The sequence below is a fragment of the Perca fluviatilis genome, chromosome 1 (assembly GCF_010015445.1).
Source record: "Perca fluviatilis chromosome 1, GENO_Pfluv_1.0, whole genome shotgun sequence".
Taxonomy (NCBI): domain Eukaryota; kingdom Metazoa; phylum Chordata; class Actinopteri; order Perciformes; family Percidae; genus Perca; species Perca fluviatilis.
The window spans coordinates 10,891,977-10,964,065 of NC_053112.1; the positions used below are offsets into that span (position 1 = coordinate 10,891,977).

Here is a 72,089-nt window from a genome sequence, read left to right on the forward strand (position 1 = left end):
GCATTCAATTTCTTGTATGAAAGGTGCTCTATGATTACGTTTATTTAAAATAAATGTAATAAAAAGCCTGAAATGCTATATGGAAGTCATGCAGCTGCATGAAAACACTGGCAATCCAAGTATTCACTGATCATTTTGACAAAATGTAGTGTTTTGAAATGTTATTACATTCCTAGTTCCAACCCATGGAATAGTGAGGCTCATTATCATGACATAAATATTGAAAAGAAACGTGTCATTCCAAAATAGACGCCCAGAAAATGTGAAAAGTAACACATCCTTTTCAAGTGTTTGTGTGTGTGTGTGTGTGTGTGTGTGTGTGTGTAAGTGTATTAAGTGTAGTACTGTGCTGCCGGCTACCCAGAGCATGGCTTGTGTTAGGCTGCTCGGAGAGTGTACAGACCGCTGTCTGTGTGGAGTGCAGCTCCTCTCAGGACGGTGAATCCTCCTTGTGTTTGTCTGGGTCTTTGTCCGCCCTGCTGCTTTACGGACTGACATGTGCTTTATCATCAGGGTGATGTGAAGCTTTCCGGTGTTCAGAGTGTGAGCAGTGTCCTGTCCTGGTCAGAAGAGCCTGAGAATGAACCCAGCAAGACAATCAAGACTGGTTACAAAATACATTATGTATTACTGAAGCCAGTTCCTTTATATGCTTTGCTGTACCTCACTGTTTACCTGACATGTTATCTGATGCACAAACATATTAAAGGTCCCATGACATGGTGCCCTTTGAATGCTTTTATATAGACCTTAGTGGTCCCCTAATACTGTATCTGAAGTCTCTTTTATATAGACCTTAGTGGTCCCCTAATACTGTATCTGAAGTCTCTTTTATATAGACCTTAGTGGTCCCCTAATACTGTATCTGCAGTTTCTTTCCCGAAATTCAGCCTTGGTGCAGAAATACAGCGACTAGAGCCAGTCCCACAATGAGCTTTCCTTAGTATGTGCCATTTCTGTGTCTGCTTTGTAGCGGAGGAGAGAGGGGGCAAGGTGGAGGGTGGGGGTGTGGCCTTGACCAACTGCCACTTTGCTCGTTTGAAAGCCATGATGTCTCTCTCTCATGGGTGGGCCAAATTCTCTGGGCGGGCAAAGCAGAGAAAGGGGAGGTAACCTTGCTCCTTATGACATCATAAGGAGAAGATTCCAGATCGGCCCATCTGAGCTTTCATTTTCTCAAAGGCAGAGCAGGATACCCAGGGCTCGGTTTACACCTATCGCCATTTCTAGCCACTGGGGGACCATAGGCAGGCTGGGGGAACGCATATTAATGTTAAAAAAACTCATAAAGTGAAATTTTTATGCCATGGGACCTTTCAAAATTATTCCAGTAAGTTTGCGCATCACATTATTATGTCTTTACACACATAGTAGCCTACTAGACAGTTTCAAACAGATTTATAAATAATCCTAATATACCAGACAGGAAGTTACTGTTACTTTTTTAAAGGCCAACACTTTGACTTTGATTTTACTGATATGATTTGAACATGCACACCCTTGTGTTTTTGCAATACAACAATCAATCCCTTTTTCCTGATTCTCCTGTCGGGTTCTTGCAGAGCATTTTGACCAGACTCGAGGGTTATGGAATGTCAGTTTACCTTATCCACGTGGCTGCCATATTTGATTTATGTCACGCTGTTGTACATGATGTTGGGAAACCTACAGTGCCTTGCGAAAGTATTCGGCCCCCTTGAACTTTTTGACCTTTTGCCACATTTCAGGCCTCAAACATAAAGATATAAAACTGTAATTTTTTGTGAAGAATCAACAACAAGTGGAACACAATCATGAAGTGGAACGAAATTTATTGGACATTTCAAACCTTTTAAACAAATAAAAAACTGAAATATTGGGGGTGCAAAATTATTCAGCCCCCTTAAGTTAATACTTTGTAGCGCCCACCTTTTGCTGCGATTACAGCTGTAAGTGGCTTGGGGTATGTCTCTATCAGTTTTGCACATCGAGACTGACAATTTTGCCCATTCCTCCTTGCAAAACAGCTCGAGCTCAGTGAGGTGTGGATGAAGCGTTTGTGAACAGCAGTTTTCAGTTTCGTTCTTTACAGATTCTCGATTGGATTCAGGTCTGGACTTTGACTTGGCCATTCTAACACCTGGATATGTTTATTTGTGAACCATTCCATTGTAGATTTTGCTTTAGGTTTTGGATCATTGTCTTGTTGGAAGACAATTCTCCGTCCCAGTCTCAGGTCTTTTGTAGACTCCATCAGGTTTTCTTCCAGAATGGTCCTGTATTTGGCTCCATCCATCTTCCCATCAATTTTAACCATCTTCCCTCTCCCTGCTGAAGAAAAGCAGGCCCAAACCATGATGCTGCCACCACCATGTTTGACAGTGGGGATGGTGTGTTCAGGGTGATGAGCTGTGTTGCTTTTCCGCCAAACATAACGTTTTGCATTGTTGCCAAAAGTTCGATTTTGGTTTCATCTGACCACAGCACCTTCTTCCACATGTTTGGTGTGTCTCCCAGGTGGCTTTTGGCAAACTTTAAACACGACACTTTTTATGGATATCTTTAAGAAATGGCTTTCTTCTTGCCACTCTTCCATAAAGGCCAGATTTGTGCAGTATACGACGATTTTTTGTCCTATGGACAGAGTCTCCCACCTCAGCTGTAGATCTCTGCAGTTCATCCAGAGTGATCATGGGCCTCTTGGCTGCATCTCTGATCAGTCTTCTCATTGTATGAGCTGAAAGTTGTAGAGGGACGGCCGGGTCTTCGTAGATTTGTAGTGGTCTGATACTCCTTCCATTTCAATATTATCGCTTGCACAGTGCTCCTTGGGATGTTTAAAGCTTGGGAAATCTTTTTGTATCCAAATCCGGCTTTAAACTTCTCCACAACAGTATCTCGGACCTGCCTGGTGTGTTCCTTGTTCTTCATGATGCTCTCTGTTTTCCGCTTTACATGATACTTCACAGTGAGACATATCACAAGCAGGTGCATTTATACGGAGACTTGATTACACACAGCTGGATTCTATTTATCATCATTAGTCATTTAGGTCAACATTGGATCATTCAGAGATCCTCACTGAACTTCTGGAGAGAGTTTGCTGCACTGAAAGTAAAGGGGCTGAATAATTTTGCACGCCCACTTTTTCAGTTTTTTATTTGTTAAAAAAGTTTGAAATAGCCAATGAATTTCGTTCCACTTCATAATTGGGACCCACTTGTTGTTGATTCTTTACAAAAAATTACAGTTTTATATCTTTATGTTTGAGGCCTGAAATGTGGCAAAAGGTCGAAACGTTCAAGGGGGCCGAATACTTTCGCAAGGCACTGTATATGAGACGTAAATGACCAAGACAAGCAGTCTTTGGACAAAAATATTTTGACCAAATTTTTATAAATTTTCTGATGAGCAGAATAGGAGAGGAAATAATGACAAATATCTTAATAAATTCAAGTAGGAAGTGGAGAAAGATTATGTTGATCCATTAGTTAAAATTAAGCCAGATGTTTTCTACTAATCCACTATTACAAGTGTCTGTGTATGTGCTTCATGCATGTGTCACTTTATGTGTTAAAACCAGTAATAATTTGGTAGAATTTCCACTGAGAGTTTTGTTATTTTCTTTTTTGAATGAAGAAAAACAATCTCATTATTTTGAATATTACCAAAAAATGTGAGGAAAAATAACTATATATAATAATGTCAGGGTCTTTGTCCAATCAGCGCTTCTCTAACCAGCATCAAACACCTGGTGTTCTTTGCTGGTCTGATGACTACTACTACAGTACTAACTTTGAAAAAGAGGGGGAAAAAAGGCTTTCCAACCTGACTATGATCTGACTGAAATATGGCTGCCATTTGCCGGTGCATGTGAGGCATGGTTTCTATGGCCCTCCTTCATGCTTGCTCTCTGTCTCTGCCCCTTTCTTCTCTTCCTGTCAGTTCCCTGTTTATCTCGTCTGTTTCATTCCTCCACGTTTTGGTGAAGAAGCATGGTATTACATGTGCTTGTCAAAGGCTTAGTAGTTAGAGATTTCAGGTGCTATGGGTCAAGCTATTAGAAAGCAAACACTGTGAGCCAATATATGATTCAAGATGGGTCAAATAGTACATGTTTCAGATCAGATGGGTGCACCACCTACCTAGACCATGAGTTATTTGCTACTGCTGTTTGACCCAAGTCAGATATTGTCATTCAATATCCACATATACACACAGGAATGCACAATCTGACAGACATTCAACCACAGCGCTGCGGTAGTGTCGTACACTCCTTAAAAGTCAGCAAAGTGAGTGTTGAGTGTCGTCCTTCTCAGAGCTGAGGATGGACTTCACCGTTCAGGATGCACTAAATCTCACTTCTTTTCTCCTTCTCTCTTTCTTTCTCTCTCCTCCACTATTTTTTGTATCTCTTTTCTCCTCCTCTTATCACACCCTCTCCTATGGTATGTTGTCCCTTTCTGTCCGTCCCCTCTCCCTTTCTGCATCTCCCTCTCTCCGCGCTCTCCTTCGTCCTCGCAGACCATCACCGACACCAGTCCGATGCGCCGCTCCACCTCCAGCCTGGTCCACGGGCGTACGGGCCGGGGCGTGAGGCTGGACGACTACTCCCTGGAGAGGGTGGTGTCTGAGGAGGGGAGACATGGGGGAGGACGCAGACACAGGGACAGGAGTCACGGGGCCTCCCAGCGCTCCCTGACCAGATACACTGACGCCGACACGGGTGAGTCACTCATAGTAGACATCTATATACTACCTTTAATGCCTACCTCTAAAGGTTTAGAGCTGTAAATGCCACCATGTGTCTCCAAGGCTCAACTTATACTTACTGTAGGAGTACTTACTCTTTTGGCGTAGCTGTTGAACAGATATTTGGTGTGGCTGTAGGGTAATGTCTTTCTGTCTGTTAAAGGTCCCATATCATGCTCATTTTCAGGTTCATACTTGTATTTTGGGTTTCTACTAAAACATGTTTTCATGCTTTAATGTTCAAAAAAATCACTTTTTTTCTCATAATGTCTGTCTGAATATGCCTGTCTTCACCCTCTGTCTGAAATGCTCCGTTTTAGCGCCTGTCTCTTTAAGGCCCCTCCTGAAAAAGCCCAATCTGCTCTGATTAGTCAGCAATTCCCGGGTCTTCCGTATTGCACTTATATATGGTATAGTTGTGACATCACAACCGCACAGAAGTCCTGACAGCTCCTTTAAAGGCACCGTTTTCAGAATACAGGCTGCGTGCATTTCTCTGTGGATTGATCATTTTGATACTTTCACGGTATTTATATAGCAACTCGACCTGCTTTACTATCAAAAAAGACTTTGGAAATCAGACTTTTTACAAAATTTCAACTTTGTCCACGTTGCCGCTGCCCTTTCAAGGCGCATACATCCATGTGAGCAACCAATTCCGGAAACAATGATGACATATACTTGCGCTGCGGCTGCGCTTTGCCTCTCTGCTCTGTGCCCTACCTCGCGGTTTTGCCACGGCTCACGTGTAGCCAGCTTAAGCGCTTTTGCTAATGCTAAACATTCTATGTTGTCCTAACATTACTGTTAGCATATTAGCATGCACTGTATGTGGCATGCTAATGTCACTTAATGGTAGTATAACATTCTAACCGTGGCTCAGCTGTACTAGAATTAACAAAAAAAACATGAATACTCACATGCTAAACTTTAGCATGTTAACATGATAACTGCATGTATGTTAAAGGGCTATGTTAGCTGAGGCTGACAAAGTACTACTTAGGCTGTGTAGGGTTGAGCCAAGTCTGAAAATGTCAAGTTGAGCCTGATAAGCTGAGAGTGTCCTAAAATGGCCACCATACAGAGGATAAACAACATGGCCATTCCTCAGACACTTTAGCAGCAGGCATTGCTGTCTACCAAAATGCATTTTAATACTACCACTAGGGTCATACAATTCAGTCATCATTCAGATTCTACACATAGTGCCTTTAAGGTTTTATTAACGAGACAGTATTGTTGTGCAAGCCTTTTAGATGGTTTCAGGAAGAGTTGGTCCTTCAAATGTTTTCCTATGAGCCGTGTTTGCCAGAGCACAGTCAAACGCAAGTTCCTGTTAAATTATTTCCCAAATCAGTGACTAGGCAAAACCATTGACTGATATGAGATAAGTCCTCAAATAAATGAGAGAACACAACAGGATTTCTGTTGAGAAGTTATGGAGAAACTGGAGTTTGACACATGTATCTTAGCCACAATTTCAGATTTCCTAAAATTGACAATAAACACATACCGTACATAGACAACATAGACATCCAGCGATGATGTTACATTGTTGCAGTGTTGCTTTACAGCCAAGGGCAACTCAGTAGCAGTTGTTGAGACAATTAAGAGAAATCTGTGTATTTATTGAGCTAAGAGAGCAGAGTCGTTATCATATTCACTCAATTTCATGCGAGTCAAGCCTTGGCACAAAGAAGTCCTTGAAAAGAACATTGCCCACTTCATCACTAATTGTGAGTGCAAATTGCATGCTTCAGCTGTAAATAGAATGAAACAGGGCTGGCACAGTTAAACTCTAAATCTTTTTCTATAATTGGAGAGCTCTCTAATCTGATGGTGAGGACTCTCATCTGCTTCCTGCACCCAGTAGAGATGATGCTGTTTTAAATTAGTTTTCGTCGCTGTACATTTGACTGCCATGTTTAGTGGATTTTTGCAATCAATTTGTTTTTTTCTTTAAAATCCGATACTTGTTATTAACTTGTTTTCATTTTCTTTCAAAACACATTTGACTTACTTTTCCCTCATGAAAAGAACAATCTTTCATCCACCATAGTGATTTATGGGGGGGATATTGTAATGTTAGTTTCATTGGTGATGTTGTAATCCTAATGTGTATGTCCTCACCTCAGGTAGCTCAAATCTTGACAAAATCACAAGTGGTCTTGTTTTTGCCAATGTAAACTGAGACATGTCCTTGCTAGGTCTGGGCACAGACCTCAGCACGACCACGCAGTCGGGCGACCTTCCTCCCAAGGAGCGCGAGCGGGACCGCGGCCGGACCAAGGACCGTCGTCACCACCATCACCACCATCACCACCACAGCTCCATGGACAAGGAGCGCTACGGCCCTGACAGACACGATTACTCCCACAGGCACCCCCACAACCGCCACTGGTCCCGCTCTCCCAGCGACGGGCCTGATGGACGTGGACACAGACAGGTGGGCTCCACAGACACCGAGATGAATGGCAAGATTAGGGACAACCTCCCAATACCGTCTTTCCTGTTCTTTCTTCTTAATTTCCATATATGGAGATGACATTATACAAAGCTTTTTACTCAATACAGGTTGGATTAAAAAAGCCAAATAGCCTCGAGGATGTTCTGTACGGTCGTTGTGGATACTTCAGGGCTGGACAGTGGTACTTAAACATCCTAACTAGTTACATTATACTCAATCCTGTAGTCACAGTAGGGTAGGCTTTCTCAGGTATTAGCCTATGTTTGAATCCCACTATTCCTGTTTCTAGGAGCTGAGCACAGAGGTGAATCATTCATAATATTATGAAGTGATCCTTAACCCCTGTCTTTTGCACCCTCCACGACAACTGTTAACACAGTTCACAGAAAGTCATACACCAACTTATGTATATCAATCTCTCTTTTTTTTGTGTTATGCTTTTTCTTTATCACTGTTTCTCTCTCTGTCCATTTTTCTTCAATGTGACGTGTTGCTTCTTGATGTCAATTTTTTGCCTCATCACTGTTTTTGAATGATTTTCAATGGTGTCTATCTATCTATCTATCTGTCTGTCTGTCTGTCTGTCTGTCTGTCTCTCTATCTATCTATCTATCTATCTATCTATCTATCTATCTATCTACCACCGCCACTCTATCTATTCTGGTCTCTGTTGTTGTTGTTGTGGTGCGTTTTGATTTTCCTTGTTTACATTTTGCTGTAGGGCAGTAGTTCGGTGAGCGGCAGCCCGGTCCCCTCCACCTCGGGGACCAGCACTCCGCGGAGAGGGCGTCGCCAGCTACCCCAGACCCCTGCTGTACCCCGACCGCATGTCACCTACTCCCCTACTGTCCGCAAGCCCAGCTACGGCCCCCCGGGGCCGGGCCGTCTGCGCTCGCCCTCCCCCAGACACTTCTCCCCGCCAGACCACGACAGAGGCTACCACCACCGACCCCCTTCGCGCCAGGTTTCTCCCCACCACGGGGCATCCCCGCCCCGGCACGGTTCGCCGCGCTCCCCCAGGCACCAGTCCCCGCGCTCGCCCCTCCACGGCTCGCCCAGGTCCCCTCACCGAGGCCGCTGGAGCGGGCCCCCGCCCGGGGACAGCCTGGAGGGCGACGGACCCTTCTACGAGCGTGACTACGAGTACGAGCGGCACCATGAGCCCCCCGCCTACGAGCAAAGCCTCTCCCACGGCAACCCGCACCCACATGGGGGAAATCCTCACCCGCGCTCGCCTAGGACTGCCCGCCACGGGCCCCCTCCGCCCCCTCACCCGCATCCACGCAGGGTCCCCAATGGCTACCGCTCATCCTCACCTTCCCCACATCGGCGGGGGCCCCCCGGGGCACCCCCCCATCCACACCACCGCCCCCCCCACGCCCGAGGGCCCCGCAAGGGCCTGCATGAACCTTATAGCGAGACGGACGAGGACGACTGGTGCTAGCGACCACAGGAAGCGAGGGATAAGGGCAGGAGAGGAGAAGAATAGCAGCCTCCGGTGCTCTGGCCTTGGATATGTAGACTTTTTTTTAATAAAGCAGAGTTGGTGAAAATGTTGAGGGGGGGGGGTTGGCGCCCCTCAAACCCTTCCTTTACCCCTCAGACTCTTAAATGAGAGGAAAGGGCGGAGGGGAGGGGGGGTGGAGGTGCTGCAAATAGCCTTTTTACAGATTTTGCGCGAGACTGAAATCAGTGACAGAGCAGCACACGCATGAAATGAAAAAGAGACAGCCAAGACAACTAGGGGGCAAGGCCCAGGCACAGTTTACCTCTGCCTCTCTCCGTCTCAGAACTACACTTCCCAGAATTCTGTGCTTGACCAGCAAGGCCGGGCTGCAGGAGGAAGAGCGAGGTGTGAGAACGAAAAAAAAGCGAGGGAGGAGCGTGCCAAATGGCCACGGATGATCGCAGTTTACGAGGCCTAAAAGCGCTTCTCCCAGTCATGTGATTCTTTTGGTTTTCGTCAGATGTGTGCTATCTGTCGCTGGCCAGTCTGCTGATGTAAAAGCCTGAACACGAGCTGGAACACAGAGTCCACTGCTCGGACTCTGCTCCTCAAACAGATGTGTTTAAAGAAAAATAAATGAACAAAAAGCCAGGACCCCCTAACCCTTACCATGCCAAGCTATGCCTCCAGAAAAATCAAACTTGAACAATGAAGAACAAAATGAAACTTTACATGACAAAACAATGAAAAGAGAAAAAAAAGGGAGAACAACCACTTTATCTTTAACCTTTTTTCCTTTCCAAGGGACAGAACCAGGAAGCTCCGCCTATACTGCAAAAACCAGCCAATCACAGCGCTGGCTGATATTTGATGAGTTTTATCATCTCTGTTTACTGTTAAAGACTCACCTAATGCTGACGGAACTGGTGTGACATCACTTCCTGTCCGGTGGTGGTGGTGGTGGTAGTTGAGGGGGGCGGGGGGGGCACATGTGGGCTCACTTCCTGTTCAAGTGGGCTATGGGGGACGGGGGACGGGGGGGGGACGGGGAGTCTCAGATAACTTGAGAGGGGAGTCGGACACTTCGTCAAGCCCCTTCCTCCTCGGTTACCCGACCCGGTGCAAGGCGAGGGATGACCTCACAGGAAATGACATCACGCGGTTGAATGGGGCGGAGGAGAGGAAAGGAGGGATGGGGAAAAAGACTAATTTCTTCAGTATTTCTTCTATCGATTACTTCTCCTTCTTGTTCTTCTTCGGACATTGGAGCTTGGTTCTTCTGTTGCATTCGCTCAGCCTCCTTTGATCTTTTTCGGAGTTTGATGGAAACCTGCATGATTGATTAAATACATACTAGAGAGGAAATCTAACTGGTGTGGGTGGGACCTGGGGGCTTTATAGGAAACTTTGCATTTAGGTTTACAAAAGAAGTTCTCTTCTATCAGACTCTCTCCCTCTCTGACATCTCAAATGGAGTTTCCGTTTCGTTTTTACCCAAAACGGATTTTGACGGTCGGCAAATTTAGTTTTTCTCCGTTTTCTGCCGATGCCGTTCAAAAGCGACGTTTCCACAACCTGTTTGAAGACGGGAAACACTGCAGGATCACATTTAAGTTTCCTGTTGTGCTTGTAAAAACAAGAGGGAGAAAGAGCGGAGAGAAGCGGACTTCTACCACACTTGATTTATTATTGTTAATGATGATAGTCTTATGAATAATGATATCAATGTCAATGCAAAACGACGATGACAATGATGATGATACTGATGATTGAATGATTGATTGATTGATGGAACTGTCGCTGTAGATTTGTTGTCATGTTATTTGGAGTTTAAGTATGCTATGTCCATCTTGTTTACATCCGTTATGTTTTAATCCCCCCCGTTCAATGACGTTTACCGGGTTCCTGATGCCTTCCTGCAACCGTTTCGGGGGGCAACGATGACTTGGGAACATTCACTTAGCAGCGTTGCGTGTTGTAACGCAACTCTTAGGATAAAGCCTCACTTCAGAATGGAGGTAGAGGTCAGGGTAGCTTCAGTACCTGACTTCACTCAGTACTCTTGATAAGCCAACCCAAAGATCAAGAATTCGTGTTCGGAGAGAGAGGGGTAGACCAAATCATTGAGAATGTGGACGAGTCGGTCTGCATTTTTACACCGCAGAGTTAAAGTTCTACCGAGGTTGAATTCTTCTTCTGCTTTCAGCCAACTACGAATCTCAATCTTTTCCCTCTATCTGGCTCCGAAGTTTTGTAGTGCGATAGGTTGCCGGCAGTGACAGCACAGTATTGTTGGTACAGTGTTGGTGTAAGTATTAAGTGGTGTTGTTCTCTTTTTTTTGCCACCAGGGGGCAGTTATAAGCGCACATTATCCGCCCTGCCTTCCCTCTCTACAGGACAGCCTCCGGGGCCACATCCTGTTTTCTAGACCTGGAGTGAAACCTCCACTTCTACCTGTCTCTTATATTATATCTATATAGATAAAGTCCAGTCCTAGTCAGGGAACACGGATGTAGCCTGAGAGACGCCATATCTGTCCGTTTGTTCGGCCCGTCCTCCTGTCTGCCTGTCTGTGCCAATGCTGACCCCCAAACTCTTCTCTCAGGTCTGGATAACCAGAGAACAGTCACCGAAACCACCAATCCAATCAAATGAGGTTGTAGCAAAGTTGAAACCTCCTCTGCCAAAAGCCACTTCAGTATCCAATCAACCTCTCTTTCCTCACCTATCTTTTTCTGTCCATTTGCCTTGACGTCTGTTCTTTCAGCTTGCCAGAGAGCAACACAAAAAGCATCATAGGACAGAAACACTTAGTGTAGTATTTGCATCCTTATTGTTATGAGGGACAACAATTATTGAATATTCAATAACTCTAGGACAAGATGATAAAGTATAGATAAATATAGGTGATAAACTACATAGAAATCTAGATATAATACAGTAGATGTAGTTATAGATAACAGACAGAGTATAGAGTTTCAGAGATTTATTTATTTTGCATACCGTTCACGCTCATGACACGGTCGACGATCTAGCTACTCTAGCTGAAACCTTTTACTGTTTTCTCCGCAGTCGCATTAACGCCAGAAAACAAACCCCAGTCCACGTGTTTTGACTCTATGCAGACCTCATAAGCATCCTATCCCATCCATCCGTATTATTTCGGCGACGCAACGCTGCAACGCTGTGGTACTGTAAAATAGATTATTGAAACAGGAGCACATGGATCTGAGAAATTGTGAAGACGGACCCCTTTCTTTCACGCACCTTTGTCGCTGTCCCTCTTCCACGTGATCCCGTTTCCCTCCCCATCTTTCTCTCCTCTCCCGAAATGTGTTGCCTCCAGGCCTAGTAGTTGAGCATAGCGTAGTGAAGATGGGGATGGGGGGGGGGGGGGTTGCTTTCGTTGTTGATCTGTTTGGCGGGAGTCAAAGGGCGCAAACCCCGAAACCCCCTCTTGCCCACACCTCCCATCGAGTGAGGTTACGGCAGGTGGGGACGCTTCCCCAAAACCCCCTACAGAGCCACAGTGCCTTCTGTATCAGAGTCACATTCATCACTCCCCATTCTCCTCGGCCTTAGCCAGCCTCCTCCCTTGCCCATTGCCCTCTGTAGTAGTTGAGACCAACCACACTACGCCTTAAAATTCGAGTCCCACCGGCTCCCATGCTAGCATAGAAACAGGGAGAGCGGTGATTTTGAGACTGGGCCACGGTGAGGAAATAGCCAAGACTGCTAAGACTTGACGTAGGGGAAATCAATATCACATCCGGTATGGGCTTGGTCACTTAAATATCCCATTCAAACATACATCGATTTTTGTAGTTGCCAGAAATCAAAATGGCTTCACGCAGTTTGAATCAAAACCTCATGGTTTTGACTTTCAAAGAATCAAATGGTCATTGTAGATGTACCAGGATGCTGATAGCAAGCTAGCTCTCTTGCAGATAGCAAGCTAGCTCTCTTGGCTTCACCTCCCTGTTAGGCACGGCATTTTGTGTCCATCCCAGAAATGTCGAGGGTCCAGTTTCAGGCGGTGTAGTGAGAGGTTTACAGAGGTTCAAAGCGGTTTGCTTACTTCTCAGGTCCCTCTAGAGTTAGGTAGCTAGATAGTTAGACAACGTAGTGAAGAGTCAGCTACAAACACAAGCAGGCCTCGGATTGAGTTATTGTATGGTTTTGCCTGGCATGGCTTCAGACGTTGTAATATAGACACCTTTCTCTCCTTTCACTAACCTACATTACACATTCTGACCCCTCACGTCCCCATCAGCAGCCTGCCGACGCACCAACACCAACACGCCGCCAAGCGTGTTGACAGACAGGCAGGGAAGAAAAAAAAAGCACCTCCATTTTGGCTCCATGACACCACTCGCTTGTCCAGAATTGTAACAGCAGATCCAAAATGGCCGACACACAACACTGCCCTTGTGTGAAAGCATGTTGTGTGTGCTTTTCCAAGAACAAATCCCATTCTTTTGGGAAAAAAAAAAAAAGGGAACATCTGATCTTTTTTTCTTTGTTTGTTTTTGTTTTCTGTTTTTTTAATGGGGTTTTGGGGATTGCAAGGTTTTTGCTAAGTCATTGCTTCTCCATACATTTGCTATCAGTGTTCTTCCCCCCCCTGCTTCTGTCACCCATCGGTCTTAAACTCCGACTAATCATTATTTTTTTTTCTTTTCTTCTTCGTTATGGGACGAAGGAAAAAGTAACAAAACGCACCAAACCATCCACTCAGCCGGCTGTGAAATTGTGTCAGTGGGTCAGTCGTGAGGCAACGCGTCGACAAAAACATGAATAAGGGCTCTCTTTAAAAAAAAATAAAAAAAAATACACAGTGGGTTTTAATGTACAGTAGTGCTGCCAGAAGTTGTGCTTATGTAGCTGAAGCCACGCTGTGGTCTCCCCTTTGTACAGCACTAGATGTGTGCATGCGTGTGTGTGTGTGTGTGTGTGTGTGTGTGTGTGTGTGTGTGTGTGTGTGTGTGTGTGTGTGTGTGTGTGTGTGTGTGTAGGGGGTCAAGAGCGAGGCGGGGAGGGGGGGCGGGAGGGTCAAAAGGCAATGACAGAGATTTTGTTGATGTAGGGGTCCTGTTGGGGGTTGAGGGAGGAGTTTATGGGGAGTGTGTTGGGGGGGGGGGAGGCAGCAGAGGTTGTAGTGATGTTAACACAATTTCACAATGGCACTGGACCACTTTTCGGGCACATCCTCATGCTCAGAAGCCATTTTGTCACCGTCATCCAACCCACGCCTGGTCCCACTGTGAGGGGGGGGTGGGGCTACTGCTGCGACAGGGAGACATTCACTATGTGTTGGTGTCTGTGAGAGTGTGTACGTGTGTGTGCAGTTGTTTTTAGTGGTGTGTGAGTGTGTGTGTGTGTAGGGCTGAGACTGATTATTTCCATTATCGATTAATCTGCCAATTTATTTTAAAGGTCCCATGACATGGTGCTCTTTGGATGCTTTTATATAGACCTTAGTGGTCCCCTAATACTGTATCTGAAGTCTCTTTCCCAAAATTCAGCGTGGTGCAGAATTACAGCCACTAGAGCCAGTCCCACAATGAGCTTTCCTTAGGATGTGCCATTTCTGTTATATATATATATATATATATATATATATATTTTATATATATATATATATATATATATATATATATATATATATATATTAGCTGCTGAGGTAAACCCTGAACATTTGCATATTTGGCTTCAAAATTGGCAATAACATAAGATAGGTTAAGGGACGATAAGATAGATTTAAATTTTTCCTGAAGGACATTTTTGCACCCAAAATGGTCAATATACATAGCATGTTTTGTAATGTCAAAATTAAATTAAATTTAAGTAAAACTAGAAAAAACAAGGATGAAAAAAGGATGCTTAAATTAAAGTGCAGGTTATGGTTACTACAAAGTTACAAGCAATGAAAACACTGCACAGAAAGGTATGTCTATGTCACTATATTACTACGAACCTGCTTGCACACATTAGTGTTCATTAATGTGCACCCCCACCCTCTGTATATGAACAGATAAATAACAATAAACGTCACAAGTTCTAAATCAAATGACAAATAATTTAAAAATCCAAGTATATTTAATGATATCAAACAGAGAAAAGTAGTGAATCCCCTTGGAACCAGAGCATTTTTTTATTTTTATTTTGGTAATGACTTAAACAATTAACTAGTGCTATTGCTTTGTTTTCCGTGGGCTGATTAATCAATAACTCGACTAATTGTTTTAGAACTAAGTGTGTGTGTCTAAGAGGAAGATATGTGAGTGAGTGGACTTGTATTTGTCAGTTTGTTATTGTGTGTGTGTGTGTGTGTGTGTGTGTGTGTGTGTGTGTGTGTGTGTGTGTGCGTGTGTGCGTGTGCGTGTGCGTGTGCGTGTGCGTGCGTGTGCGTGCGTGTGCGTGCGTGTGCGTGCATGCGTGCACATGTCCTGACAACATCAGCTACAGTAGGTCACCCTCAGTGCCTTACACTGTACAGGACACGATGATTTCTCCTTCTGAGACAACAACATGTGAGATTTTAATATCCTCGTCGCCACTTTCATCCCCCTCCCTCCCTTCCTTCCCTACCTCACCCACTCCTCACCTTCCTCTGGGATCATTAAGTCCAGCCTGGATCGGCGAGGGTTTGGGGTGAAGCGGGGTCAGTAGATAAACATGTCATTTCTCTCAACCATTCTCTCTCACACCGTCTATTGTATATTTTGGGCTCAGTAATTCTTGTGTATATAATCCATAAACTTTCTGAAAAACTCTGAACTGTGTTCATCTGACGTTCTCCCTGTGTGTTATTCTTCTTTCTTCTCAGCATCTTCACATTGACTTCATCCCTCCCTTTCGCCTCATTCCTCATGTAATACCACTCATAAACACAAGGTGGTGGGATTGAGCTTTCACCATTATCCCTCATTGTGAAAGGTGTACTGTATGTCTGTGAATGCAGTGCAGGTTGAATGAGTTCCTGCTTGCGTGTGTGGGTGTGCTTTGTCTGTGAACGTCTGTCTGCAGTCTATGTGCGTCTTTGTGTACGTCTTCAGTTCTGTAGGGAGTCCGGCAGGTATTAGAGGTGAATTTCTTGATGATTTCGGCACATTAGTCCAAGATTATTCACTTGAATTGATAATTTGTTCTCTCGCATTTGCTCTATAGGTAGAGTGTGTACAACCAAATGTGTTATTGCATAAAATACATAAAATACAGTATGATTAAAGCTGCACTGATCAACGACAAGGGGGGAAAAAAACTGTGCTTATTGCTAAAACGTTAGCTAACAGTTAGCTACTGACGCAGAGCAACAGTAGCATTGATTTGGAGTTGTGTTTGTGTCCACCTAAAGAATTAAAGTCCATTATTCACGCTCCTTTAAGCTCTGTTTCAGTCCACACCAACTCTTAAGAGTATATCTGTTCCTTAGATGTTTACCAGCTAGTTGCTGACTTTGTCTGCCGCTTGGTGCCGAACAATGACTGAAACAACTTTCGATGTAGCATCGACAACGTTTGAGAGAGCATCAACGGGGCTAATGCGCCAAAGGTGATAACCTACTGATACTTTGGTACAATCAGTTCAGTAATTTGTGTGCCCCCTGTATATACCGAAACACAGCGGCTAGCCTGATGCTAACACTCCTTGCTAATACTATTTATTTCAAGGAAGGAATTATTCATTGTTGTGCAAGCCTATCAAAACTTGTGTCCCTAATACTTGCCGGGCTCAGTCCCTTTCTGTGCGTGTTTACAGTAAATTGATTCCTCAGACACGGGTGAAGTGTCTCCTGCTGTCGCCATAGCAACCCCCGAGGTCCCTCTCTTTGTTTCCATCTATCGCTTTCCGCTCCATCTTTCATCACCATCAGCCCAGCGGAGACGAGTTGCTTCCAGGAGATCTGTCCTCACCTCTTGATGTCAGCGTCTCGGACGCTGGAGGCCGATCTCTCCCAAAACATCTCCGGGTGCCATAAGATCAGGAAATCAGCAGGGTCTTTTTTTTTTTTTTTAACCCTTTGTAGCACAGATTTGAATATTCTCTGACCATCAAAACATTCAATTCATTGTTATGTTTTTGTGATTAGTCAGAGAAGATGGGAAGTGGCACATCTACAGAGCTTTGCAACAAAAGTGGACACATCATATCATTTTCACTTTTGTACTTGATTGGTTTAGGTTTTCACAGGCCAAAAATGAACCATTAACTCCTTTATTGGACAAAGTTTTAGAAACCTAATCATTTGACAGAAGCATTAATTCCAATCCATTATCCAAAGATTAGAGACATTTCTGTCTCTTCTTTTCTGGTATTCATATGAGTTTCCACCATGTTTTCAGGTAAAAACAAAGCTAAATGAGTGAAAGCGTCAAAGCAAAACTGCTCCTTACGTAATTGTTTGGAACATAACATGCAAGAAAAACCCTTCCATAAATGTTTATGAAATGAATGCTGAGCCGGCCACAAGCCATCGGTAAAAACTAGCTACAAAGGGTTAGGATTTTGTGGTCGGTGCAGAGATGCATTGGGAAAACTCTCCGAAGCAACTACCAGTCATCCATCTCATCACCATGCTAAACCATCGGACACTCGACCCAGTAGAAACCGAACCAGTGCCACAGTAGAAAACCATACAGGATTCACTCAGCAAGTTGGGGAAAGAGAAAAAATAAACATACATGGCAATTTAAGATAAAAGAGAAGTATTTAATTACAGATTTGCATGTGCAATGTGCATGCCACTATGTGGGGTAACAAGTCAACTTCAGGAATAAAAAAAAATAAATATAAAGAAAAAAGTATATATATATATGTAAAAATATATATAGATAGATGTTTTTAAGAGCAATGTGTTTCTTTTTTTCTTCTATTTTTAAAAACAAAAAAATAAAAAAAACCTGACCAAAAAAAAACAAAAATGAAAAAAAAAAAATCATCCTGATAAAAAAAGAAAAAAAAATATGGAAATGACTTTGGTGATGAAATCAAAGAATGTTTGTTTGTTATATTTGCCAGTTATTTCACGGGGGAAAAACCGTGGGGGAACAAGAATAGATAACACTTTAACTAACATTACAAAAGAAAAAGAAAAAAAATGATTTTAAAAAGGGGGAGAAAGAACATTAAACTTGTCCTTGATGAAAAACAATCCCTTTGAGAGTAAAGAGCTGCCTGAACCTGAATCTGGTGATGTTATTCCCATTTATTCCGGATATGAAATCCCTTCTTTCTCTCTCCCTCTCTCTTTCTCTGACCATCTCTTTCTCTCCCTCTGTTTCTTTCTCTATCTATCTCTGCTGTTTCTACCAGTGCATTTTGTAATTTCAAACAGAACTCTTCCTAAAGAACCTGAATAAACCAGAGAGAATGCATTCTACCCATCCTCTTGTCTGCTTAATGATCCTGCACCCAGTAACACACACACACACACACAGTATCACAATTGAGTAGTCAGATTACGCATTATCAGATTACATTTCCATAGTCTGATTTTGATTTGATTTATTTAAAAGAAGAGTCAACATTTTGAGAAAATAGGCAGATTTCTTCGATGAGAAGACAGATACCACTCTCGTGTCTGTACGGTAAATATGAAGTTTTGGTTTTTGTGCGGATTGAACAAGGTACATGTGTTCATCAGTGAGCGTTAGAGGTTCTGTTTCCCCTTGTTTCCAGTCTTTATGCTAAGCTAGGCTAACTGTCTCCTGCCGCCAACTTCTTATTGACATTTATTCAACTACTGTACCAAGTAGCCAAGCCTACAATTTGAGATATTTTGAATATTTTGTGTAATATATGAATAATGTATATGAATATGTATGAATATTTTGTACTTTTGCCTCTTTCTTTCAAAAGGCAAGGCTGCATAACTCAGCAGGACCCCAAATGGCGTCTTAAACCAACACAGTTACAGTATATCATTTGATTAATTGCAGATTTGTTTTGGAATATGTGCCACTAAGAACCATTATAAACAAAGTTTAGTTGTTGCCTTACTTCCTAATCTTGTGGCCCTGTCTTATAGAGGATCCTGTGTCAAAAATCTATTTTAATACCATGTTATATTTTGTGCTCACATTGTACACATTCCAAACCAAATGCCAGTGTAATCACACTGCCCTAAACTAATTGACACCAACTGAAAAACCTTGGGCCACGCAGTGTTTTTCATCATAGGAATACAGTCGAGTCTCTATTACGTGATACATGCACTACATGATAGGAACTCAAACGTGACAGGGTATAAATGGTCGGCTATGTTCAGAGGGTAATATTGTCTTTTTTTATTCCAGTACTTAGACAAATGTTTAACACACAAAGGTGATTTCATAATAAAGTCATAAAATATGATTCCTTCTTACAGATTAAACTACACAACTGTAAATGAAGTGATCAGTAGCACCTGAACCACCTACAACATTAAAATGCTGTTAACAGGTTTTTACTTTTACAGTTTACATACATTTGACTTGTTTACTTTTACTGGAATATCACATTCATTGCAGGAATTTTACTACATACAAGTTTTTTTTTTTAATTATGTCCTACTTTGAAAACTTTAGTGAGTAACTTTTTGATATTAATGAACGTCCGTTTCATTCAAGCCATTGCCAAATGAGTTGCTGCAAAGCTAATTAAGACTATCAGCTCCGGGCGCCCGCATAGCTCAGTTGGTAGAGCGGGCGCCCATATATAGAAGTTTATTCCTCGACGCAGCGGGCCCGGTTTTGACTCTGACCTGCGGCCCTTTGCTGCATATCATTCCCCCTCTCTCTCTCTCTCTCCCAAGGGGGTAATGGTGCATTATTTTTGTCTTGTAATCGCGACTAGTAGCTCGAGTGTGACATCACATCCATGTCGAAAAACGAATAACCGCGGGTTGTTGCGTTCTTTTTGTCACACAATACTACGAGTCGGAGAAAAGATGGATTTTTGTAAGATTTTTAGTAACATTTAGGATTCTATTCACCCAGTTATTGACATATTACACAAATATATTTCACAGTTTGATACATGAAAATTACGTTTTGATTAACGTTAACGTTAGGCTACTGCTTTCTGCACAAGACTCGGCCATTGTTGTCATATAGCAACCGAGCGTCTCTAGCCAATTTCAGCTGCACAAGCTACAATATAACTAATCAGGCGGTATTTAACTCATAATAAGACTGTAGAGACATGCCTATAGGTAGCAGTATACAGTGCTATGTGTACGACTTCTTCATTTGGTTACAACAAAGACAAAAGTGCTTAAAATTGTAGAAAACCACAATGTTTACTACGTGTGATGCACGACGAAGCCATCTTTGAAAGTGAGCTCGGGGTCCTCTGAGTTCAGACGACTTGACAAGTCGTATATACGACCTCGGGGGCGTTCTTTTTGCAACTTCCGGTTCGTAACTCCGGAAAACGACTCGTAGATCGACTTCGGTGGACAAAAAGAACGCACCATAAGTCTCTCTCCACAACCCGTAGCTCCTATGGCGCCATTTTGATGCTAACAAGCCATCACCTCCCGTTAGCATTCCCTTGACTGCCATTCATTTTGGCGCCACTTTAACAGCGAATAACTTTACATCTGAAGCGCTTAAAGACTTTATTTGTCCATTGTTTATTTCTAAAGAAACACGACAATGTATAAAAGGCTCCATTACCTTGTACCTCATGTTATGGCTCCATAGCAGGCGTTTTTGTAAAAATAGGCTAACGATTGTGTCATAACCACGCAACTTACTGTCACACAGTAGAAAAATTATCGTATAGTCAGGAGAAGCTCGCAGGCAGTTTTGACTTACATTAGCTGTTTAAGTTTAATTACTAATGTTAACTAGCATCAGTATAAATATCGTTCTATACTGCTTCTATCACTACACATTACATACATTTTTGACAGTTTCGGCAGCTTTCCAACATACGATTGCGATAACAGTATTATTATTATTATTATTATTATTATTATTATTATTATTATTGTTGTTGTTATTCAGTGCAGCTGTAACAGTTATTCACACACCAAGTGACAGAGTACCCAGTCACGTCTAACAGGATTATGTTACAGTGGCGCGAGCAAAGGAAAACTAATTATCATTTCGAGTAGCAAATGACATGCAACAGGATTAATCTTTTGAAATGTGATTTCATAACTTCTAGCATTAAACACAATGCTATGTGATACAACCACAACAGGAACGTCATTGCTGTTCGGTACACTTTCACTCATAAAGCTAATTAGGATAGGATTTCAGAAATGCTATTACAAAAATTACAAAATCTCTTTTTGATGAATCATAGCATTAAATGTAATACCAAATAATGTTCTCATTTAATAATCTTGTGGACTGTAAATGTAATAGATTATAAATAAACTGAAATGAAATTACAAAAGTCTTTAATGAGATTTGTAATTTGTCAGCTAGAATTAGTATAAAACATGTCTTAAAGGTCCCATGACATGGTGCTCTTTGGATGCTTTGACTTCAGATACAGTATTAGTGGTCCCCTAATACTGTATCTGAAGTCTCTTTTATATAGACCTTAGTGGTCCCCTAATACTGTATCTGAAGTCTCTTTTATATAGACCTTAGTGGTCCCCTAATACTGTATCTGAAGTCTCTTTTATATAGACCTTAGTGGTCCCCTAATACTGTATCTGAAGTCTCTTTCCCGAAATTCAGCCTTGGTGCAGAATTACAGCCACTAGAGCCAGTCCCACAATTAGCTTTCCTTAGTATGTGCCATAGGTGTGGGGCAAAGCAGAGAAAGGGGAGGTAACCTTGCTCCTTATGACCTCATAAGGAGAAGATTCCAGATCGGCCCATCTGAGCTTTCATTTTCTCAAAGGCAGAGCAGGATACCCAGGGCTCGGTTTACACCCATCACCATTTCTAGACACTGGACCATTTCATAGGCAGGCTGGGGGAACGCATAGTAATGTTAAAAACTCATAAAGTGAATTTTTCATGCCATGGGACCTTTAAGAAGCTGACTTAAATGTGACATGAATTTAACAGCAGTCGTCTTCAAACTTATGTCCACCACGATAACTACTGGAAGTCCCCCTTTAAAAAGGCCGTACTGAAGCGTATGTCATTTCTTTGAAATTCCTATTCTTAAAAGATAATTTCCTGATTTTGGATGCAAAGGATTTTTTTTAAATATCCCAGCAACCTGGGGGAGATGATCTCTTTCATCAGAGCATTCATTTTTAAATCGATATGAGAGAATCTACTAAACGTGTGTCTTCCTCGGTTCTTCCTGCAGACGAGTGCATCTGTGAATGAAAACAGCTTCACTTGTTCCTACGGAGTGTTAAAAACCCTCAGGCTGTCAAATCATCGCAGGTGAGATGGCCAACGCACCAGGCTCTCTCCTATTTAAATATTTAAAACATGTTGAAATCAAACACCTCCTTGCTAAAACGTCCTCAGACTGCCTCCCTCCTCCTCCTCCTCCTCCTCCTCCTCCTCCTCCTCCTCCTCTTCGTCTACGTCTGACACTACGTCACTGATATGGGCTGTGGAAGACACACACACACACGCCCACACACTCACTCGCAAAAACCTTTTGCTGTGTCCCACACTTCCCCCTCCCTGTGTAGTCACGTTTTATTGACATCCCTCCTCCTTCTCTCTTTCCCCTTCCTCTCTTTAAATGCCTACTGCTCTTCCTGCAGCCCTCCTCCTCACATCTGCCCCTCCTCCTCCTCTCTGTTTGACTGTCTATTTACCATCTCCTCATACAAACTCTCTGGGTGGCATTAGACTGACACTTAAAAGAAAGCCTAAAAGCACAAGAAGAAATGCATTTTTTTGAAAGGATACAATTATCTGTGGGCTGTAAGGACATTTTAAAATACTAAAAACGACACATCTGGCCATTAGCTTGCCTACTGTATCATGAACACACACACACACACACACACACACACACATACACATACGCACACACTCATACAATGCCAGATGTACTGGAGGTCGTTATTATGGATCCCACGTAACTCCTAGGCAAGTCCCGCCCCACGAAGCAGCTCGATCGGTCGGGGTTAGGCATTGACCTCGGGTGGTTGAGGTTAGGATAGCCGACTGGTCAGGGGACAGGACCTGAACAAATCAGGTTATGTTACCTTGCGTATGCATGGACGCCTGGCCAATAGTAGTGTGTGAATGCTATTGAAGGGCGGGTCTTGCCGCGAAGTTGCGTGGGTTCCAATATAACCAAGGGGGTAAGCTTCGCTTCAGAACTCGAGCCATCATGGCGCCATTTTGTTGCTAACTGGCCATCACCTCCTGTTAGCATTCCGCTTACCGCCATTTATTTTTTTTACGTCACTTGACTGAGAATAACTTTACATCCGAAGCGTTTAAAGACTCGATTTGTCCATTGTTTAGTTCTAAAGAAACACAACAACGTATAAAAGGCTCCATTACCTTGTACCTCACGTTATGGCTCCGTAGCAGACACTTTTGAAAAAATAGGCTAACGATTGTGTCATAACCACGAGACTTACTGTCGCACAGTAGAGGAATTACCGTATAGTACAGGAGAAGCTCGCAGGCAGTTTCGACTTACGTTAGCTGTTTAGGTTTAATTACTAATGTTAACTAGCATGTTAGTTAGCAATGATTAGCCTGTGCTTATGTTATCTCCTTACATATACCTACACTCTCCGTCTCTGTAAGATTGGGAATGATTGAGATTTCTCTTGGCACAGCTACCAGAACACTTACAACTTTCAGACACGTTGCTCACGTCACATTTACACTGTCTCTGTCAGTTGGAGGCTGCGCAGTAAAGCTGGCCATCACCGGAAAAGTGATTCTAATCGCCTTCACTGGTCTCCGTCCAGAGCAACGGGGTCTGTTGGTCCATATATGTCAATGAATATAACGCGTATTGAAGAGCTCTGTCCTCCTGCAGCCGAGTCTTTAGACTAGAATAGACTCCTCCTACACTTTCTGTTGCCCGCCTGCATCAACGCATCACTTCCTGTGTCTCCCAGCTCTGCTGCTACTGCCACACACACACACACACACACGCACACACACATACGCACACACACACGCACACACGCACACACACACACGCGCGCACACACACACACACACACACACACACACACAGTCATACAATGCCAGATGTATTGGAGAGCTCTGTCCTCCTGCAGCCGAGTCTTAAAATAGACTCCTCCTACGCCGGCATCAACGCATCACTTCCTGTCTCTGCCAGCTCTGCTGCTGCTAACACACACACACACACACACACACACTCACACTCACTCACACTTTACTTAGGTCACATTTGGGGACATTACATGAATTCACATTAATTTGAGACTTACCCTAACCACAACAATATGTACTTCTTTCCTTACCTTAACCACTAACCCTAAAATCAGCTTTTCCCAATTGGAGACACAGACACAGCTTTTGTCCCCAATTAACTGGTCTGAAATGTGTCCCCAAAGGTAGCATACGTCAGGAACACACACACACACACACACACACACACAAAAACACACACAGACACACACACACACATGCACACGCAAGCATCCTTACTCATTTACATTCAGTCAGTCCTCATTGTGCCAAATATCTAAATGTGTACTGCCATATTTCAGCTTTTTTAAAGGCTTTTTTTAAAAATACACGTTAAAACAGGTAGATGGAAACACACTTGGTCAACTAGCTAATAGCACCAATATGTCAGTTATGATTGTCATTTATTCCTCGTCTTCATCATAAGAAAAAGTTTTAAAAAACAAAGTTAAATGTGTCACGTCTATGTTATAATTCACGTTAAAAAAATGATGTGCTATCTTTTTATTCTAAAATGTCTGGAATATTCATATTTGTGTTATGTTTGCCATACATTTGAAATGATCTACTCTTAAATACTCTTTACTTCTAAGCCTAATTGTTTATATTAGTGGCTAATGTGGACATTATTATGCCATGAGAGTAGTGTAGTAGTAGTTGTATCCTTGTATCCTTTTTTTGCCTCTTTAAGTCAATTAATGGTGAAACAATTTGACCAACTCTATGCTGATTTTGAGTATTACCAATAATTTGTGTACAGTCCCTTAATATCTAAATGTTTAATATAGATATACTTATTCATAATAATGCTTTATTTAATCCAGTTAATTAACACAACCAGTGTAATGCAGGGATAAGTTACAGTATAAATTCTCATACAAATATGTAATCAATCCACAATACAGACGCATAGTAATGGGGAAATACGTGACAGATGTGATCACAGACCCTGTACTGGCCCCTGCACAGCTACACACGACTCCCTCACTGTGATTGGTCCCTCAGTTTATTTGCCTGCATCACAGGCAGGAGCGCGGCGGTCGATGCATGCATGCATCCTGTATGAAGACATTTCCGGCGCTGTTCTATTTTTAGCTCTGAGCTGTCAGCGCTTCATGTCACTGTGACTGTCTGGCCTCTGCACTGAGCATCTTAATCACGCTGCCATATAAATGGCCCTACCCCACAGTGCACGAGATCAGTTTTTAGTAGAAAATACATTTGTGCAGCAGAAATTATGTTATAAGAATACTACATTGATTTTTTTAAAGACAATTTCCACCTTTAATGGATAGGACAGCTCAGACATGAAAAGGGGAGAGAGAGGGGGGAGGAAGACAGGCAGGAAACTGTTACAGGTCAGACTTGAACCCTGCATCTTCTGCGTTGAGGAATAAACCTCTACATGTGTGTGCCTGCTCTACCAACTGAGCTAACCGGCCTCTCCCATTACATTTTGAAGGATTAGGCTAGGGATATTTTTATTTTTATTTTTTGTCATAAAATCCCATGGAAAACACAAGCAATGAATTGATCTTACTATTAAAGGACAATTCTGGCGCAAAATGAAACTAGGGGTAAATAACACATGTGTACCGAGTTGACCGTTCTCTGGGATATGTTTTCATGCTAATCGAATGTGACCAGTTTTAGCACAAACCGCTAATTAGCTTATAATGCTAGACGTCAGGGCACGGGTAAAGTAAAAAGAAATCGCTATTTCTATACGACTAACAAGGCTCAAAATAGCACCACACTTCCACGGTAGCATAATGAGGGTCCCTACATGTAAACCAGACCATCTTGGGGAAACAGTTATGACCAGTCAAACGACGAACACCGTGTAACCAGTAACCAGTAACATAGCTCAAGCACGGTGTTCGTCATTCGACTGGTCATGACCCAAGATGGCGCCTGCCTGTATTTGTGAACGGTATTGTCTTTTTAAAGTATCTTTTTAATAAACTGTCTGTACACTTACAAAGTTCTCAATGCTTCGGTTTACATGTAGGGACCCTCATTATGCTACCGTGGAAGCGTGGTGCTATGTTGAGCCTTGCTAGCGGTATAGAAATAGCGATTTCTTTTTACTTTCCCTGTGCCCTGACGACTAGCTTTATAAGCTAATTAGCAGTTTGCGCTAAAACTGGTCACATTCGATTAGCATGAAAACATACCCCAGAGAACGGTCGACTTGGTACACGTGTGTTATTAACCTCTAGTGTCATTTAGCGCCGGAATTGTCCTTTAAATAACATTAAAATACAATTAGGCCTATACAAAGAAATCTCCTGCCACCCTTTACCTGGCTGGATACAGTAACACAGTTATTCACTTTTCCGGTGTAACAAAGAAATCTGTGACCCATCAGAATGTGTTACTGTAGCGCCGTAAATAATTTTGTGACTTTGCGGGGGGAAATGGGACCCGGGCAGAGGCATTAATAAAAACTATATAAAACTAGCGTTCTTTTCACTGTAAGTCTCATTTGCTGTTACAGGTCATTTATTATCATCAGATGGAACGTTACACAGTTTCAGAAGCATTTAAAAGTTACATATAGTTTTTTTATTTTGTTTTTTTAAACAGACCGTACATCAGAGCAGCCGCTTTCTTCTTGGTAACGCTGCACACAGCTGAAATAAAAGGAACAAAACAATCGCACCATCAGTTTCCTTGAAAGGAATATTTGCACCTCTGGCTCCATTACAGCCCCTTTCATCACAGCATTATAAGCACAGGCCTGCAAATGTACGTATATACAAAACAATTATTCCAATCACCCCATGTGTCTGAGCTACAAATTCTTTTAACCATGAAGGAAATTTGAGCCAGAATGAGTCTCTTTGGAAACATATGTTTGTATAACTGTTTGATTTGAGCAAATGAGTCCAAGGCCATGTTGTGTTCTTATTCGAGTGGCTGTGTGGAACATTATGTACCGCTGCTATTGTGCTCATCTCTGGAGAACTTGGAGCACTCAAAAAACCAGCCGCTGCAAGCTCAGAGCAGTTAAGTCGTAGATATAATCGATCCGCATCACGTGGAGAGTTAATGTGACACGTGAGGATCACAGAAGCCCTTGAAGACAAAATGGGGTGTAGTTTAAACAGGATGATACGACTGTTACGTCTTCATACCATAGAATGACCTCAATGTGAGAGGGATGATGATTGATACCAGTGACTCTATGATGATTCAATCAAAACATAGGCTACTTTCCCAATTCTGCTCAAACGCTCAACAGCTCGGCAATGAAAGACGTGGCTGATTAATATGACATATTGGTAAAACAAAACTCAAAATGCAGTTATTATGACTCAGATAAGAGAAGATAAGATAAGGTCACCCTTTGAAAAAGAGATTCTTAATCTCAATGGGTTTCTCCTGGTTAAATAAAGGTTATAATAAAAAAATAAACAGTGTAAAAACATTAAATACAAACATGTGCATACTTCCTATATGTTCTAGTTCTACTTTGTTAAGAATCAAACACCACACCTCGTTCTAATTCAGTTTCCTGTGCCAACTAATAACCCCCCTTTTTCTCTCAATTTGTCTCAGTTCGCACTCCACCCTTTTTTCTTTCTCTCCTTAACTCTTTTCCTCTCTAATCAGAGGAACCACATGTGTCACTCTCTGGAGTCTTCATCTTGACATTTTACACCTTAAACGGACACGCCGACTTATTGGGACTTTGTCTTATTCCCCGTATCCCCCAGAGTTAGATAAGTCCATACATACCCTTCTCATCTCTGTGTGTGTTGTAACTCTGTCTGACGCCCCCACCGCTAGCCTAGCTTAGCACAGATCCTGAAGGCATAGGTGCCGATACCGTGGGTGCTTAGCACCCACGTGTGCCAGACTGCCAGTAGGCTACATTCATTTAAAATTAAACATTGCAGTTGGTGCTAAGTGGAGCGTCTGTCATAGTGTGATTAGTTATGTCGGTGACATTGATTCTTAATTCCCCACGAAGCTGATCACGGTTACATGTCAGTTAAACTTTTCATCTCCAATCCTATCTGTATTTGTGAGAAGTTGCGCTGTCCTGAGTTGAAAGATAGCCTACTTCACGGCTTTATTATCGAGTTAATAGGCGTGTGTGTTCGTGTCGGCCGCTGTCCATTTCCTAAGGTTCTGAAATGTAAACAATTTTTGACTACTTTTTTTGGGGGGTTTTATAGGGCGTGCGCCTGTCAGCACCCACGGAGGAAAACATAAATCGCCGCCTATGCCTGAAGGTAACCAGTTCCATCCAGACTACTGCTCCCAGTAAGTGACAAAATACCGCCAACATTTTCCTATTTATGTGTTGTGATTTGTATAGTCACAGCGTGTACAGAAAACAAGGGGACACAGCCATCTTCTAACCGTATTCATACTGGGAACTATATTCTCAGAAAGCCAAAGCACTGCTACTCTCTGCTACTTGGGCCACATGTAAATAGGAACATGTTGGCGTTATTTTGTCACTTATTGGGAGCAGTAGGCTAGATGGAGCCGGTTACCTCCAGGATCTGTGCTAAGCTAGGCTAGCGGTGGGGGCGTCAGACAGAGTTACAACACGCACAGAGATGAGAAGGGTATGTATGGACTTATCTAACTCTGGGGGATACGGGGAATAAGACAAAGTCCCAATAAGTTGGTGTGTTCCCTTAAAGCCCATAGCCATCATTGATCCTTAATCAGCTCTTGCTTTGTCGCTCATCCTCAACCCTCAGTTTCCTTTACCTCACTCCAGCTGTCAGTGGTGGAATGTAACTAGGTAGATTTACTCAAGAACTGTACTTAAGTACATATTTGAGGTACGTGTACTTTACTTGAGTCTTTTCTTTTCATGCAACTTTCTACTCCACTATATTTCAGAGAGAAATATTGTACGTTTTACTCCTCTACATTAATCTGACAGCTTTAGTTACTAGTTACTTTATGAATTAAGGTTTTTGCCCACAAAACACATGTAGTTTATAAATATACGAGATTTTATTATTAATTAAACTACCCAAAAATATGTATAGGGCATAAGTCCAGCTGAAATGATTAGACCATCAAACACTGAGTTGATTAACAGAACACTTTGGATCGTTTCCAGTTTCTAAAATGTGAGGATTTTTCTGCATCGAGGACTTTTACTTTTTATACTTGAAGTACTTTGTTCTGATGATACTTACATACTTTTACTTAAGTAACATTTTCAATGCAGGACTTTTACTTGTAACAGGTTATTTTTTTACAGTTTGGTATTAGTACTTTTACTTAAAGTGCTCATATTATGCTCATTTTCAGGTTCACAATTGTATTTAGAGATTATATCAGAATAGGTTTACATGGTTTAATTTTCAGAAGACGCCGTATATTTGTTGTACTGCACATTGCTGCAGCTCCTTTTTTCACCCTGTGTGTTGAGCTCTCTGTTTCAGCTACAGAGTGAGACATCACACTTCTGTTCCATCTTTGTTGGGAGTCTCACCTGCGCAGTAGCTAGGTAAGGACTACTAGCCAGTCAGAAGCAGAGTATGAGGGTGTGCCACGCCAAAAGTTAGGCGAGCATTATAACGTGTTGACAAACGTTTGTGTCTAAAGTAAAGGCTGGACTACAGTAGAGCTGTTTGGAGCAGTTGGTGAACAGTGTTTTCTGTTGGAGATGGTAAGTGCCTTTGGGGTGGACTTTGTTTCACTTTGTAAACCTATAACGTGCACAAAAAAGATATATATAACACAATAAAGGAAAGGGAAAAGGCCAAAAAGCATAATATGAGCACTTTAAGTGGAGGATCTGAATACTTCTTCCACCACTGCCAGCTGACCCTCCCTGACTCTCATTCATGATTCATGATATGTCATTTTACTAAACTCATTTGCATCTATAAGTGGCAGTGTCTTTGTTAGGAACACCAGTTACCGTGCTTTTTTAAAGGACACTGTGTGACTTAAGTCCTTCTTTTATAAAATGATAAACACTATTACAGCCTGAAATCCTCTCTAGCTGAATAATTATTGCTGCTTAAAGAGGAATTTATAGCCTATGTACATTTAAAAATGAATGACCCACATTATGTTTTTGATAAGCTAGGGAAGTAGGCAGATCAGGGTCACCATGATAAAGCTCTCATCTGGGAGGTTTATGTTTACATTCATATGCTGTGTGGATATTAGGTGGTATTAACACTCACAGTGTGACACTGCAGCTGCTGAGCCTCGGATATATGAAAACAACATCAGCGAACCAAGTCATAACAAAAACATGATGCATTTTACATCAGTGGTATGTACAATAGAAAAGTCTCAGGGATCACCAGATGACGATGACGCATAAGGATAAGATAAAGAAAAACAAGTTGTTTATTTGTTCTGACTTTTGACAGGTCGTGTTGCTTATTTTTGACGATGGCGATTAGATCAAGTGACTAGCGCTGAAGCAGTTTAATTCATGAGTTGATCGACAGCAAAAAAAAAAAAAAACATAGTGGGAAAATGACAGACATTCTCTAGTTCCAGCTTCTCAACTGAGAGGATTTCCTGCCAGTCTTTGTAATACATCACTGTAGATTGAATATCTATGCGTTAGCAAGACATTTGAAGACAACTTCTTGGTTCTCTGGGAAGATCTGATGATCAATTTTTCACATTTTTTTTTTAACAATTAATAAAAAAAAAAAACACCTTTCTAAGTTTAGACGTCACAAAGTCCTACACAATGAAAAACAAAGGCAACAGATGTAAAACTATAAACACAAAAAAGTTTCAAAATAAAAATGCATCCAGTTTAATTTCAAGGTGTGCGTGTGTGTGACAAAAAAACAGAGAGTTCCCAAAGTTTAGGAGCTATGACCTCAAAGTCTAATATCTCCTTTAGTTTAAAAGGATAACGATAACTTCACCATTTCACAAAACGACCCAGACTGAATAGTGTCACACGGCCTTATCAGCGGACGCCCTTTGCTCAGTTGCCATGGAGATGTTCCGCTGACATAAAAAGCTCAGCAGTAGTTATGATGTCATCCATAGCTTGTGTAGAACGAATTGCCCGTGTTTGCTTAAAAAAAGAAAAAAGAAAAAAAGTGGACCTTGAGTTGGGATTGTTTTTGCCAAACTACTATTTCTATTTCGTTTTTTTGTTTGCAGTGTGTAAACAAAACCTGTCTGGTTGGTTTGTCTGAGCACTCACTTCTTGCCAGACTTTGTTGTTCCCAGATCCCAGCTGTTAGTTTGGTAGGTACGGCTTTTTTACACAGCACCATAACGCTGCTCAACACCAAGGCCCAACACTAGTCCCTGCCCCGGCCCCGGCCCCGGCCCCTGCCCCGCTTCGCCCACTCTCCTTTTGCACATGGACTATGGACTCTCTGACTACCTCTGATCACTATGCACTATATTAATACACCCCAGCAATGCACGACCGTATATATGGTCATACTGCATTCTGTCTCTACTATTATATGGACTATGGACTGTCTGATTTCTCAGAACTCTATGCACTTTATTTGCTAATGCACTTTAATAATGGACTAAACATGATCATACTGCATTCTGTGTTTTATGTCTTTTTTTAAGCACTGCTATAAAGGAAAAGCACTTTTAATGATTGCAATACTGGTTAGATGTCAAACTGCATTTTGTTTTACTGGTTGTCCTTACTTGTGCAATGACAATACAGTTGAATCTAATCTAATCTAAAAAACAATGTCATTATAACTGACAGAAACGATGATCACAACTATTTAATAAGACTCAATTTGTACAAAAAGCAAAAAGCTAGAATTGTCCTTTAGGGAGACTAAAGAAAGCATTTTGTTTGACCTTTTAAGGGATGAAATCATCCTCATTCCTCGGTTCTTTCTCATCTTGTCAGCATCATTTTTCATCACTGCTTTTTCTTCTTCATTTTGTTCTCTAATGCTTCCTCTTTTGGACTCAGACGCTGCGTTTAATGTGCAGGAAATGAAGAAGTAAGGAGGAGGAGGAGGAGGAGGAGGAGGAGGATGGTAACTGAGATCTTGACAATAAACACAAGGAGGGTGACGAAAACCTGAGGGACCAGAACGACCGGATCGACCGGATCGACCGGATCGACGACACCACCATCATTGCCAGTCATCTGGCAGGAAGCCGCTGCTTCTGATGATGATGATGATGAAGAAAAGGCTCTCAGGCTATAAACACTACCTGCTGCTCTTTGTTTTGTTCAGCAGCCGTGTTTGGCCCCAGCTGCTTTCTTGCGTAACCCTTTTTTTGTATTATCCCTCTCTGAATCGGTGTCAGGTTATGTTGGGAAGGAAGGATGTGATTCAGAATTCTGCCTGTAATCCACAGGAAATATTAGGGAGAGAGAGAGAGAGAGAGATTGTTTGTTTGAATGTATGTGTGTGTGTGTGTGTGTGTTCCCTACTCTAAGCATGAGATTAGCGGCAGCAAGCCAGACTGGCGCTGGGTTGTACAGACATCCTCCCTCTTATAAAAGGATTGACCCGGTAAACTGTGGCCAAATATAGACCACTAGATCTTTAATGTGGAAATAAGAAGGGAGTGTGAGAGAGAGAGGTTCCAAGAGAGAGTGTGTGTGTGTGTGTGTGTGTGTGTGTGTGTGTGTGTGTGTGTGTGTGTGTGTGTGTGTGTGTGTGTGTGTGTGTGTGTGTATGTGTATATGTGAGTCAATCAGCAACTCTAAACATCACCTCAACCTTAAATAACTGCATGAACAAAGAGCAGGACAACTGAGTTATACCTTTCAAAGTGTTTATTACAAATATGTACACCATTAATTAAATCAAAAAAAGCAGCTTGGAATGTGAGGTAATATTATTTTCTTTCACAGGCCTGATAAGAATAAGAACATTTCAGTGACATAAATACACAGAAAGTTTACATTACTGGGCTTCCAACACCATGTGGACAGCCGTTATTTATTTATTGTTTTCCTTTCCTTTCTTCTCAAAGCACTATGTGAACAAAGTATACAGGACAGTCCCCATAGCAGTAGTATGAGTTCTCAAAAGTCCACAGCAGCAGTTTAGTGTGCGTGTGTGACAGTATGAGTGTGCCCAAACTGTCCTTCCTCTTTCAGTGGTTGAGTCTGATATCCCGGTATATACAGACAGGAAATTCCCCGGTAGTCCTGTACATGTGTGTGTGGGTGTGTGTGTTGCTCAACCACTGCACTTCTTCTCGGACTGACTCATATCACTCTCTGCTGATTCACACATACACACACTTTGAGTCAGCGACAGTCACTTGTTTGGACCCATTTTTTACTGAAGGTGAATCACCGGGAAACAAAAGGCAACACAACCAGTTCCCGTTCAGTTTCTTCCTCAAACTTTCCGGCCGTAAACTCCTTTTTTTTTTACGACTCGGTTTCAGTTTCTTCTCCTTTCTCTGCTTGATGATCTCTGTAAGGGGCTTTACCAGCCCGGCAGGCACTTTCAGATCCACCGGAGAGCTTGCACCGTGGTCCCGGTAATCCCTCTGTCCCGGGACCCGCTGATGTAGGTCAGCTCCTTGGTGTGCAATGGGGGCGGGAGGGGGAGGTCAAACCGCCCTAACGAGGAGTTCAGAAAACACTTCACTCCAAAGTCTCAATGGAGGATATTTCCTTGCTCCATCTGTTCAGAAGGCAGTTATTACCCGATTTAAAGACAGAGCGCTCAGGGAGTCCCCGGCCCCGGCGCGACAGCTGCCCATCGGGGCCGCATACCTCTCCTCCCCGGGCTCCAGCCTCGCCCTCTTGCTGGGAAGGAAGTCAGGCGCCGCCGACGCCTTGCCCCGGCGTTTCCTGGACTGCTTCGTCGGGCTCATGTTCTCTTTGTCCTCTGTGATTTCACTATCACACCCTTCTTCTTCTTCTCCTTCGCTGTCCGGCTCCTCTGCGGGCGGCTCGACTGAGTTCAGTGCCGGCTGGGGCTCAGGCTGAGGTTCGGGTAACACAGTTTGTTCCACCGGGCTGGAGCTGGTCTCCATCGGCTCCTCCGATGTTTGCCCCTCGGTCTCCCGGGAGGAGTGATAGATGTCCCGGGCAGACCTCATGACCATGGAGAGCAGAAGGCTCCGGTGGAGTCTCAGTCCGCCTCTCTGGGTCCTGGACGCGTACAGCTTGCTTATCGACACGGCCAGGATCCGTCTGGCTTCGACGTTCACTTCCATAGCGGTTGTGGCACTCATTGTTCTTATCTATGCGTAATTGCGCACGGTTGTTGTTGTTGTTTTTTTTGGCACTTTCACCAAAAGGCAAGCAGATGAGTTTCGCCTATCTGTCTAAAGTTAGACTTCAGTTTCTTAGTTTTTGATCTGTCTTAAGCTCGCTCTTCAGCTGCTCACCGGTTGTTGTAGACTCAGAGAAATGAGAGCGCTCAAGTAGCAGGGTGGCGTTTTATTTCCTCTTTGACGTAACGTAGACTTCATTCCTCAGTAAGTGACAAACAGGCGCCGCCCACACCTGCTGTAGCTGCAGCGAACACAGACAGACAGACACACACACGCATGCACGCACACACACACACACACACACACACACACACAAACACCATCTGTTCCGTCTACCGTTTTTCTCACAGTTGATCTCTTTTATTATTTAGATTTCTGCTTCTGCTGCAAGTAATGTCTCGCTGCTGCAGCAAATGTAATCCTGAAGTATCTATATTTTATTATTTTCTCTCCCTCAATTTCAGCTGATTTTTTTATTAGCTTCCTTATGCACACGAAGGAAGATGTGAAGATTGTTTTCTTGTCATTGGGGCTACATTATTTTTAATAGACGTCTTATCTTATAGAATGTGTTCTTATATAAATACCACGAAATAGCACTTAAATCAAGATTATAAGCAAGCAAGCGTGCAGGCAAAACATTATTTATAGCACGTTTTATATTCCAGGAGAGACACAGCTCGTTCACAGAAAAGCAAAAAGTATATTATGTTGAATTAGCAAAAATACTAAAACAATCAAACGTAAAGTATCTATAAGAGGTGATCTGTTTAGATGATGAATTCAAGTTTCTGTAATAAATTCTATAAATCAAGCAACAATTAGCCCAACATTCTACAAAATAAGATTTTTTTTATTATTATTATAAATTGGATAGACTATTGTGAGGTAACATTTCTTTGGGGTAGTTATATATTTGATCGCATAAAAGCAAGTTTCATATAAGAGATAATATACAACAAAGTCCAAATTCGGTCTTAAAATAGACTTTCACGACAACAAGAGCAAGGCAGATTCGTTGCGCAATGTTGAAGGAAGTGTCGTAATGGGAGGTATTAGAGTGACTTTGTGAATATGAGAAGGAGAAAAAGAAACGCGTGGAGTGAGATTATGTCAGACATGTTTACATTCTGGAAACAACAACAAAAAAAAAAGCCAGCAGCAGTTCGAAGAATTTACGTGGGAGAAGGTGGCTCCAATTTCTGGAGTTTCTGCTCTCACTCTCTCTCTCTCTCTCTCTCTCTCACACACACACACACACACTCACACACACACACACACACACGCCCCACCACGTCACTCACTCGCATTCTCGGCCAGCCTCCATATATGGTCCATCCTGTAGTAAACCCCTGTGGGGACGCGCACAGCGGAAAAGCCATGACGCGAACACGCAACCGCAGCCCCTCCTCCTTCCCCTTCTTCTTCTTCTCTGTACCCGTGCACAGCGCTGATGGTGATGGCGTCATCTCTGCACCATATATGGAGTTGTCACCGGTGTGAATTAGGTTACTTAGCAGCCGCACGGCTGAGGTCAAACGGCAGGCGGCTGTCAGTCCCAAGCACAGTAATGAGGCTTTCAAGTGCCGTTGGAAATCTTTTAGATTGATAACCAAACAAGAGGGCACAGTCTGCATTTAGACAGCACTTGTCCTTTTAATCTGAACACAATAATTCATGACCACATTTAAAACAGAAGTATGATCAAATATAATTCCCCTATTGGTTTTGCACTTTCTTTCATAAAAGCACACTGATCTAAACCTAACATGGATTTATTTGCAGTTATTTATATATTAATGTATTTTTATTTTAGTTTTCTTTTGACATTGAAAGTGCTCATTGATGCTTATTATTCATCCAGGCAATGCAAGAGGGGTTTATTTCCATAGGCCTACTGTATAGCACATTTCAGCAACAAGGCAATTCAAAGTGTTTTACATAAAACACCAAAAGCATCGAGAGAAAGTTCAAAAGAAAAACACCAGAAAAGGACATTTAAATGGAATTAAATAGGAGCCAATAGAATAGAAAATAAAAGCAAGCTAGAATAGAAAAATTGAATATACAAGAATGAAAGCCACAGTGCAGTGTAAGTAATTAATAGTTACAGGATTGTAGTGATTGAAGTGTGTGTGTGTGTGTGTGTGTGTGTGTGTGTGTGTGTGTGTGTGTGTGTGTGTGTGTGTGTGTGTGTGTGTGTGTGTGTGTGTGTGTGTGTGTGTGTGTTGGGCTCATTTTCATCTGCCCCTGGCCAGAGGTTAAAAAAGCCCCTTAAACGATAGAATAAACAATAGAATAAAACAACACAAATGCATGTATTTTTTCACAACTAAATATCTGTGTAGCTGTGTAATGCAAAATTTTCCTCCTGTAGATCTTAAACGATCTGGGTTTCTTTGGGGGGAATAGCAAATTGGCAGCAAGCAAAGTGAGTGAGTGCTGGGGGAAATGTGATTTACATAACTCACATATGGACGTCGCCACATCTGTATTTTTTTCTACCTATAGGCCTAAAAAAATAAACATCAATGGCATAAAATAACCATCATGACAACAAGAGAGAATAGAGACAGGGTTTTCAAATTTTCTGAAATATTTGACTTTGTGGTAAGAAATACAGTGTGGAAGTGTGTGGAAATAACAAACACAGGGGACTTAAAATCAGCCAAATTCATAACTAAAGGCAGCTAAAATGATGCCGCTATTATCATGAACATTATTTATTTATTTTTTTACATCCAAACTTATCCTGTCATGCAAGTGTAATGTGCACGGTTCCCTTGTTATCAGTCACACTGGCAATCACCGCCCTGAGTTGTCAGATGCTGTATAAACATGTGAGCTGTAACCATGGAAACCTTTCCCATCACCCCGCTTCCATCCCACATGACGTGAACATGGTGGCAGAAACACTAACACTATAATGGATACCAAATGTCTGAACAGCAATTATAAAATGATGTGACAATGCGTTGCACAGTGGCAGGCTATGGCGTTTAAATAAAATAAAAAATAAACTTAAAATAAAGGGGAAAAAAAGGGAAATGTTTTTAAAAACATCTAAAAATGTTATAACATACTCTATATATATAACATATATAACACCTGGAGTTTTCTCCTTAATTGTTTATTAAAATGCATCAGTTGTCAAATCAGAAATTCTAAATACTTTAGCTTTAATCAAAAATGTGATCTTGGCAATGAGGAAAGCATGCAGTCAAATCTTACATGCAACTTGAAGGGATGTAAAGGAGAATGTATGCAGAATCCTGTTCACTGTCTGCACACATATTTGGCATTAAAGGAGAACATGTGAGATGTAAACTGCTCTTTTGTTACTCTAATATGTTGCACGTTTTAAATCATACTAAATCGGATGAGTATGGTTCTATAAGCCCAGTTGTTCTTAAGCAAAAAAACAAACAAACAAGACTTCACTTCAGGTCTGTACCCGACTGGTCACTATGGTTACAGTGTTATGTGTGATTATACTTACACTGCCTCTGCCTGAGGCCAAATGGGCGGTGGAGTGTGTGACTGTGTATGCGTGCAACTTGATGGGTTTATGCGTGCAGAGTCAGACCAGAGGGTGTGGCCTGCTTTTTGCACTTCTGACAGTTTTTCTCTCTATAGTACAAACACTGGTTGGTAGGACTGGAAAATGACCTTGTTGCCAAAATATGACATTTGCACTAGCAGGCAGAAAGCATGGAGACTGTTGCCACAATTAACATTATATAATGGTAAAGATGATCCTTTTTATTAACAGCTTTCTGGCACTTCTGGTGTATGTCGTTACCACAGTATGTTGGTTAGCAGTGTGTTAAACCTCTAAGCGATTTTAAAGGACCACGACTGTGTGTGTTTCTAAGTTTGAGCTCCTTAAAGGTCCAGTGTGTAATGTTTTTAGTTAGTTCATTATCAAAATCTGTGTTGCCCGTTCATAAACTTGTCCTTTTTCATGAATATTGACCACCGCCATCAATTCCAAGTATTCCTTTTGGCTTGAAATTTTACATTTGCATTCGCATGAACCTGGGGTAGACGCTCCATATTTATTCAACCATCTTGAAATACGTTAGCCGGTAAGGGACATACAGGACATACTGCTCCACCTTTTGCGTTTTCGCTGTCACGTGATGAACTCACAGGTGCTGCTAATGCTGCTAATGGGTATCGTAGCTTCCCGGCCCCCGGAAAGTTTGAAGAAGGAAACTTGGAGGACCACACGTATTCATAATCCAAATTTCAGGAACAGGAGTCTTCTTCTTCGCCCAGAAAAAGAAAAAGGATATAGAAAAGAGCAAGAGACCGGCATCATCAGGCTAGCGTAGCTGTAATACGTACTTTGAAATGCGTGGCGCGAGAGAGTTGATTGCGATATATGATCTCAACGCTAGCTGGGAGAAATTCCTACACATTGGACCTTTAACTACAAGTCATGTATCCCTCATTTTTATGATCATTTTTTTAACCATTTTTTGACTTTTGAATGTATTTCTCTATAAGTTTCAGGAGGTCCTTGCTTTCTGCTATTGCATTTCCATAAGGTTGAAAACCAAAGAACCGATTCTTGAGATGTGCAATCAATGACAGTAAACATCAAGTCTAAGGTGTTTGTTTTCAATGTTACATCCAATGTTATGCAGTTTGAAGCTAATCAATATTTCTATATTAACAATGGATCAAATTACTATGTGTTACGCAGACCGTCCTCACCCAGAAAACGAATGTTAATTGGCCAAATATGCAGACACACGCACAAGGCTTTGACACCGGTTGTCAGTAGCTGTCAATAAAACATTTGTACAATTTAATACGGTTTAGCAGTATTTTAACCCTCAAATTGTCTTCCAGTCAACCAGGCACTTGTCAAAATTGTCAACATTTTACAGTGGTCAATAAACCTCATTTATATGAAATTATGATACATTTTTTGAGTAAAAAAAAAAAAAAAAAGCAGAAATGATGAATTATTTTGACTAATAGTTAATATCAGAGGACTATATGTTCATGGATTATCACATACTTTGATCACAGATGCTATAAAATTAAATAAAACACCCCAAATTCAATGGAAGTATAGTGATCATTCATTTTTATTTCAGCATTTTATGGAACCATCCATGTTATTTTTGGGCAGTTTGGTTGAAAGAAACCCTTATTTCTGACATAGAGACGTTGAAAGCAGGTCACATGTGACCCCGAGGACAACGCGAGGGGTTAAGAGAAGACGTGTGAATGTAGACTGGTGGTTAAAGGGGCTGGGCCTGTTTAATTGTGCTGCAGCTTTATGACACAGCCTGATGTTTGTTGTGGTTTCCAGTTGCATCCTGGCGTCATTCACTATCAATTAAGGGCATGACGTGTATGTTCACCTCTTCCTTCCTGCAAAAGCAGCTCCACAGAATTTCAGCTGTAAAAGAAAATAAACAGCAATCTACTTTCCAAACAAACCAGTTTTTTTTTTTTTTTTTCATCATTCTCGACTGAATGCATTTAGCAGCAGCAGCAGCAAGTTGTATTTATGATTTCCAAAAGATGAAAGTAGGTCATCCTTACAAGGAGCACTTGAAGGCATCCGTAGGGAATGGGTCAGGGTGTCTATTTATAGACACAACACTTCTCTGACTGTTTCCTCCATGGTTGTTGACTCTCAGCCAGTTTCTTTTGTAAACCCTGGAGCGTCTTGGTTCATTTCGGACTTTGTTTTGTTCCATCCTGGTACTTTAACATGACTCAAACTTTCCACTGAGGCAGATCCACAGTCAGCTGAGCTGGAATGTAGATGAGCAGTAGAGATAATAATCACCAACTCATTTTTGAGTTCTGAAAAAATTACCTAAATGTTTTCTTACATCACGTAGCCTATCCATCTAAGGGTTTTTTTTTTTTTTTTTTGCGGGAGTTTTTGCTTATCTGAACTAAAGGTCTTTAGTTAGATTATAAAGTGCTTTGAGGCGAATTTGAGATTTGAGACTTGATCTATGTGTTATCATGTCACCGTGACAAGTTATAAGTTCAACGCCTATAATGGGTGCATCAGATGGTTAGCCTGCAGTTTGTTTCCACATTTCAGTATTAATACTGGTGCATTAATATAGAAATATTGAAGTCCTGGACTCGGACTCGAGTCACTATTCCCTCTGGACTCGAGGATTTATGAAATCAGACTCGAGGACTCATGAAATTGGACTCGTAAGTTGGATTTCTGACAACCTTTATGTGTAATAGGTCATACAAAGTTGATAGAAGATATTGATATAGTCTCTCACTGGGTGTGTCCTCCACCAGCGACTGTAGTTTAGGATTGAGACTCAACTTAGACTCGAACTCAGGTAATGGTGACACGACTCGGACTCTTCTTCGGTGATTTGGACTTGGACTCGAGACTTGAGTCGGACTCGACAGTTGGTGACTGGGCTACAACACTGGCTTTAACTTAGAAGTGCAAACCAAATCCTGTGTCACAAATCCAATTTGATAGTGCGTTCCGTTTACCTTTAAACTCGGAAGCCACAGCTGGGAATGACGTCGCACCCGAGTTGAATGTGTTCCATTTACAAGTAGGCTTGGGTACCGAAACCCGGTTCCAATATGGAAACGCTTCCTCCTCCGGTAGGAATCGGACTAGATTAGAACGCAAATTTCGGTTCCTCATTTCGGTTCCACTTAATGTGTCGACTGAAATATTTTCCCTCTCTCGCTCCGAAACGGATGTAAAAATATCACACTTTCTCTTTAGTCCACCATTAGCTAGCTACCGTAAATGTAGGCTACTTTTAAAATGCCATATTTTCCCTCTGTGCTCACCAAAACAGACGTAAAAGCATATTAACCATTCACTGCACGTGATCGCTAGTAAACATATTACGCTTGCTCTGCTAGTCTATCGTTAGCGAGCTAGCTTTCAGTGCATTTAAAATGCCTAAAGCGAAGCGGTCCAAAGTGTGGCTGTATTTCACAGCCAAGGATTCCGACATCGCAAAATGCAACAGATGTTTCAAAATGATTACGTGCAAAGGGGGAAGCACGTCGAATTTATTGAAACATGCGGCGACACACTATAAAAGAGCCTTTCTTTTGATTTTTCAAGAATCGGTTTAGGAATCGGAATTGTTTTAAAAGTACCGGTTCGGCATCGGAATTGGAAAAATCCAAACGATATCCAACCCTATTTACAAGTCGGATTTTCATTGTTTTCACTAGCTCTATCCAGGTTAGCCATTGTTAGCAATGCCAGTTTATAGCAACGCATTACACGTTTTTCGTGCAATCAAACAGTTTAACAAAATGTCCACAGATAGAAGTTGGACAGGACTGTGTGTACGACTGATTTAGTGAGACACAAACAAGACAGAAGTGCTAATAACTGTATGTTACTACAGATTTCACTACTGATGCATGAAGCAGCCATGTTGGATTTTTAGCTCGGGGTACTCGGAGGTTGTCCGAGTTCCAGGTTAGGAAATCCGAGGTCAGGGGGCGTGTTTCCGACTTTGACCTTGGAAAATCCGACATTCGAGTACAAATGGAAACGCACTATATTAGTGCATAGTTAATAATGCGAGTTATACTCAAAGTTAATCCAAACCTTCTATCCAAACAGAATTATTCTCAGTGGCCAGTGTAATAGTTAATAGGAACTTTTGAGATTTTGTGTGGCCTGCGCAGAGCCTAAAAAGTCTTCTCTGTTACTTGTGGATAAGCTAAATCCAGCACAGGAGTAAAACAGTTTAAAGAGCCAGAAACAAAACGTGTAAATCCTCAACTGTTGAGGTAACTCAGTCGGTTAGAAAGTGAGTTGCTGAGATGTCGGGGACACACCTGCACACAAAGTACTCATGGGCACGTCACGTGTGCACAGCACACTGCATATTGCCCCAGATACCAACCAGTACTCTTATGCTAGAATACCCTCTGAGCTGACCCCAAATTTGCTCTAGTTTGATGTAATTTGATTGAACTAAATTGAATTTGAATCAACATATGTACCATGTAAGTACAATAACAACTGAAATACAACTGCATTTTCAACACATGGCTTTTCTATTAGACAGGGCCACAAGATTAGGTAACAATGCCGTCTTAATATCCTATTAGTTAAGTTAGTATTGTGATTAAGTGGTGAATTTTCTCAAGTCGACTTGCTAGAGAGTGAACGTGCGGCTTTCAGGGCCCCTGGAGGTCTTGATTTGTAAAAATTCTCTTCAGTAAAGTCAAAACAAAACCTCTGATTGAAGAGAAAAGCCAAAATCGGTGTCAAGAAGCAAATGAGTCAATGGGAAATTTTGAGAGAAACAACCCCACTGTCATGAAATTGATGCTTAAAACGATAAATTGATGCTTAAAAAATGAAGCAAGTAGCTGATTGATGAATATTACTGATCGGAAAAAAACACTCTGACTCCCTCAGTGTGTGTGTGTGTGTGTGTGCGTGCGTGCATGCGTGCGTGTGTGTGTGTGTCAAGAGTGACGTTTAGTTTACAACTCTGGCTGTACATTTTCACAGGAAGAGGAGAGGAAACAGGATAAAGACAGGAAGGATGGAGCTGGACAGGACAGGGTGGGATTGAGAGAAACCCCACAGGAATAGAGACAAATGGGTGGGAGAGGAAGGAAAGCTGTAAAGAGAGAACATGCCGACCGTACTGGAGGATGTGCTGAGCATGCATGTTTTTTTTTTATTTTTCCCAGCAACACTCATACTACATCGATCCACTCTGTCCATCCATGTGGATCCTTTACTGATTCATTTTTAATGAGAGCTCTATGATGTCCAGATGATTCATCACCCCTCTGTCAGATTTTCATTTCCTTTGATTGGCAAACGGATAAAACTGAGTTTTCTAGTTCTAGGTTTCTAGGTCTGTGTTGAGGAAGGTTTGGAAATCCTCATCATCAAAGGTTTTTCACAAGATCATAAAAATATCGAATTTTAACATTAAAACAACGTCTATGGTCATCTTTGTTTGACCATAAAAAAGCCTTTTCAGAGCTTTCAACTGCAACTGTTGATTGGCTATTTTAATTTATTTGGCAAATGATTGTTTCCTAGGTCAAGAATATAACTCTCACAGTCCAAATAAAAGTTGTTAAATAGGGCAAACCCTTTATATACCACTTTGGCTTTCTATACCACATTGGAAGTGTAAACAACACCCATTAAGTCTCATTACAAAGACAGAAATAGAATGCATATATTTCATGAAAATTCATTCTTAAATTGGGAAACAGCAGTTGATAAAACTATTTCACTAAGTCCATTTAGATGCTGTTCTGGACCTTTCAATCGCATTACGCAACCTTAGATGGCGGTTGCTCAGTTGTCATGAAATTGTACTTTAAGTGTGTGTGTGTGTATTATTTGACTAGAACTCCCCCCCTCTGCTACTAGTTTACTATATCTATACTTGGACAACGTGTATACAAAGAGTTAAATGCAGTCCTTTGGTTTCATCTTACTGCAATTTACTGCAAACTCAGGCAGTGACTGCAAAGACATTGCCATGGCAACTAATCTTGTACAGATGTGTACCAGTAACTCCTCTTCTTTCCTAACAAATCCATTTCTCCAAAATTAACAGCCAGTTTTCCTCCCTTATTTTCTTCCTCTGAAACCTTCACTTTAAGACACCTTCAACCCGACACTAAAACATTCTTATTGAACTAGATTTGATTGATGGAGGTTGTGGTTTGAAGACCAACTTTTACAAGGTGGAACAGGAAAGAACTTATAGGCTGTAGTTGAATAATGCAGTCAACCAGTGGACGATGCTGTTATTTATATAGTTAATAAGTATCATACATAACCATAAATGTATATAGTATTGAACTGGTTGCAGTGGTGGAAAGTAACTAAGTAGATATACTACTGTACTGTACTTAAGTACAATTTTAAGGTAAGCTACTTGTACTTACATTTTGGAGGCAAGTATTGTACTTTTTACTCCACTACATTTATTTGATAACATTAGTTATAGTTACTTTGCAGATTCTGATTCTTAACACAAAATTACTAATACTTTATGACATAGTATTGTAGGTTAAGATACCCAGCAGTAGCCTATAAAGCAATTACAATTAGCCCCATTTTTACCAGCTACACCATACAAGTGATGAACACATTATAATTCAGTGATCGCCTATCATATATATGATTATGAAATAGGCAATTCTGCATATTTAATACTTTTACTTTCAGTACTTTAGTATGATTTGATGCTAAAAGGCTACTTTTGTACTTTGTTATTTTAAATACAGGGCTTTTACTGACAATTACATTGTAGAATTGCTCATTCAACTTAGGTAAAGATCTGAATACTTCCTCCTCCACAGAATAACTAACTATATGCAGACTGCTATATGTCACTGGTGACCTTTGAGCTCCGTCTGCGAAGTGCGCATGCGCTCGGAGTGAAGAGGAAGTGAACACCATGTCGATAGAAGACCCATTTTTCGTTGTGAAGGGGTAAGAAATGTACATATTCAGACCTATAACTCAGAAACATCTCAAGCTAATTCAAGCAATTACATATTCACATCTTAACTCGACACTGAGTTATTGTTTTCCTGAGAAAAGACGAAGTTACATTAGCGAAGTTTAAGGCTAAGGCTAGCTGCAACGTTAGCTAGCTAACTAGCATCAGCGCTACATGCTGCGCCGAGGCGGTCAGTTTGTTGATGTTTGTTTTAAATTAACAAGAGTCGGAACGCACACTGAGTAATACCTCCGACTTGTTTCATCCGGCACTCAGTGAAAACACGTGGGCGGCTTTGGGACTCCGCTGTCAGGCAGTTTGCAAGGCGCTGCGAAGTTTAGGGAGGGATGCGAAATGCAGCTTCTGTGTTTGTTTTGGTTAAGGGGCGTAGCAGCGGAGTTCAGCTTAAGAAACAGCCAGGTGTGTTGGTGAAGGGTGAAGTCAACTAGCTAACAGTTTTGTGTGTGTGTGTGTGTGTGTGTGTGTGTGTGTGTGTGTGTGTGTGTGTGTGTGTGTGTGTGTGTGTGTATAACCAGGGAGGTGCAGAAGGCACTCTCCCGTGCTCGGGGCCTGTTTGATAGATGGGAGGAACTGTTGCAAGATGGGACACAGGTGAGCAGCCCTCCAACTTACTACCTCAGCAATATCACTGCACAAATCACTGTCACTGAAGTCACTGAGAGTCATGGTTTTCTTTCCAACCTACCACACCGTCCTGCCTGACACTCACCACACCCTAACCAAAAGCCAGAGGGCAGGATTATAAGCCTAGGTCTTTCGTGGCTAAGAATGCTCAACACAAATGTATTCACTAAAAAAAACACACTGCAAATACATGAAACGCAAGGTAATACACACATTGAAGGACTGTCTTGTCAACTGCGCATTCTACTGTACATCACAATAAAACTCCCAAACTCAAACAGCCTTACCTAAAGCAACATACCAACCATCTACTGCACTGAAAGAATTGTCCGTATTCCAAAAATTGTTTCTGGTAATTGATTCATCTTTATAAATTCTTTATAAATCCCTTTGAGATAATTGGGGTAAACAAAAAGAGGACACACTTCTGTAGTTTTAGTGTAGTTTGAAATCTGGTTTTAGATTTTAATATCCGCTAAAACTTTGTTGGAAATAATAAGTAATAAAAGAAGGAAAAACTTAAAAAGCAATGGTATTTGTTAACGTTGACAACGAGTAAGTAGTGCTGTGGGACTGCTGCTTTTATTGGAACCAGAGTCATATCCATGGTGCAAAATTAACTTTTTTTTGATTACCATTGTTTTTTTGGCCGATGAGGGAAGCAAATATTGCCGCCACATGCATATTTTACCAGCATTCGGCTGGTGGATGGTGCTAATTTTTTACCTATTTACTAGGGCTGTGTATTGGAAAGAATCTGGCGAGACGATACGTATCACAATACATGGGTCATGATTCGGTATATTGGAATTTATTTCGATACTGTGCGTAAGGCGATACATCGGGATTTTTTTAAAGTATAATTTTATAAAAACTAATATTTAAAAAAAAAAGACATGATGATCATAAAAGTCAAAGAAGTTTACTTTAGGTAAACAATTCAGTACACAGAAAATCAAACTGCCAGTTTGGGATTGAGGTTCTTAGTGAGCTAATGTTTATATGCTAAAGTAGGCCAAAGTTCAGCCATTGCTACATTGTTAGCTTCTAGCAAAAAGTCAGACACTGCTAGGCACTGTTAGGCAACACCCCTACTATTTACAGTGGCTATATGTAACTTTCCGTTTGTGTTGATTCTAGCCACAGTGTTTTTACCCCACCTGCCGTTGTAAAGGTCTTTTCTTTACGGTGCTGTATTGCTTCCGCTAAATGAAAGGAGGGTGTAATTTAATGTAGTTTACTGACGTACAACCACATCGCGCATTGTGTAAAATTATTTTATGAATGAAATACAGTGTTTCCTGTAGGATTTTCTGTAGCAGTGGGGGCCCGCCGCCAAATGTTTTACGTATTTAAACGGAACTGACACTTCGCAGCGACACAAACAAATATATTTATATACACACAATGAGGCATATTTTCATTTCATTTTGATTGAACTGTATTTTTGAGGAACTGTAGGTCTACAACATGAATTTTACAAGAACTTCTTTATATGGAAACCAAAACCCAAAGTTGGCTATAGTATGAAACCATTTATAATGAAACTAATTGCATATTTGCCTCAGTGGCAAAGTTGGCAGCCTTGCTGTGTGCATTTGATTTTTCTTGGCTTTTGGAAAAATAACTCCAAGGCTCGGTTATAGGGGCATTCAGAAAGAGGTGGCCCATTAATGCTGAGTAGCATACATGCTGCTACATGGTACCCCTGTGGCCTGGACGGTCATTTTGACCGTTTTTGAAATTTATATGTGTAATAACTAAATAAAAAAATACAATCCTGCATACCTGACTTTTCCTAAAATAGTCTGTATTTTCACTTAAAATTTGAATTTAAAAAAGTTTTTAGGCTATATACATTACACAAAAGGCAAAGAAAATACAATCACTTTTACCTATTTTGGCCATTTTTGTTTTTAATCTTTTGCGTGGTTGAAGATGCATCTTGGTTGCTTAGTAATAATCATAGTCTCTGTCAGAGAAACGTAACTAGCGGTCTCGAGTAACAAGTGTGGGCATTAAGGGCATTAAGGTGGTAGCCTAAGTGGGCAGAAGAGAGATAGAGAAAGAGGAAGCCGACGTGTTGTAGATGCAACTGGAGCAGAGTTAGTGGTTATTCATGTTATAACGTCGGCCCTGGAGGTAACCAGTCTCTCCTGGTTTTCTGATCACGGTCGGAAACGAAGCGATCAGGAGAGATTTACCCACTGAACATTTTAACAGCTTATTAACGTGCGCTTGTTGCCCCTTGTGCGCTGATGCGCTCATCTGTTGACATTTCCGAATGCCTTCCTACAGTTGCTTAACAAAAAAGGGCTTTCCACACAAACAAACGTAGCCTACATGTGTCATTAGTATGAGGAAAAAAAATGAGATTTTAACTGTGTCGGGCTCGGACACAAATTTCTTAATGCCTGTGGGGCTCGGGTCGGGTTCGGTCACGGCTCTGTCGGATGCGGGCTGGCTCGGACAGAAAAATTCGGCCCGATCCGGACTGGGCATCACCGATGGGCTGAAGGCAAAGCCAGAATCGGTGCGCACCGCAGCAGACACCAAAACGGAGGCAGTGCCAGTTAGGTTAGGTTAGGTTATAAATGTTAAAATAACATAGCCTACTTTTAATTGTTATTTGGCTGGAATTATGTTGAATGAATTTACCCCAATATGTTTCGGGACATGAATGTATGAAATAATCACGGTTTAGCCTACTATGCCATGATATGATATCAAGGGCGTTGTATTGAATCAACAGCCACGTGCAATTTAGCTAGCAGGGGAAGGTGAAACTAAAAATGTGCAAGCACTATAGACTAATACAGGCTTAAATGAACTGACAATATAAGTTAGGCTATACCACTTACAGTTCTCAAGGATGCGCACATGCCAATCTCAACCGGGTCCTCCTCCGGACAGCATGTCTCTTTTTTTCTTTCTCCCTTTTCTCTGAGTGGAACGCATGCCCACTCGCGTTGTGAAGCGCGTGTCTGCGCTATTCTGCGTCTCTCTAACAATCACTGCTGATAGACGGCTTTTTTCTGATACCGTGGCGGGAGAAATCTAACCGTGGCGGACCGCCACTTGCCAATCAACGTAGAGGAAACACTGAAATAGACATATTACATACCTGAGGGCCAATTTGGGGCTGGTGTTGAATCATTTACAATCCGAGATTGACTCGGGTTTCGCCCGTCGTCTGTCACTTTCCCTTTTAGCTTTTAGTTGTTCTTTGTTTAATTTACTTATTTTTTTTTTACTGTGATGGCCCTGCCCCAGTATCAGCCATAACTACAACAGATAACTTCTCAAATAAAATTTTAATATAATTAGGCCTATATAAAGAAATCTCCTGCTACCTTTTACCTGGATACATTGGCTTTTCCGATGTTACGCCAAAATCTGTGACCCATCAGAATGTGTGCTCTGTAGAGTCGAAATCATTTTGGGACTCCATGGGAAAAATTGGACTTGGGCTAAGGCATTAATAAAAACTATATAAAAATAGTGTTCAGGTCATTTGTGATCATCAGATGAAAAATGACTACTTAAAAGTTACATGTAGTAACTTTAAAACCAATAAAATAGCATGACAAGGCTCTTTTCTGGCCTGCATGGAAATAAACAATCTTCTAAGGCTGCTGCTGCTTTTGTAATATTCGCGTTCTAGTTCAACGTTACAGTTTTGATGCCCATGTGTGTGTAAGCTTGAGAGGATGCATCACTCACCTGTTATAGCTATCAAAAAACGCGTTACTCTAATGACTATGACGATGTGCATTTTCAACAAATCTTTAATCACGCTGTGTTTTTCCATCATCGTCCAGTTGACTAAAATGCGCTCAAACATGCCAGTCCTTACTACGATGACTCAAGCCCCACATGTAAACCAGTTCTGACAGCATGCTTATTACAGCCTGCTTTCAGACCTCTGAATCACCACCCACCTCTCCAACATTTAGTAAGCAAGAAACTGTAAAAAGGACACTGCTTGCCTGTTAAATTGTGTGCTTGGAATGAAAATCTGCTTGCACAGAGACCGAGTAGAATGTTTCGTAGCGTGTGTATAGTTAGCGAGTTTCTGTTGGTTTCTGTGGTCTCTCAGGTAAGCCGCGACGAGCTGGACTGGAGTACCAATGAGCTGAGGAACTGCCTGAGGGCCATAGACTGGGACCTGGAGGACCTCAGTGAAACCATCAGTATCCTTTTGAACAGGAAAATCTCTTTCCCCCGCATCCACACGAACCCACGTCCTCACATGACCTGCAGTATTTTTCACAACAAACAATGCTTTGTGTCACTCTCTCACCCTCTCCTCCGTTTTACCTCTCCACTTATTCAGTGATGTATTAACCTACTGAAGACCAGACATATTGTTTCTTGCGTGATCAAGCAAATGTCAGAAATATAAAAACAGATCCTGTGAGTAGGTAGGGAAATGTCAGAAAACATTATTATCAGTAGAGCGGAATCTTCAGGCAGAGGAGGGAACCCAACCTGCTTTAATTTAATGTTTGAACTTTTTATTGGGCTGTGACTCATGATGTCTGTGGTTATTGTGTTAGCATAATTCAGTTACACAGGGAGTGATAGTACCCTGAGCAGTTTAAAAAAACCTAACATCCAAAGTAGGAACTAACGGCAGAGAACAGTGAACATGGCCTCAAAAATGATAGGGAAGCCACAAAAGCACTTAAGCAGTATTTATGAGGAGCGCATTACAAACAAAGCTGAGAAAATGATTAGTGACCCCCCTCCCATCCATTACACAACCGAACACAGAATTTGAACTCCTACCCTCAGGGAGTACCAACAGCAAATAGAAACATCTTTAAGAAATCCTTCATCCCCAATGCTGTGAAGGTGCTAAATAACACTGGGAACCGTACTTAAGAATGGAACGTAGGGCGAGGCGGACTTCCTGGTTGCAGGTTTTATGCACAGCAAGCACTTTTTAGTAGGCTATATTTATCTGTTTATTTACTTCTTTACTTTTGTAAATGTAACCTTTTGTAAAGTCACTTTTCATGAAATCTTTTGTCTGTTTTGTCCGTCTTGCCGTCCTGGCTAATGTACTGTTTGTAATGTCCTGTCTGCTCTTGTGTTCTTGGTGAAAACACAAATGTTCACATCTGTGGACAATAAAGTTTTTTCGTATTCGTAACTTACAAAACTTCACCAGCCACTGTGACACCTCCTTTTAACTGGATGTGTGTTAAATTCCAGAAGGATGACAATATTAAAAATGCTGTTTCCTTGTAAATGTAACAGACAGATAAAGAGAGGTAGTCAGATTACATTATGAACATATTTCCTGATAAACTTTCTCTACTTTTTGTTAGTATTTTCTTTTTCAAATCTATTTGTCTCCTTACTCGTTATTATCTGTTGTTAGTGAATGCATCAACAAGTTTTTGTTGAAAGTGCTGCAGAGTTGTAACGGTTAGTACACGGAGAGTCGTTGCACATGTTGAGGTGTGTGTGTGTGTGTGTGTGTGTGTGTGTGTGTGTGTTATTGTGTGTGTGTTATTGTGTGTGTGTGTTATTGTGTAGGGTCCTTAGCTTGGCTCAGGTATTGTGGAGTCGAACCCCGGGAAGTTCCGACTTGGCGACATTGAACTTCAGGAGAGGAGAGACTTTGTGGAGCGAACCAGGAAATCGGTCCAGGTAAACTTCATCTTCGACTTCATTTTTTTAATGTATCTACTACGGCTGCAGGGTATGAGGAAAATATGCGATAGAGTTGTTGACTATCACGATAACGATTTAACTTGCGATAAATAAACCGATATTAAAGTGTACTCTGTTCTGCATTTCTGCTGCTCTTAGTATCCTGCTAAAATACAACAATTTGCTTGTTGAATTTAAAACAAATGAAAGGAAATAATTTCCAACATTCTTATAATGAACAAATTGAGTATATAAGCCACCACTAAAAAACAAGAATGACGTTACATTTTAAACTCCAGGAAATGAGTAGGGGAAAATGCAACGCTACCAAGCCCCGACGTGCAGTTACATTTTTCGAGAGGTGCACGTCATGCTATGGCGTGGGGTCGTGTCTCCACGTACCTACAAACGTAGCCACGGAGTAGATTTTACGCAAAAGCATAAATCGAGCCTAACTTGTGTGTTTTCACTGTGTTTGTATCGTAAGGAGACCTATAATTGAATAGCCATCAATACCTGTCGGCTCGTTGAATGCTCTGCAGCTGTTCAGCTCCTGACTGGGCTGAACTGTAATCCTGTAGGCACGATGGAAAATATGAGTCGGTTTGTAACACGTGGGCCTTTCAGGCAAAAGGTATTGTCCTGAAAATAGACCCGAAGAGAATTGAGTCATCCGAGCCAAACAAAGACCTTTACCGACCGGGAACAAAAGGCTTCCTGACATTTTGATTTGCCGGCGGGCAAAAGTTTGCACCGACTTGGGGTTTTTAAAAGTGATTTTTTTGTTGTTGTTGTTGTTGCTGCTGCAATTGTGATACATTGTAGAGTGAGAGATTATAAATTGTGTGTGTTTGTGTTTGTGTGTGTGCAGGACATGAAGGATCAGTTATCCAGCCCTTCTGCCGTGGCTCAGGCAGAGAAGAAGAACAGAGCGGTTGGTTGATGTTTAAACGCACAAAAGCACCACATAAAGAGATGCATACTACTTTGCTGGGTAAAATCTAATGAGCATGGTCTGGGTTATGTAACTCTCAGAAATGTGAGGTACATCCTGAACCACCACTTTTCAGTTTTTTCCAAAAAAAAAAAAAAAAACATTAAGTGTTTCATAAACAAATAGTTAACATTTTGGCACTGGTATCACAATGATACCTTGGGGCGTCATGGCCTAGTCATAGTCTAAGACACATAACGGTTTAAACTGCAATATACCGGTTTCAGATCTGGACAGAGGCTCTTTGTCACTTCCTGTCTGCGTCTATGGAGTAGTCATTTAAAAAGCCCTACTAATTCAGAACCTTAATTTAACTTATCTTTCACACTCCAGCCGATGTGTCGGCAGATCGCTCTGACACATCTGAAAACAAATAATTGCAGCATCTTATGTTCCAGCAAACTGTCAAACTTGAGTTGTTCCAACCACTGGCCTGCTTTTGCAACTATACACACACTTTTTTTTTTTCTCTCCCTGCTAACCCCACATGCTTTTTTTTTTTTTGTGTGTGTGTGTGTGTGTGTGTGTGTGTGTGTGTGTGTGTGTGTGTGTGTGTGTGTGTGTGTGTGTGTGTGTTTGTATTTGTCCACAGGCTCTGCTGACTTCGTCGGGCCAGGACAGGTCAACGGGACTGGAGGCTCACCTGGTGTCTGCTAACTCCAAATACATCCAGGAGCAACAGGAACAACAGCAGGTAGAGGAGGAACGAGAAAAGGTGGATGGGGGATACCGAATAGCAGGGCAGAGGAAGAAAAGCAGCATTGGGAGGGCAAAAGGAAGCGAGAGAAGAAGTAGGGTTTGATCAAGAGAAGGGATGAAAGGAAGATAGAGAACAAGGGAGTGGAGGGAAGATAGAGAACAAGGGAGTGGAGGGAAGAGGGAGGAGAGAGATCTTATTCATCAGTTTTATATCCTCTCTTTTATTTCGCATTTTTAGTGCGATGAAGAATTCAACTTGGCATTTAGGAGGAGGATAAGTTTAAAAAAACTAAAGTCTCTCTACACTGCTAATGTAGTTTTTCAAACATTTGAAATTGTGTTGTGGGACTTTATCGCAGTTGTAAAAATGAGACTTAAAAAAACCCTCCCATTTGAGAGTATCCCAACTGTCAGACTGAAGCTTGAAAGTGTCCTAATGTTAGTTCCTATCGGGTTATGTTGATAGACGAGGAGGATGATTTGATCAAAGGATCACTTTGCAGAAGACTGTAGGATTCCTGCTCTGGTCCTTTGATCAGACGAGGCAGGTGTAAAGTTCACTGTCAGAGAGAGAGGGAGGCTGTTGGTTTCTATTTCCTGTGGTCTCGAATGATGAAAATAGTTCTTCACACATCCTGTGTCAGGTAGGGTTGTGGGTTTTACTGGAAATCGAATTTGATAAAAACTGTGCTTGTTCACTGATAGAAGAGTGTATTTCTGCTCTTGAGGAGTTCCATCAGCCCTGCCAACTGTGTTATGTGTGCTTGGGTGCACTCTTTAAAGCAAATTACAAAGTGCTGTGTAGTCAATAAAATGTTTAATGTTATCAATGCAACAATAGACATTAATTCAAATCATGTTTAGAGGGGAAAATTACCAGTTCTTTCAGAATAACATTGACATTTTTTTGGTAAATGAAAGCCTTAAAGCTGAGGATTAACAGCAACTATAATGTCTGTCTGTCTGTCTGTCTGTCTGTCTGTCTGTCTAGCTGATCATGGAGGAGCAGGATGAGCAGCTGGAGTTGGTGTCGGGCAGCATCAGAGTCCTCAAAGACATGTCGGGACGCATCGGAGACGAACTCGATGAGCAGGCTGTGTGAGTGTACACACACGCATAACGCCACACAAACAATTGTCGATTGAGTGTACAAAACAGATTTGAGTCATCATGTGTCAATATTTCTCTGGTCAAGAAGACACAGCTACAACATGTAAAAACTCCCCTTCCAGTTTCCTTTTTTTCCCCTAATTTTAATCCATTTAATGGACTGTGCAGTCTTTTTTTTTATTTATTTTTTTTATTTCCAGTGACCTAAAACATCAACGGTAAACATCAAGTTTGGTCAAGTTTCGGTGTCAGTCCCTCCATAGAGCGGAAACGATTAGTCAATAAAAAGAAACTTAATCAGCAGTTCTTTTTAATATCATTCACTTGCATTGTGCGTCCTGCCACCTTCAGCTGAAAGCAAAACCCCTTTAGTCATTGTGTGGGAGATATCCGAAGGAATTCTAGGAAATGTTGCATTCATAATAACTGAAATAAAGTAGTTAATCAGAGTGTTGGAGTCTTAGTAAAAAAGAAAAGAAGGGGGAAAAAAAAAGGAAAAAAAAGGGGGGGGGGGATTTTTTTTTTTTTTTTTTTTTTGTTTAAATTCATTTCTTCAGAGGACAACAGTGGAGGGAGACCTGAACATCCCTGCCTTCTTAAAGTGATGGTTCGGAGTAATTCACCCTAGGGTCCTTTGCACCATGACCTCGAGCCAAACACCCACCCAGAAGCTTTTTTCACCTGGGTCTAACATTGGGAGAGTTAGCTAGAGTAGCGTTATCAGCTGAATAGCTTAGCGCAGGGGCTAACGGACCCACGTTTGTATCTTGTAAGTTACCCCACTAATAATGCCCGAAATGATACCAAACGTCTACAAGTAGTACAAATAGGTTATGCTCTCATAAAACGCCAGAAGTTTATGAACACTTGCCTGCTCTCTTCAGCTCTCTGCTGCTGCTGCTGCTACCTGCAGTTAGACAAGTGCTTAGGGCCGTCTACAAATTACTACACCAAAAAGCGTTACAACAAAAATATTTATTAATTCAATGATTAAATAAGGTAATGTCTCCAAACTTACCTCAATTATTACTTGTCTCCTGCTAGTTATACTACAGCACTTACTTAAAAAAAAAAAGTTAAATTAATAAATATTTTTGTTGCATCTCTTTTCGGTGTTGTAATTTGTAGACGGCCCTAAGCACTCGTCTTACTGCAGCAGCAACAACAGCAGAGAGCAGAAGCCAGCAGGCAAGTGTTATTTACATAAACTTCTGGTGTACTTACAAACTTTCCAATCCATCGTTTTATGAGAGCATAACCTATTTGTACTACTTGTAGACGTTTGGTATCATTTCGGGCATTATTAGTGGGGTAATTTACGAGCTTCTGGGGGGGTGTTTGGCTCGAGGTCATGGTGCAAAGGACCCTAGGGTGAATTACTCCGAACCATCACTTTAAGCTGTTCATTTATTTGGTCTACATGTCTAAAATGTCTAATGTTTCCTGTTACTGTTTAGTCAACAGAAGGCTGAGCGTCAGATCAGGTACACGCCTTCAGGAAATAAGACGAGAATTATTTTTTCTACTTACTGTAACATCATTTTCTTTCCTCTGCGTTCACATCAGCCGTGACTAAACACACAGGGCCGAGCAGGAGAAACACAGTTATTAGCATATGCTATGTGACTCACAGTCAGAGGTGGGTAGAGTAGCCAAAAATTGTACTCAAGTAAAAGTACTGTTACTTCAGAATAATATGACTCAAGTAAAAGTAAAAAGTAGTCATCCAAATAATTACTTGAGTAAGAGTAAAAAAAGTACTTGGTGAAAAAACTACTCAAGTACTGAGTAACTGTTGAGTAACGTCTGGTTTGTTTTTTTTAACACAAACATTCAATCAGACGGACAAAAATACAAAATAATCATCTTTAGGCAAATTATAGCCTAGTTCATCCAATCAATAAAATACATTTAAATTAATCAATTACAAAATAGCTTAAATTAAAATAATCCAGGTAAATTCAAATATTTAAAAAATAAAATAATACATAAAAAATAAATAAGCAGAAGTAACACAAATTTCCAAACCTTTATACTTTTTTTTTTGTTACCAGGCTATATAGATTTTAATGGGAGGGAATTACATATCGGCTATTTGTCGGCTTCTTGAGCCGTGTGTCGCCAATGCGCACAGCGGTTTGAATTATGTTTTTTATATATTTTATTTGCTCTCACGATCGCTTCCACTGCCAGGGTTGCAACTGAAATAAAAGGCTAAAGCAACGGCAGTTTATGGAAAGCACAAGTGTAATTATGGTCAGATGTTGTGCCTGACCGATGGGGAAGTGATATTGATAAGCGTTGTGATGTAGGCTAGCCTACGCATCTACAGCGTCGCCAATTTTTTATTTTTTTTTCCTGTTTTAGGAAGCAGCGACTGTATTGCGTTTTGTCTGTAAAACCGTGTCTGTGTTCTTCTTATTTATGTAGAATTCTAGTTTGCTCTTCTTATGTAAAATATGTGGCTATTGGTCATGTTGTGCAAACATCGCCTCTTTTATGTGAACACGCGCCACTAGATTGGGAAACCCTGATGGTTGATTGAACTAGTTGTTAACCACCGTTATATATGTCAGTGGTCGTGACACAGCTCGCAGGACCGCGGTTGTTAGGTTAGGTGAAGCCGGGGAACTGAAAGAGATCCAGGACATGTTGTAAAGCTAACCCGTCCCGCCGATGAGATCGAGTACGGTCACGTGGCGAGACTGCACAACTACGTTTGATTGGTGAAACACAGTCACGTGGTAGAGCCTTTAGCGGAAGTCTCTCTCTCTGTCAAAGTAAAACATTAAAATGAGGCGTACGCGGGGGGATGAAAACAATGACGCGTAGAATACCAAAGAGGTCAAAAGAAAAGTAACGAGCTCATTGTAGCCTAATGTAGCGGAGCAAGAGTACAGTTTCTTCTTCACAAATCTACTCAAGTAAAAGCAAAAAGTATAGTGATTTAAAACTACTCCTGGAAGTATAATTGTTTCAAAAACTTACTCAAGTAAATGTAACGGAGTAAATGTTACTACCCACTTCTGCTCACAGTAAGTCACGTTAGTGTTGCAATAAAATTAATTTAATTTTCAAACGGTCTGACCTTTTTTCACCCCATCATCTCTTATCCTTTAGAATTTTTTTTTTTTTGGTTTTTCTACATCATTCGGAGCCCCAGGCCACATTTTATTTCTCCCCTCATAATGTCCCGTCCATCTGTAAAATGCCTGCAACGGCCAAGGGTACGAAGGCTTCGTCACATTAATTGGTTTTAGTGGTTGGATAGATATTCAAGTACATGGTGTCTGATAGGGGTGAGGGAAAAAGCATAGTATCGCAATACTGTATCGATACAAGGACACCAAGTATCAATCTTCTATCACATAAACTGCACACGAGAACTCAATGAAACGCAGTTGCTCTTTTGGCCCTGTAGTAGCGCCGGGACGATGTGCTTTTGATTCTCGATTCGATTCGTTCACGATACGCGGGTGCTGATTGGATCTGCATTGTGATTTTCATTTATTGTGAGTCTAGAAGTATTGCGATCCGATAGCATTGAGTATTGCGATTTTCTTTTCCCTCTTTAAGAAAAACAAAAGTTGATTAATACACTGCTAAAGACAATATATCCTGAGACGTTTCTGAAAACTTGTTTTCTAAGAAGAATGCACATCACATGTCCGTCAGTCAGTCTGACATTTATTTCATCTGTAAAGAAGTACATACCATGGATTTTCTGCATTTGCTTGCTGGAAACGGATGTGATGTAGTCGCCGTCAGCGGTACCGTATGAACAGAAAATATTTAGGTGACTCATTGGTAAACCAAAAAAAATATTGATTCTAGGGAAAATAATTGATTTAAAAATCGTCGGGGGGGAAAAACCATTACAATTCATACGATGGCCCGATTCTCTCACACACACACAACACACACACACACACACACACACACACACACACACACACACACACACACACACACACACACCTCTACTAGATGGTGCAGTTGAGTTCTTTGAAGTGAGATGAACAAATTGAAATTAAATTTATCTTTTTAGATAAAACCGATGTTGTCAGTTTCCGAATTAATTTGACTTGGCCAAAAAATGTGTAATAAAAGGTAATAAATTGCAATATATCGCAAGATCTTTAATATTGCAAAAATCTGGTATTGTGACAAAAGTATGGTGATAATATCGTATGGTGGGGCAACGCAAACACTAGGGGCGGGCCTAGTGTTTGCGTTGATTAACCAATGTTGGCCCCAAATGAATGTGAATGAAATGCATTCACAACAGCGTTTGATGCTTTTGCTGAAAAGTGCCCACAGTGAAGTTTTCCACTTTGTTTAAACGACCGTGTGCCTCTCTTGGTGTTCAGTATGTTGGGGGATTTTGGCGACGAGATGGACCAGACATCGTCCCGTATGGACTCGGTCCTCAAGAAGCTGGAGAAGGTGTCTCACATGACCAGCAGTAAGTTCACACACACACACACACACACTTTTTTTTTTTTTTTTTGCTAACCACTGCGAATTGTAATTTGTATTCATGAGTAAGTGGCCGCTGGCAACACAAACACACTGGGAAAAGCAAAGAGAGTGGATTCAAACCTTTAAATTAACTCCATAAATGAAATCTGAAGTTTGCGAGGGATCAGAAGCAGAACTGTGTAAAGGAAGAAAAAAAAAACAGCTGAGTTTGTGCTGAAAAAATTTGATGACGCCATGCATCGGGGTAAACGTTAATGATTTTAATTAGTCATTGGAATGCTCAATCTGTACAGTTTGGCCAAAAAACAATTACTTCCACAGTCCCTTGTGCTGACGCTGCTATTTTTTCCGGCCGAGTACTACGATGCGTCTAGTTTCCACTTGTGCAATTAAACAGTTTATAATATAGATATTCACACGAACTTCAAGTGAACCTTGAGTGGAGAATTTCTGTCACAGAACATCCAGATCACTGCTTGATTAGTAGCTGTCCTGTTGTGTAATTGAACACTGCTCTGTTTCCGCTCGTCTGCCCTCACTGAATGTTTATTTTGGCTTTGAGGAATAGTTTGACAGTTTGGGAAATAGGCTTAGTCCCCTTTTGCCAATAGGTAGGTGAGAACATCGCTACTGCTCTACTGTGTGTACGCTAAATATGAAGCGTGACTGGTTAGCTTAGCACAAAGACTGGATGCAAGGGTAATAGGCTGTGATAGGCTAATGCCTTCTCCTTATCAAAACGCATTAAAATGCTTGCTAGGGATAACTTGTGGTCGTGTTTATGTTTTAACGTCCGAAAATTCCAGACGTATATTTCGGACTCTGTGTGCCTGGCTGCATTGCATCTAAATATCCCCGCTGTGCTCTTCAGGTCGGAGGCAGTGGTGTGCTATCGGCGTGCTGGTCACCGTTATGATCGTGGTCCTCATCCTCTTCTTCGCTCTCTGATGCCGGTGACCTCTGACCTCTCGACTACGTTCACCGACTCCCGCCTGATAGGACGAACGGATGGATGGATGGATGGATGGACGGACAGAAACCGGAAGAAGGACGTGTCTCCTCCTCCTCCTCCCCCGCCCCCCCCCTCCTCCCGTCCCTTTCCTTTCCGCCCATTGAGGAGAAACTGATGACCTGCAGAGAGGAGTTAAGAGACAAATATCCTCCTTCTCTCTGCTTTTAATGATTCAAGTGAGAAAAAGAAAAAAAAAAACTTGAGCGGAGGAGCTTAACACAGCAGAAACCCCGGTGGTATTGTCAATTCCACATTGGTGCATTTCGGTTATTGTTTGAAAGAAGGGTACTCAACGGGGGGGGGGCTCGGAATTGGAGGCCGCTGCTGTCGGGTTAAAAACACAAACGTGCACGTTTATGACCAGGTGCATCAGAGTTTGAAAGGTACACCCCAACAGCTGTCCAGTGGCAGTAACAGCTGTTAACGTTAATACATCAGCTAACACCAACAGCACTTGAACGCTCGAGTTGTAGTTCCCTTTCTTCCAAACTACAAAACAGTCTTGTCTCCATCACCATTCATAACTTTTGAATGACGCTGAACTGAGATTAACCACAAACGTGACTTATTTGGTAAGTAAGTAGTTCTAAAAAAAAAAAACGTTTCTTTTTAAAGGTGCCTTACAGGAGGAGTGAAAGGAAAGACAAAAATAAAATGTCACTCGAGCAGCTATTGTGACATTTATTTTATTTCCGTTGGCTGGTAAAACCTGGTTCCTGGCAGAGTAACCAGCCAGAACGTAGTTTTTGGACACTGATGAATGTAGATGTATTAACTGTTCAGTGGAGAAAGGTGCAGTTATTTGTGTTTTTAAGCAGACAGGAGCAGCGTGGGAGGGAGGAGATGGTGTTGCCTTAAATCTATTTTTATATTGTGAAAATGTGCACTATGGTTTCTGCGCGTACACGGGAATAACGGTGGGAAATTACCAACAAGTACTAGTCATCAGGAGAGTGGGCCAAAAGTCTGCAGGTTTTCCCTTCCAGTCCAACACAACAGCAGCTGATTTAACCGATGACCACGCTTTTAGCTGGGGGGGAGTTTTAGTCACCTCTGGAAATCAGCTGCTGCGGTGTTTGTCGTCAAAACAAAAAAAACACGTCGACTCCTAGACGAGCGCGGCGCGGCGCTGCTCCTGCCTGACACCAGCGGCTGGGCGCTCTGTCAGAGTCCCCCGGCGCTCTGGCCAGCCTACAGAAAACGCTCCCATTTCCCGCCCCGATTGAGATGCGTCTCGGTGAGGGGAAGTCAGGCCTGCAGCCGGCCACCTTCTCCACCCCCCCCGCCCCCCCCTTCCCCCCTCCCTGCAGGTGGCTCAGCGCCCGATTGGCTGAGTGCTTTTGTTACCCACACCGAGAGACAACCTTGGCTCGGAGCGGATGGGTTTCGACTGCTTCATTGAGAAGCTTTAGCTAATGAGAGGAGGACCAGTTGCTGGGCAGGATGCACCCCCACGCAGCCCAGCTCCAGGCTTACAGCCCCCCCTGCTGGAGGCCACGGCTCGGGTGACACTACCTGCGCAAGGGTGTGCTGCACTGCTGTATAAATACAAACTATAATGCGTTGAATTATTGTGTCAATTGACAGATTCCTGTACAAAGGCTTTATGCAGAATCCGTTTTATTTTGAATCCTGATTGCTTTTCACTCGTGGTCATTCGCGTTTTGTCCCCCAGTCAGAGAAGAGAATGAACTAAAGACGTTTCAGGACATTTCTCCTGAAACATTTCCACGTTTTATTTTTTATTTTACCAAAGGAGTGAGAGGTCAGATGCCCCCGGGATTGTGTGATGTTTTCATTGAGTTCCCTCACTGCCTGAGCTTTTCTAATTGTATTCTCTCAGCAGGTAATGTTTGCTTTTAATGTGCTTATTTCTTTTTAAATTTTTTATTTTTTTTAACATATTCAAGCCCTCATTCCTTAAACGCTTCAGTGGGAAAAAATTTGCTGAATATTTGGAAAATGGCTGCGGGCATAAACAAAGTACTCGTATGGTTTCCACTCCAGTCATTACTCACTGTGAGACCTCCGCACGCACAAGCATCTTGTATGACAAGGATTTCTAATATACATTTTGATTTAGCCAGTTTTGTGGCTCGTTTCCAGTTGGGGGGTCTAAAGAAAGTCTAAGTTGAGGCTTTCTAGTCCTTTTTTTTTTTTTTTATTATTATTTTTTTTATCCCAGATGGTACTGCACACACATCTGTCAATTTTAATGCATCGAGCCAGTGAAAATAGTTGCTTACATCTGATCTCAAACAGACTGATCTCATGAGGTGGCGTAGGTATGACACGCCAATTCATATGCCATTATTGACGCGTCATCAAGACGCATACTCGCTTTTTAGCGTGTTTATCAACGCCGTTTGGCCTCCATTGACTTAACGTTACCGTACGTTTGCGTGTGAATTGACGCCGTAGGGAGTAATATCAGGGTTCATACGTTTTGGAAAAAACCTGGAAAAGTTATGGAATTTGAAAAATGCTAATTCCAGGCCTGGAAAGGTTTTGGAAAACCTAAAAAGACCCAGAAAGTTTTGGAAAAGTCATGGAATTTTTTTTTCCAACACAGCATAATAATGTCATTAATAAATGTATTATCACGTCATCTTAACCTCAACATTGTATTCTATTTGGGGCGTGATATTACGAATCCCACTACCGCATAAATTGTCATTAATTTAATTGTTAAACCTCTAAGGGTAAACTTTAACACAGATTAGTATTCTTATTGTATAATGTCGACTGAAATTTTCAGGAACACATAGTCATGGAAATTTGCAGAAAAGTATTGGTTAAAATGCGTATGACCCCTGTAGTATGAAAGGGCGAAAGTCTACGTAGGGAGATTGGTTGGGGTGGCGGCTGGGTCAAACACACGACTTTCACCCTGGAGACCCGGATCGCCTGTGGCGTTTTCCTCGCTCTGTTTTTTGTGTAAAGCCAACCCCGTTTTTTTTTTTCTATTCCTGAACACAACGTAGCTTTCTTCTCGCAATGGCACGTTCTCGCAATAACACGGCAAGACGGCGACAAGACGCCACGTGGCGTGTATCTTTCCGTCCGCTGTAGGCATACACGCGGACCGCTCAAAAATGCGTACACATAACACGCCACTCGGCTTAAGAACGCGGGCGTGTATGTTTACGCGAAGTCACGACGTCATGTCGCAAAAGTCACTTTGCGATATTACAGAAATGATGCGTGTCACTTTTATTAAGTAAGTAAATTGCATGAGTTTCTCTGAGCTAATGTCAGTCTCTCTTCAGGCCTGTTTAACCAATCAGATCAATGAACTGGCTCAGATGCGTCTTGTTAAAATGATATTTAGTTGCACATATTTTAAAGCGCAGATGATACGAATTTTTTTTTTTTTTTTTAACAGATTATAAAGAATGTAAACACTTTTAGGTACATTTTTCTAAACATACGACTCATCTAAACCTAACCCCAAAGGCATCAGAGCTTTAAAACGTCAGTCGTTGTTGACTTTAAAACCTTGTGGGTGTTAAGAGTTGGGGAACTGTTCTGTTGTCTGTCTGCTGTAGAAAGAAGAACGTGCTGAACTTCATGCAGTACTGGCCGCCATTGTGCCCTTTAACAGCACCATTATCTGCACTTTTACTGCCTCTATTAAAAAAAAAATAAAAGGATAACAACGGCTACACGTTACTTTTCATTTCACCGCCCTGCTATATGAGACTTTTTAAGTATTGACTTTCATAAACACTACACCAAGAATAAATGCTACGTTGCAGCTGGGGCTGCTTTGACAAAGTGAGTCGATTATGATTGTTTGGTTGAAGGAATCTACATTAGAGTGACCTGACACGGCCATGAACACATGAACTCTAAAGGCCTTTTTATGCTTCTGCGTCGAATCGACGGCGCACCCCCGCAGACCCCTCTGCGTCTACGCCGGACGCTACGCCGTACGGCCGTGGCTTGGTAGAGTTGCATTCCCCGCCAACTCATCTCCTGGTTCTCTTTCTCCACAAACATGACATTTCCCACCGTGGTCAGAAAGAACAGGGGACACACTTTGTTCCTCTCACTAGGACTCTAAAGTTGGTACTCGCTCCGCAGCTAATCGCCGTCACTCTCTCACTTCTCTCTCGCTCTATCACCCACTCCCCACACACACACACACACACACACATGCCGGCTCTACGCACACACCAGAGCACAAGTATAAACATCAGGCCACTTACGTAGGCTACGGCGAAAGCTCTGCGTGGAGCCTCGGCAGAACCATAAAAAGGCCTTAACCCTAACCCTAACCCTAACCTGTCATCACAAAAACTGAGTGACATTTAATGACAGAAGCGTTATGTCATAAACGTTTCTGACTTGTTGATAATGTTTATGACTCGTTCATGACCGTGTCTTACGTAGATACCTTCAAGTAAAGTGTAACCGTGTTTGGGAAGCCCATCAGTGGCGTTTCGTAACACTTGTTCAACGCGAAGCGACTAAGTGGGGATTTCTTAATCATGACATTGCATTTTAAGACTTGTTTAAGAGGTTTTAAAACATGAATAAATCTTATGTTCAGACTGCTACAGTTGCTTCTCTCCCCCGCTGTGTGTGTGTGTGTGTGTGTGTGTGTGTGTGTGTGTGTGTGTGTGTGTGTGTGTGTGTGTGTGTGTGTGTGTTGACTGCATGTTATCCTGTTCCCTCTGGGATTTGTAGTCCAGATAAAAGCTTTCCCTAAATTGCAGATGTTAAATTACAGGAGTGACTTTTTTTTTTCTTTAGTTGAGAGGCACTCTTCGAAAGGAAACCTCACGTCCTACCCTGAGAGCAGAACCGGGATGTGAAATTACTTTTACTTTAGGAGCAGTGAGCGGAGCGCGGGTCCCTGGTGGCTGCACGAACTGCAAGGAGCTCTGAAAATAAAGCAGGCGGCCCATTCAGGAGGGCGATCCGTTCACACGTGTAGCAGGCAGGCGCCCTGTGGAACTCCAACACGGACCGCATCGCAGTCATACATCAGCCGGTCAGTGCTAAATAAGCTTATTTCAATTCAAATACTAATTCTCACACCGTAAGCCAGTTATATAGCAGATTCTAGAAGACTGATCTGATAAGGTTTTTGCGATTTTTATATCAAATGTCCTGGGAACAAAGTTTTTTTTTGTTGACAGGACAGCTTAGACATGAAAGGGGAGAGAGAGGGAGAACGGCGTGCAGCAAAGGGTCGCAGGTCGGGAATCAAACCCACGACCGCTGAAGCGAGGACCGGGTATCTGTCCATGGGGGCACGCGCTCCTCCAGGTGAGCCTTCCCAAGTGCCCCGGGAACAAAGTTTTTTTTTTTTTTTTAATAAACGTATTCATTCCTGGGATAGAAAACCTAAAACCTCCAGACATTTTTAACTCTAATCCTGAAACCCAAATGTATTGACAGACAGAAATGGAATTGCTAGAATAACTATTTTGATAATTGATTAATGTTAAGTCATTTATCAAGTAAAGATGCTAAACAGTCGCTCGTTCCAGCTTCTCAGGGCTTCTCGCGGTTCTCGGGTTTTATATCATTTTAACAACATGGCATCATGACTTTGCGTAAACATACACGCCACTTACCTAAAGCCACATGGCGTGTTATCTGTACGCATTTTGAGCTATCCACGTGGCGTCTTATCGCGAGAACGTCACGCGTGGAAAAAAAAAAAAAGAAAAGAAAAAAGGATGGGTTTAGGAAAAGAACCTTGGGGAAGGAAAAAAAAAATGACAAAACACGACGGTGACCAACGTCGCACGCTTAGGAAAACTAAACGGTTGAGTTTAAGAAAAGAACTTTGGGGAAGGCTTAAAAAATAAACAATTTAAAAAGGCGATCCCGGCTCTCCTGGGTGAAAGTCCTGTGTTTAACCCATCCACCACCCTGACCAACCTCCCTCAGCTGACTTGCGTCTTTTCGTACCACTCGCTACGGCGAAAATTCACACGTAACGTAGGTCAATGGCTTCCGAACGGCGTCGATATATACACGCTTAAAGGCGATTATGCGTCTTGATAACGCGCAAAAACGGCATATGAATTGGCGTGTCATACATACGCCACTTCATGAGATCAGTCTGCATTTTAAATTGAATGTCTTTTAGGCGTTGGACAGTTAGAAGAAGCCCCAGTGGACGTAGTGCGATGGCGAGGACTCTTCTCTTACTAGCTGCAGGCCGGTCACACGCCATTACCGTCCATTTCAAACTCAAGGTGTTCTTTGAAGCATGTCACATTACCGCTCAGCTCTGAGAAAAGGATGGGATGATTCTGCATTTCACAGTTCTAGTGTCGTATTTTCCACCGACTTACAAAAAAAAATACAATAGTGAAGTAGAATATGGTGGTACAGTACAATAAAAACGTTGGTCTTACCCCGTGAGGTCGGCCTCTAGCGCCACGTGCAGCTCCGCCTCCTCCCGTCTCGCGTTTTGTCATGGCGATCCTTTTTAGTTTTTTATTTTTTTAAATTGCCAGCGGCCGGGTTGGCTCAGTGGGTAGAGCAGGCGCACGTGTACTGAGAGGTTTATGCCTCGACGCAGAGGTCCAGGGTTAGAATCTGACCTGTGACGATTTTCTGCATGCCCCCTCTCTCTTCCCCTTTTTTTTTTTTTTCCCCCCTTTCTCAACTAGCTGTCCTATCAAATAAAGGCAGAAAAGCCCAAAAACATCTTTAAAAAAAGTTGCAAAGATTAATCGATTAATTGTCAACTATGAAATGAATCCCCAAGTATTTTGATAATCGATGAAGCGGTTTGTCATTTTTTTATGAAGAATTCTCTGATTCCAGCTTATGAATGTGAATATGTCCTCGTTTCTGCACTCCTCTGTGACGGTAAACTGAATAATCTTTGAGTTTTGAACAGAACGAGACACTTTTGACCATTTTATAAACCAAACAACTAATCGAACAATTGAGAAACGAATTGACCGATTAATCGACAATTAGTCTACGTTCTTGACGTTCCACTTCCGGGATTGCTCTGTTGCCGACGTAAATTCTGCCCGATTTCACTCTTTTAGGCCGGATGTCCGTTACCTTCCTCTTCCTTTGTGTTGGCGTTCTAACCTCCGGTGGATTTCTGAGGACTATGGGTAACTGCTGCTCAGATCTCTGCAGGGTAAATCCAGACAGCTAGCTAGACTATCTGTCCAATCGGAGTTTTCTGTTGCACGACTAAAACAACCTTTGAACGTACACGTTCCACCAAAAAAAACTTCCTTCTCGAGGCTATTTTGCAGCGGCACCGCGGCTTTTCCCGGTGCTTAGTGCCGCCCAAGACGATTGTGATTGGTTTAAAATAAATGCCAATAAACCAGAGCACGTTTTTCTCCCATCCCGGAATGTCGTGTGGACTAGCCAGACCCCCCTCCGCAGCACCGTGGAGGAAGGTTTGGCAATGCGAGACTAAACGACTATTAAAAAATAATCGTTAGTTGCAGCCTTACACCTGCAACTACAATTTTATTCTCTTATGTTTTTAATCTTTTGTTTTGAACTGCTCTTTCATGTTTTCTGTAAATCACTTTGAATTGCCCTGTTGCTGAAATGTGCTCTACAAATAAAGCTGCCTGGCCTTACACCAGTGGTTTGTTCTTGTGAAAGCCTCTTGACAATGACTTCATAATAATTAACGGCCATTTTAAAAAGCCAAACCTTGTTTTTTTTTGTTTTTTTGGAGTGACCATCATTATTACAGTTCACACCATACCATGGCAGCAGCACAACAGCAAGTTGTGCATTTTGAAAAGCAAGCGTGTTTGGGTGCATTCAAGGAAATTCGGACAAATTTGAGATTTGAAACTTAGAAACCTGTTTACAAGCTGCACTTGTGTCTGGGAATACTCCCAGCCAGAAGACCAAAAAATAAGTCAACATTAATGCGGATAATTGATCGTGTGAATTTAGTGGATTCTTCAACAGGCAACAGTCCTTGACTTTTTCTTAATTTTGGCAATCTGGACAGGAAACATAGTGGCTGTTCTGGAGTCTACTAACTATCCCATCAAAATCCATTTTTTAAATCATTTTAAAAGGTGAGAAATATGAAACCATCATCACATTATCTAAATATCACAATATGTAAACCTGAGGACTGATCTCCTACTTACCTGAAACAGCTGATTTGATTCTTGAGTGGAGTGTTTACAGACTTGCCAGCGGGGCCCTTTTTGAAGTGGGACTTTTTGTAAGAAATAAAACAATTGTTTTCTTAGAAATGTAAAAAGTTAAAAGTGACGCGTGACAAAACACTTTCCTTGGTGGCTAATGACTGTTGGTATCGAAGGGAAATTCAACATGCCGTTATTCTGTAATTGCCATTTGTGGCCGCTGTTCAGCGAAAGTGACATATTCTCAATTTAAAGATTTTGAAACAGAGCAAAAATACCAGTTGAACATGATCCAATCCTACTGGAGGGCATTTTGGATAAAAAGGTAAATAAAGACCCAACACAGCAGTACGGTCAGTCCTGTTTGTTAAAAACCTTTTTATTAAGATATTTCCTCATTTTTAATCATGGTTTCTTTTTCTCTTTACAGTAGTTAATGTGCAATCTTCTTTATTACTGGGTCACAGTTAGGAATTCACAAAGTTATTGGCACTTGGAACACATGGGGGAAACACTGGCATGTACACGGGGCGGAGCGGGGGGGGGTGGCGCGGAGGGGCTTCAGGGTGATGGGAGGGGGGGTAACACGGCAGGGCGTGTGTGTGTGCATGGCTGGGGTAAGGTCGGGTATTTCTCTTTGATATCAGTAGATGCTACTGCATTTTTGTGGGTTTTTTGTATCCTTTTTTCTTGTTTACCTCCAAAAGCTGTTACATCACCTTTTTTTTTTTTTCTTCCATTTTACTGGGTTATGAAGAATAATAAAGAATAATACCTCATGCTGCGAGTGCACATCTAACAATCAGACTTCAATAGTGCTTCTATGTCATAATGTACAGTTTATATATTTATATATTTATAGTTTCACCCGACGACACCAGAGACAAGGAAGAGAAGGAATAAAAAATAGTCATTCACGTTTGCTATGATCATATGTAAGCCCCCCCCCCCAAACCTCCCACACCCCGCCCCTGTTCTGTAATAGAATTCTGAGGTAAGACTGTGTTGACGTGGACTCTCTGCTTGCGTCCCCGTTTCTGTAAAAACCCTGCGCTGTGTGTGTGTGTGTGTGTGTGTGTGTGTGTGTGCATTCAAATGGTCCCAGAGCGCTCTGCTGAGGCTCCTGGGGGGTTGGTTCCTGAAAAACAACCAAAAACAAAAAACTATAAAATAAAAAGCGTGTACCTGCTTTGTAATGGCAGCCACAGCAGTTGAGACGCTGAGATATCTGTGGCCATTAAAGGTCTGCTATGGCTGAGAGCTCCCGAGGTAAACTGGTACTTATTTCTTTCTTCTTTTTTTTTTTTTAAAACTGCATCAGTGACACGAAGACGCACACGCCCTGCTACACATCCTGGGAGTCTGCAGGTGTGTGTGCGAGCTTCTGTATCTCAGAGGTTTGCCCGTTTTGTATTCATTTATACATAATCTGTGTGTGTGTGTTGGTTAATTAATAAGCATATATGTGTGTGTGTGTGTGTGTGTGTATTTATATATATATATATATATATATATATATATATATATATATATACACACACACATATATACACATACATATATAGTATGTATATATTATACATATACTGTGTGTTTGTGTGTGTGCGCTGGTAAATGAATAAGCATATATATATACATATATAGTATGTATATATTATACATATACTGTGTGTGTGTGTGTGTTGTCTCGTCTCTGGTGTGTGGGGATTTGGGAACGAGCGGAGGAAAAGAGATGCGCGGCGCTCGGGGAGCGCGAAGGGCAAAAGGCCGGGGCTCGGGTCGATGAGGTCAGGCCGCGGCGAGGCGAGGAACACGAGGAGGAAGGAGGCTGAGCAGGAGACGAAGGGATGGAGAGTGGAGAAATAAACGACGAGGATTCGCCTCAGGATTACGATAAACGAGTCTTGAATCCACTTCCCTCGCTCCTCTGTTCTCAAGTTTAGCCAGTTTTGTTTCTTTTCTTTTTTTTTGCACACTTTACGACACAACTCCTGATTTTCAGCAGGGTCCCCACACAAGAAAAATCCACCCTCTTTGTTTCCCAAAAAAAAAAACACTAGTTGGTGAACATAGTGGAGCGTTTTGCAGCTAAAGAGCCAGATTTCTTCATTAGGGAGTGGGTGGAGACCAAACACGGAGCTTAAAGGAGAGAGAGAATATTGGACTTGGTTTCGTCAGGTTGGCCAGAAACGCGATGTCCAACGAATGCTAACTTTTCTGTGGTAGCTGGACGTGTTGGATGTGCCCCCCCCCTTGAGTGGCCCAAAAAAATAAGCCAAAGCAGCTTTAGCGCAAGGGAGACAAAACACCCACATATGTGATTTCTAAAACTAGTGTTCCAAGGGTTTGAGGGTGGATTTTTCTTTTAACATTTTGGACTGGATTCAAACATTTGTCTAAAATCAAAAAGGGCAACAAGGCCGTCAACCAGAGCATACATTTGTTCACGCAGTCGAGGTGACCGTGCACGTCAAAGCCCACGAGCGTCTGACTGTACGATAGCCGAAAGGACAGTTGAAGTCGTCCGTCTTTGCTTCCTTCGTTGATTTTTGAGATCGGACGGGAAACGTCCGGCCGATTATCAGCCGGAGAGCGCGTTCTAAAGACTAACTTTTTGACTTGTCGTACCGAAACGTTTTGTGCTTATTTGGACTGACGCTGAACCAACTGAGCGTCAAATTGCCTGGTGGGGGATCGAACCCCAGTGATTTTAGGGATTTCTGGGATTCTTAAAATATAAAAAAAAATTAATAAAAAAAGACAAAAATGATCAGAATTCACTTCATGTCAATTTTCCAGATGTGTGTAGGAACCCTGTCTGAAACAGCTCCAACCCTCACCCCTTTACTGGTACCACTCACCCACCTGATCTCCCCCCCCCCCTCCTCCCCCCTTTAACTCCTCCCCCACCCCCATGCAGACGGAGGAGAGTTTGCACAGTCTATGCTCCCACTTCCCATCTGGGGGTGGGGGAGGGGGGACAGGTCGAATTGGGCACATCATCATCATCATTTTCATGTATACAGTACACAACAAATGTCATAAAGAGAGAGAAGAGAAAACATACAAAATAAAAAAAGGGAATAATAGTACAAAAAGATAAAAAAACAAACAAAAATAAGGAACATACAAAAAGAACCCTTTCATTACATCTTGACCCCTTTAAAGAAAAGTCCCGCTTCTGATACCAGCATCCAAACCGCAGACAGGAAGTGACATAGTGAGCGTGCTCAGAAAGGTGCAGAGGGCTTCGGCGCTCTTTGACAGTTGAGCGCTCGCCTAAAAAGGTGCTTTTTTTTTTTTCTTTTTCTTTTTTCAGATTAGACTCTCCTCGTCACTTTAGTTCCTTTCTGTGGATCGGCAGCCGGGGCGGAGATCAGGAGCCCAAAACAGACAAAAGTCGTGGATGGACGAGTCGAAGCGCGAATGGAGAAAAAAAAAACAGCCGCGCTGCTCTTTTCTTTTGGAAGTCGTGTCAGCAACTTTCAATCTACTGACTACTTTATTTGGCTTCTGGGCCCACGTGGGGTGGACTTTTTTTTTTTGCGGGTTATTTTTTTTTGCGTCTTGTGTCGGATTGTTTTGGAAAATGAGCAGCAGGACGCCTCTGGCGGTCTGCTGTTAAGGTGCTCCGATGAATACAGTGATCGAGACTCTTTCGTTACAATCGTAGCTTGTGTGGGATCACTGCCTCTTGGGGTATCGCCCTCCGGTGGTGTTGGCAGCTACTGCAGCCGCTGAGGCCCCCCCCCCCCCATTTTCTTTGAGCTGCAGTAGCTGCATTTAGCCACCAGGTGGCGTCTACCGTAGGAAAAAAAACAAACATTCAAGCAGCAGTAGCTTATTCTCTGTGGCAAAGCTGGTCCGAGAACCAGGTCAAGTAAACTTACTTTGGGTCGATTTCTCGTGGGAGTTTATGCAAATGTGGCTAAGAAATGTTTTTATATCGTCACAAGGCAACGCAGAGTAGGATTTTATCCATGAAGAGATTTTCTTTTCTTTTTTTTTTTAGCAGACATTCAGACTTGTAGCCTTAAAATGATGTTAGCGCGACAGTGTTTTGCTCGCCTCGACCGAACGTCCATCCATCCATCCATCCATCCATCCATCAGTCCGTCTGCCTTCTGCAGACCCTGATCCTGCCCCGGACAACATCTGCAGTACAGTACCAAAAAAAAATTATTAAAACATCTGGTCCAGCATTAAAACCTCCTCCCTCCCGTCCGCAGCACCTCAGTCATACAACAATCGCAATGTAAAAATATGTGGTTCTCTTTCTCTAGACTATTTTACAGCTAACCATGTCTCCCCTTTTCTCTCTTTTTTTTTTTTATTATTATTTTAGATTTTTTTTTTTTTACACAACTTGGCAACTCTACGTACAGGTGTTAATGTTGAATTATTAGTAGCATCGGTCTTAAAGTAACTCTCGAGGATTACAGTACACTAGCTCAAAATGTAGAAAAGAAAAACACAGTAGCAACGGAAAATGAAACCAAGTGAAACAAAAACAACAACAACAACAACAAAAGAGTGAAATGTGTACAAAAGCTCTTCTAAAAGCGCGACCGAACTCGTATCGCTGTGAAATTAAAAAGCCTGCTCCGGCCCCGCTCAACCTTTTAGTCGTAAAACTGTGCTCAGGCATAGCTGCCCTGCAAAGAGGCTAAAAGCTGCAACGTGAGGATGTACCCCTAAAAAAAAAAAGGA

The 72,089-nt window shown here is 41.9% G+C and overlaps 3 protein-coding genes across 4 annotated transcripts in view; 2 read left to right on the forward strand and 1 right to left on the reverse strand.

Moving 5' to 3' along the window:
* cacna1ab (calcium channel, voltage-dependent, P/Q type, alpha 1A subunit, b) overlaps window positions 1-8,748 on the forward strand; it is a 223,386-nt gene extending 214,638 nt beyond the window's left edge. For both annotated transcript variants that reach the window (XM_039794714.1, XM_039794706.1), the window contains 3 exons: window positions 4,504-4,705; window positions 6,939-7,177; window positions 7,920-8,748. In XM_039794714.1, the coding sequence (XP_039650648.1) occupies window positions 4,504-4,705; window positions 6,939-7,177; window positions 7,920-8,642 (1,164 nt within the window). In that variant the 3' untranslated portion in view covers window positions 8,643-8,748. The remainder of the gene's footprint in view (window positions 1-4,503; window positions 4,706-6,938; window positions 7,178-7,919) is intronic.
* Window positions 8,749-32,694: 23,946 nt separating this feature from the next.
* ier2b (immediate early response 2b) lies at window positions 32,695-34,332 on the reverse strand. The gene has a single exon (XM_039816137.1). It carries the CDS (start codon window positions 34,128-34,130, stop codon window positions 33,579-33,581), a length of 552 nt encoding a protein of 183 aa, XP_039672071.1. The 5' UTR covers window positions 34,131-34,332; the 3' UTR covers window positions 32,695-33,578.
* Window positions 34,333-44,573: 10,241 nt separating this feature from the next.
* On the forward strand, window positions 44,574-60,255 carry LOC120570847 (syntaxin-10). The gene is made up of 9 exons (XM_039819474.1): window positions 44,574-44,646; window positions 45,193-45,268; window positions 49,401-49,494; window positions 50,868-50,962; window positions 51,837-51,899; window positions 52,552-52,653; window positions 53,650-53,756; window positions 58,139-58,233; window positions 59,122-60,255. Exons 1-9 carry the CDS (start codon window positions 44,612-44,614, stop codon window positions 59,196-59,198), a joined length of 744 nt encoding a protein of 247 aa, XP_039675408.1. The 5' UTR covers window positions 44,574-44,611; the 3' UTR covers window positions 59,199-60,255.
* Window positions 60,256-72,089: the final 11,834 nt, after the last annotated feature.

Excerpts from the sequence above, each read along its gene's own strand:
- LOC120570847 (XM_039819474.1), top strand. The coding sequence starts at position 44,612 with ATGTCGATAGAAGACCCATTTTTCGTTGTGAAGGG. Across the intron at positions 49,495-50,867 it reads GGACCTCAGTGAAACCATCA|GTATTGTGGAGTCGAACCCC; the intron begins GTATCCTTTTGA and ends AGCTTGGCTCAG. Across the intron at positions 50,963-51,836 it reads GAACCAGGAAATCGGTCCAG|GACATGAAGGATCAGTTATC; the intron begins GTAAACTTCATC and ends GTGTGTGTGCAG.
- ier2b (XM_039816137.1), bottom strand. The coding sequence starts at position 34,130 with ATGAGTGCCACAACCGCTATGGAAGTGAACGTCGAAGCCAGACGGATC.